Source organism: Alligator mississippiensis, chromosome 2 (genome assembly GCF_030867095.1).
Source record: "Alligator mississippiensis isolate rAllMis1 chromosome 2, rAllMis1, whole genome shotgun sequence".
Taxonomy (NCBI): Eukaryota; Metazoa; Chordata; order Crocodylia; family Alligatoridae; genus Alligator; species Alligator mississippiensis.
Window position 1 is genome coordinate 94,095,099 of NC_081825.1, and position 72,089 is coordinate 94,167,187.

At 44.1% G+C, this 72,089-nt stretch overlaps 1 protein-coding gene across 1 annotated transcript; it reads right to left on the reverse strand.

Annotated features, from left to right (window-relative positions):
• Positions 1-25,988: 25,988 nt before the first annotated feature.
• Positions 25,989-35,093, reverse strand: NPY2R (neuropeptide Y receptor Y2). Its single transcript, XM_006262117.4, has 2 exons — positions 34,999-35,093; positions 25,989-28,891 (listed from the first exon to the last, which is right to left on the reverse strand). Exon 2 carries the CDS (start codon positions 28,853-28,855, stop codon positions 27,698-27,700), a length of 1,158 nt encoding a protein of 385 aa, XP_006262179.1. The 5' UTR covers positions 28,856-28,891; positions 34,999-35,093; the 3' UTR covers positions 25,989-27,697.
• Positions 35,094-72,089: the final 36,996 nt, after the last annotated feature.

Consider the following 72,089-nt stretch of genomic DNA (forward strand, 5'->3'; position numbering starts at 1 on the left):
CAAGAAAATGAGTCATGGTGAACGCATCTATATGTTCACTAATGCACAGTATTTACTGTGCATTTAGTTTAGTACTTGCTTAATGAGCACTGGTGCATGGCTTTTTTGTGACGGTTACTGTGCAGTAGCCTAATAACACTGCGCAGTAGCTTATTAGCACTGTTTTTGACCGGCACACTACTGCACAGTGTTATTAGGCTACTGCGCAGTAAGCATCTCATATAGATGCACTCAGTAACAGACAGTCCTCTTCACCACAGCATATTGTCATTTACCTATAAGTGGTAAGTGATAATTGGTGACATTTACTTCAGCAGTAAATTTTTTTCATCATAAGCTGTTTACATTTCTCTTTCTCTTTTGACAGCAGGTTTGTCATATTTCTGTCCCTTGTCAAGCTCTGCAGAGAACTAATTTTGGTTCTTACTGCATAGTACAATGCTTCATTATGCGTACAGTAAACTGTTCATGCTGCCATTGAATTACACTGGGCGCATCTACATGTGCTATTAATGTGATATATGCTCACTGCATAGTAAAATACAGAGCAGTAAGCCGGATTCCCCAGGAGCATGTCTACACATGCACTGTTTTAGGAGCAAATCTGCTCCCAACAGGAGCAGTCTGGTACAGGGCTGCTCCTGCCCTGCTCTGCCCCACTGCAGCAGCCAGAGGGAGCTCCAGGCTCCCCAGGGCTTTAGTTCCGGGTATGGCAGAGGGCATGGGGCCAGTCCTAATACACATGGGGCCAGGATGCTCTGCAGTTGCAGTAGTAGCTGTCTCCTGGCCCAGTGCACATGGGGAGGGGTCCTGATGTGCATGGGGCAATAAGACAGCTGCCATTGCAGCTGGCTGAGTCCCCCCAGCAGCCCAATGCACAGCAGGGCTTCCCTGTCACAAGCAGGACATTTCCTAGCAAGCCCCGAGCTGCGCAGGGAAGCCTAGCGCTCCAAAGTCCCAGTGCTGCTTGGCTCCCAGGTCCTGTGGGGAATGAGGAGCTAGGCAATGCCGGGTGTGGGGGCAGAGAGCAACCCCATCCCAGCACTGATCAGTTCCCGGGGGGGAGCTAAGCAGCACCAGGACTAGGGACAAAGAACTCCCCCAATCCCTTGTAGCCCTCTGCTGGTGTGGCTAACTGGGAGCAGATTTGCTCCTGGTCAGTGTCTACACAACCACTACTGCAGAGTACCTAATGTGCAGTTAATCTACTACCTGTATTTACAAATAATAGAAGACAGCACACTAACTTAATTTACTGCACAATAGCTGCTGCACATGGTTACATGGGAACTAACACCTCACTGCTCAGTAGATTAGTCTACTGTGCAGTAAAGCATCTCATGTAGGCGCACGCACTGAGTACTCAATGTATAGTGTTAGCTAAGGAAACCTGGATTATTTAAACAGTGTGAACAAAATTTGCTTTTCAAATGAAAATGTCATATGGGGCTCACTCCTTCTCTGATTCTTTATCCTTACCTATCTACTTCTAGTACCTGAACTGTCATTCTGGTTTTCATTGTCTGCATTTGGGTATTTTATTGTTTACTTCAGAAAAGCTCCCACTTCATTTTGAGCATGAATTCATACAGATGAATTGAAGAACTACAGGAGACCCTTGCTATTCACAGGGGACACATTTTAGAGATCCCCGTGAATGGCAAAATCCACGAATACTAATGGGGCTCCCCACCAGACCTCATGGCCACCCCCTGTTCTCCCCCATTGTTCACAGGGCCATGGCTGCTCCAAGCGCCGCCGCTGCCACCACCCTCACCATCCCGGGGCTCCCCTGCAGCACCTGAGGACTGATCCCTTCCCCCCGAGTGCTGTCGCAGCTGCCGCCGGGGGAGAAGATGCCACCGCTGACTCGCTCCACTTCCCTGGTGCTTGCTCTCCACCTGCCTCCTGACTCTACACTCCCCTTTGAATATTTGAATTCACAAATCCAGAGTTCACAAATAGCAAGGATTTCCTGTAATGTGATGAGATTATCTGAGAGTGGAGCATGAGCAGAGAGGGTGCTACAATGTTTTCCTAATGACTAGTTTTAAAGAGCATTTTCTTCCTCATCTGTAGCAGAGGCAGTTGTCTGGTAACTTCAAGGGTTATAAAAGGCACACTAAGACTGGAAGGCTCCTAAGCAGCGCATTTGTTTGCCAGCCTCATTCCCATGGATTTTTCCCTTTTATTGATGTCTTTGGATTTTGACTACTTTATATTTTACATGGACTCTTTTTACCAATGCATTATAATAAAGAAAATAAAATTAGTATAAACCATAGTCACTCACTCACACTTTTTAGGTGCGGGACCATATAAACACTTAGGGAAGAATGTTTTCATTGTATGCACCCAAGTGGCAGTTACCCAACCATGCAAGTGCCATTTAGTGATCCTATTCTACATGCAGAATGGATGTATAATCATCCACATGGCTACTGAATATGCATAGTAGCCTATCTACTGACCGGGCAGGTACAGGGTTCCATACAAGCACATGCTGGGGGAGTACAAGTCATGAAGTATACCCCACAAAAAAACTATGACTAGAGGGTGCTAGATGTTGAAGGAGGAGGGCCCATGCATGTTTTAGCCCAATAGCCTAGTGATTAAGGCACTCAACCAGGAAGCAGATAACTCAGGTTCCTGGATCTCTCACTTAGCAGCGGTTGGAATGGAATCTCTTCATCTTCCATGCACAGTAGTCTAGCCACCTGCCTACAGGTTAAGCATCATCCAATCACTTGTGCTCCAAACATGGGAGAGATCTCCTCCTGCTTTTTGTTGGACCAGAATGTCAGGATTTATGTTCAAATATGCATGTATGCAGCTGTGTTCCTGCCCAACCATAGTACAGCCTATATTTGTATATGCTCAGTAGCTGTGTGGATGTTTGTGTGTCCACACTGCATGTGGAGCATGACCAAAAACTGTGCAGAAGTGCCAAAAATGGCACACGCATACCTGCGTAACTACCATTTGAGCAGGTAAAAGGTAATAGGATTCTGCCCTGAGAGTTTGTGGCAGCTCTGGCTGGGATGGCTAGTCACTGATGATTCTGCCTTGAGTAGAGGACAGGACTAGATGATTTCATGGGCTATGGACAGAAATTACACATAAACCAGTATAAGTGATCAGAAAATGGTTTAAATCCATAACACAACAGAAGTTCAGTGCACATAAACTGTTTTCAAAATGGCTGAAACTGGTTTAAGATATATGCGAAAGGAAGTAGTATCAGACTTAACTGGTTTAGGTTAAATCTTGAATTAACCTTGGATCAGTTTATTGAATTTCTCTCCCAGATCCTATCCAGATTCAAGTTAACTCACTGTCTCCCAGCATCCCAGGATGCTTTTCACCACCCCTGCAACCCCTCCCCCCCCCAGCATAGGTGGGCTAGCTTTGGCTGAACCTGTCTGTTCCAAACAAGTAGGGAGGCATGCTCTAGTGGCCCCTGGCTTCTAGCCTGGGCTACTTCAGGCATGTGGCTGCAATTCCAGAATCAAACGTGAATGTCTGTTCACTTGCTTACAAATTCAATCTACACAGCTCAGACTAATCTGTGAAGATTGAATTGTTTCAGACTTAGACTTTTAGACTGTCTGTACTTAGCCATGAGGTCCCTTCCAGCTGTGCTTTCCTGTGATCCTATAATCCTTTAAACTAACTAACACAGCTAGGATTTTTATCTCAAGTACTGGAGGCCTGTGAGTTTAGGTCTAGCAGCTCCAAGTTCATTACAGGGAGCATCATATTACTCTAACATTGATCGTATAGGACTAAGTTCTCATAGCATTTACACAGCTGTTTAGGAGAATAAGGTATCTCATTGTCACAATTTTTCCTTCTCATCCTTACTTAGATTTGATTCTGGATGGGTAGGGAGAGTACTGGTTATTCCTCAATTCTCTTCAATTCAATCTAATTGGTCATGAGTGAGTGAAGAGAGGCAGGGAGTGAGAAGCGTATGCTCTACCCCACCACTTCTTCAGACCAGCCAGACTTCAAAGGATTGTCTCATGTGCTGAAAGTTGACCCTATGCATAAACATTTACAATGTTAGGGCCTAATTTAGGATACTGGAATGTTGTTATGTTCAATGATAAGGTATGGGAACGAAAAAGCACAAATTAACACTTTCAACTTACTTTACTGAGACTAAGACAGCGCTCTTGCATCCTATAATATGCTCCCAGAAGGGGAACAATTTTTTTTCCTGTATTGATTTAGCATAAATTACAGAGTATTTTCCTTTGCAATGGGCACGTATGCATGTTGCCCTATGGCAATGTAGCGATGTGCTACGTCGCCATATGGTGTGCTACGGTGGCATAGCTATCACATGGGTCTACATATGATCGGCAGCTATGTTGTTGTAGCAGCCTGCCCCCCTGGTATAGCATACCACTACGGTGACATAGTTGTGAAATCTAACTGTGTGGGGCACATACGGAACAGTACAGGCAGTTACTGCCCAAAAGGAAGTACTAAAGCATGGTGCCATCGCAATAGTGTCATATGGTGATGTGTAGACACACCCAGTATGTATTCTGGCCAATGCTATAGAATATACCCTTAACAAAGAGTGAGACGTTATTGTAATGGAGCATTATAAAAGATAATATAAAACTAACCAAGCAGATCATTAACATTTCACACCATTCTGAAAACTTCTAGCTAATCTGTGGAACAAAAAAAATGGTGCACATTTTCCATAGCTGATGTGTGTCTCTTCACACCTAAATCCAAAGCTTGCTGAAGTCAAAGGGTGCAAGTCACTGAGGTGACTTGCAGTTATAATAGTAGTCCTTTTTCCGTTCCTAAAAAATGCTTGGTTATACACTGCCCTTTACTCAGGATGGACTGTAAAGTCAGTTCAGCCCTTTACAGTGTTAAGGAATGGGTTTGGATAACACAACACCCTGGAATATCTAACTTCCTGATTGAACTATTAGGTTGGAGGTCAGTCATCCTTCTTTGTTTGTTCCTTTGTTGATTTTAAAAATAGCTGTCAGAAAAAAGAGCAATCAGCTTGAGTAAAACTGATGACAGAAGCACTGAATGTATTATTTTTCTCATTAAATGCCAGTTACTGTTAAAACCTGACTGCTCTATCTATGCCTTAAACAAGAAATTGCTGAATTTCTAAACTGTTAAGGGAAATTAACCAAAGAGAATTTTTCTCTAGACTTCAGAAATAATTTTCATCATTTTCTGCCTCAGCATTTAGGAAGAATGCTGGAGCTGAGCCCAGGCAGTGGGCCTACTCACGTAAAAATAAGAGCTGTGGGGTCTGGCTCTTAGATGGTTAGCAAAATTTCTAATGAATCACAGAATATTTCATTACTTGTCTCAGTCTGGATCAGGCTGATTGTATTTATAGTTCTGCAGTAAAGTGATTTGGTTTCCAGGCTAAGTCTTGGTGGGCAGGTGTCTATGTAAAGTAAATGACTACTGGAGAGTGTACTAGTTAGCAGTCTCAATGATGGCTTAAGACAAAAGTCAAGATAATGAATCATTATAGAGCATCTCTGGCAAGACTAATCAACAGGTCTAATCTCAGTGGTCATTTGCTTCCAGTCTCTTTTCAATGTCAGGAATGAAGTCTTCATTCTTTGGATGCACAAAATGCCTGTTTGAAGCCAACACATATTTAAGGTGTACAAACAACATAATATTGGGCTGATTGCCAGGGAACTGTCAGGAGACCTGTACTGCATTGCTTGTGCTATATAGGTTTTGAGGATATTATTCTGTCACCATTGTTTTCCAATCCAATAACTTTCATGAGCAACAAATTGATAACAACAAAAGGAGGAAAGATTTGCAAATGAAAACATTCTTCTGTTAAATAATCATGTCTCAAGGAATAAAATGCTTGATGCCTGCTTTCCATTGATAAATGGTTTTCTGTTCATATTTAAGAGAAAAATGATTTGCCAATGAAAAATAAAAACAGACAGCAAATGCCAAATATATTACTGTATAATTTCAATGATGAGAGATAAAAACCTCCTGCATCCTTGGATAATAACTAAATATTGATTTACTAGTAAGTATTTATCTTCTACCAAATAATAATTTTTTGATGGAGGCAATCAGGTCCCTGGCAAAAATATGCTTTATTATAATTTTTGCAAATTCTATGTAGAGGGTGTACATATATTAAACACTAAGTAAGTCATAGTTGTATTATTTCAGGGTATAGTCTAATATGTTTTAAAGCAAATACAAGTGACCTGGAGGTGTAAGCTAAATATGAGAGGAAAACAAATACAGAAATGAGTGGTAGAAATTAACTGTACCCACAAAAACTAATGATATACTGGGATATGTTGGATGCATTAAGATGTTGAACTGCTTCGCTCACACTTCAGCTAAAAAAAAAAATATTTATATCGTGTATATACGTTAGAGATGCTAGCACAGAGACATGTGATATTGGTAAAGCTAAAAGTGGCTGTTTAATGCAGTGTTAATGAAGTAAATATGTACACAGATAATCAAGTACTATGGAAGCTGGGGTTCCAACTATTCAACCACATAGCACAGAGTCAGAGCTGATTCTGAATCAGCCTGTGTACTATGGAAACAGAAGTGCTACCACCATTGGCACCACAGTAGCTGGCACTCCCCCATAGGCAGACAGTGTCCAGTGTCAGAAACTGTCCTGAGCCAGGGCCCAAGACAAAGTGCAACTGAAATCACTAGGAACTGCTCCATAGGGAGGTTGCGACTGATTCTTTTTCTGCCGCAGCTTATTTTTCCCTTGTACCCACTCCTTGCCCACCTGTGTGAAAGAAGTAATGATTCCAGAAAGGCTCCTCACCCAGTGCAACTGTTACAGGTAAGGTGTCCATACAGGCCTAGGTGACCCATCCAGCCTCTAGCCAACTGCATAAAACGGAGTGACATGGCTAGCAACATGTCCAGCTACCTTTGACACTCCTGAAATAATCAGGTCTCCCTTACATCTGGGTCAGCTGGGGAAAGCTTACAGCACTAGGCCAGATCAATGCTAGAATTCATACCTCTGGACCCCATAGCAAGACAGTTTACTCACTATAACATGGTTCTCCTGTCTGTCTCGATATCGTGTGTGTGATGATAAGTTAATACAGAGGACAGCAAAGATCTGGCACGCAAAGAGATTTTATCCAGCTTGCCAAGCCTGCCAAAAAGTGATATTGTCAAGGAGGCAACCCCTGTTGATATTCCTCCACTACGTGCCATCTAGTGGAAGAACACCTAACAACTGCCACCTCTCTTCCACCATAGGACTGAGATTTGTTATCTCAACCTACTGTTAGTGAAAGCTTGCTGACCCCCTCAGTTAACAGATTAATCGATAAGACACCAGTAGCTGGAGCAAAAGAATGTGGCATAGTTCCTGGCTTAGTAAAACTAGACACCCATTATCCCTACAAGAGGGAAATTACCGCATATACCTAGAAATACTTAAAGCTTCTTCCTTTTCTCTTTATTTATATTTTGCCATGTAGTAAACCCCTACAAAAGTCTTGCTCTTGCTGGTTCTTACAGTTTGCACATTTTAATAAAGAAATCACAGCCAGCACTCTTGAACCTATAGGCTGTGCTATTTATACAAGATCTTAAAAATTCTGCTGGTGGTCACTTATGCTATTCCAGGTCCAAAGAATATGGTCATCTTGTCACTGAAAATAGGTTAAGACACTAGTTTTGCAGGGGGCAGGGGGGTGGTTAACCACCTTACCAATGTTTGGCTAGCTGATATCTGTTCTGTGGGGACCACAGTGGAGGAAAGTGGCAACTGCCAGCCACCATGTGACTTGTTAGAGCTTTGGTAAATTCCTTTTAGCCCAAAGTCTCTACAGATATGGAGACTCACTGGTTTCTAAATTTTAAAATGGTTTCACCTCAGGGGAAAAAAAAAACTGTTTCACATTTAAAATTAATTTAAAGTATTTTTGAGAGGAACTATTCAGAGGTCTTCTGTATTGAAACAATTTAAGAAATAGTATCACAGGGCCAGAAGGGACCTCCAAGGTCATCTAGACCAACTCTTGCAGAAATGTAGGACAAGCTACTCTTAAACCACACCAGACCAATGCCTATTGTCTTCAAAATCTCCAGTTACAAATTTCTACAACTTCCCTAAGCAGCTTGTTCCACTGCTTTTCTGCTTTTACAGTTAGGAATTTTTCACTGAGATTTAATTTAAATTTGCTTTGCAGTAGTTTAGCCCCATTGCTTTGTGTCCTGCCCTCTGTGCAAAGGAAAAGAGTTGTTCTCCCTCTTCTTTATCCAGTCTTTCAAATATTTGAAAATTGCTATCATATCTTTCTTTAATTGCCTTTTCTCTAAACTAAGTACACATAGTTTTTTCAGACTTTGCTTGTATGACTTGTATTCCAACCCCCTTTAATCATTTTTGTCACGTGCCTCTGGATCTTCAGTAGTTACTCTACATAGGGGAAGACAACTTTTTCCCAGGCCTGAATGACCCACCCTGGGCCAGAGGAGGGCAGAAAGGCAGGCAGAAGGACCTTGCCACAACTGCTGCTTGTCTCCATAGTGGCACAGGAAGAGTGCCCATAGCTGAAGCCCCTCACCGCTAAATGTCAGAGAAGCCCTATGTGTGGGAGCTAGATGTAATGATTCCACAAGCTGGATCTGGCCCACGGCCCCTGGGTTGTTGACCCCTGCTCTAGATCCTTCTGAAAAGCAAATCCCAGAACTACACACAAGACTCCAGGGTCTAACCAGAAGTGAAGTCTAACCAGAAGTGATTAGAGTGGCACTGTCATTAAGGCTGTGTGAAGCTTTGGTCACTGATTTAATTCAGTGGAGATTTGGCCTGATTTGGTAGCTGAATCTCCAAATCCGAATCGAATCGGAGGACCCTTTAATCTTTCTGAATCAAATCGGAACCTTCCAAATCTATTCAGAGAGATTTGGAAAGATTCTGCGATTCGGACATAGAGACATCTTTAAACGTTTTTTCTACATACCTGTAGGTAGCAGGGGCTCATGATTGCTATGATGCTGGGGCATATGGAGCATCTCACAGAAGCACAGGGGGCTCCCCAGCATGCTCAGCAGCAGACCCAGAAGTGGACCAGAAGAACTTCCATTCCACTTCCAGGTCCACCGGGGAGCACGCAGGGGGCCTGCCTCGCACCCTCCCCATCTCAGTGACTGGTGCCTCCTGGGTCTGGCGCGGCACCCAAAAATCCCCCTGTGGTGGATCACCAACCTGAAGGGCATGGCGGGCGGGGCCCATGTCCTCCCTGGCAGCCCCGAAAGTGGACCAGAAGTACTTCCAGTCCACTTCCGGGTTCACTGCCAAGCACATGGAGGGCCCCCCCCACACTCCTGTGGGACATACTTCATAGCATCTGATGAAGTAGGCTGTTGCCTACAAAATTTTATGCCTCTCTGAACCAGTTAGTCCTAAGGTACCTCCCTGCCCTGCCTTCTGCCTGACTTCAGACTACATTGCTACGTACCTCTCTGTGTCGGACTTACATTAATGCAGCCCAAAACATTATTTGCTTTTTTCTGTAACAACATCGGTTTGCTGACTCAGGATCCTTCTCAGCAGTGCTACTGCCTAGCCATTATCTCTTGTTCTCAATTTGTGAATTTGGTTTTCCTTTCCTACATGTAACACCTTATGTTTCCCAACGGTGAATTTAATTCTGCTGCCCAGTATCCAATTCATCAAAATCCTTTTAAATCAGGAAGCTTTCTATTCCAGCAACCAAATCATCAAAAAATCATATTAAAGAATATCAGACCCAGAACAAACCCCTGAGGAACTTCACTTGAAACCTCATTCTGTTTAGCCCATGTTTCTCCACTTATTTATAAGGTCACGTGAGACTGTATCAAAGCTCCATAAAAGTCCAAGTATCAGTTTATTACGTCCACCTCATTTCCTTTATCTACTGAATTAGTTACATCAAGACAGGGAATCAGTTGGTTTGACATTTGTTACAAAATTATGATTATGGTGATCACATCTACCTTCAGGTGATTATAAACTGACTGTTTTATAATTTGCTTTAGTAACTTCCAAGGTATTCAAGTCTCATTGGCCCATCATTCTCCAGGTTGTGTTTCTCCTTTTTGAAAATGAGCACTGCGTTAGCCATCTCCAGTCACCTAGGAGTGCTCCTGGAACTGCTCCTGTCAACCATGTTTTGGCAAATACTGTTGCCAGTGGCTCCAAGATTACTTCAGCCAGTTCCTTTTTATTTATTTTTTATTTGTATTTAATACATGCAGGAGAACATGGGGAATACAGCTGTTTTAAGTACAGTCTCACTTCTCAGGTGACTGAAAGTTCTTAACCTTCATTTTTATGCTCTATAAGTTTGCTTAGGTGCACAAGGATCTATATTACAGTAGTTTATATAACACTGGTCAAAGGACAGGTCTCTAAGGGGAAGGCTTGCCTATGCTGGGGTTTTATCTTGGTTTCGGCCATGAATGGGTAGTCATTAATATACAGTGCTGTAGTAAGCGGGGAAGAGCAGGGCAACCACCCTGGGTGCCAAAGTGAAGGGGTGTGAACAGGCGCTGCCCAGCTGGGGCAGGGCGCAGGACGGAGCTGAGAGCTGCTTGTTTGGGGGGGGGGGGTGCAGGGATGCGGGGAGGGCAGCTTCTGCCACTGTGTGCACACCTGGGCAAGCATGCAGGGGGTCAGGGGTGCCCTCCAGATCTATTTGTGGGGCGAGGTCAGGCTGCCATCGTGGGCTTTTCCCCAGGTGCCAAACTTCCTTGGCATGGCACTGTCAATATGGATCAGGGGAGTCAAACTCACCCTGGGCCCTGGGCCCTGGGCTGGACCAAAGGGGCTCCTACCAGGCTGAATCCATGGGGCCAGCAGCAACTGCAATAGAGATCATAGAATCATAGCATCAGAGAAAATTGGGGGTGGAAGGGATCTCAGGATGTCATCTAGTACAACCCCTTGCTCAAAGCAGGACCATCCCCAATTAGATCATCCCAGCCAAGGCTTTGTCTAGTCAGATCTTAAAAACCTCCAAGGATGGAGCTTCCACCACCTCTCTGGGTAACCTGTTCCAGTGTTTTACTACCCTCCTAATGAGAGAGTTTTTCCTAATATCCAACCTAAGCTTCCCTTGCTGCAACTTGAGACCATTGCTCCTTGTTCTGTCATCTGTCACCCCTGAGAACTGTCCAGTTCCATCCTCTTTTGAACCCCCCCTTCAGGTAGTTGAAAGCTGCTATTAAATCCCCTCTCAGTCTTCTCTTCTCCAGACTAAATAAGCCCAGTTACCTCAGCACCCTCTGTAAGTCATGTGCCCCAGCCCCCTAACCATTTTCAATGCCCTCTGCTGGACTCCCTCCAACTTGACCACATTCTTTCTGTAGTGCAGGGCCCAAAACTGGGGACAGTACTCCAGATGTGGCTTCACCAGTGCCAAATAAGGGGAAGAATCATGTTCCTCAATCTGCTGGCCACACTTCTAATAATGCAGCCCAGTATGCCGTTAGTGTTCTTGGCAACAAGGGCATACTGTTGGCTCATATTCAGCTCATTGTCCACTGTAACCCTCAGGTCCTTTTCTGCAGAGCTGCTGCTTAGTAGGGGTGCACTGATAGAGATTTTTAAGGAGCCATATTGAATGATACCAATCTGATTCCAACATGCAGCCCCACAGCATGGAGACCAGCTGGGTCTGGTAAATCTGGTAAGGGGGAAGAGGTGGGGGGGAGGGAAGTGGTGTAGGGAGGGGCAGATAGAGGCCCTCATGGTAAGGAAGGGAGTTCGGAAAGGGGCAGGTTCTGCTCAGCCAGGGCGGGGCAGGGTGTGGAACAGAGTCACGAGTGGCTCATCTGGGGTACAGGGGGAGGCAGCTCCCACCGCTGTACGCACCCTGGAAGGGCATGGGAGGCACGTGCCCCTGGATCTGCACGTGAGGCGGGGTAGACTGCCACTGCAGGCTGGGGCCAGGGATGCACCAGGCTCTTCCCGATGAGGAGGCTGGGCTGGGCTGCGCTCAGAGTGGGCAGCGGTGGCACTGGGAGAGGGCCGGGGGCGGGGGGGGGGAGGGGAATGGGGGCGGACTACAGCACTTATCAGCCACATTATTGGCCACATCAGGCAAAAAAAACCTGATCTCCGATATTGTCAATTTTCTCTATATCAGTGCCGATTCAATATGGGACCAATGTATCGGTGTACCTCTACTGCTTCGCCAGCTGGTCCCCATCCTATGTTGGTTCATGGGATTCTTTCATCCTATGTGAAGAATTTTGCACTTGTTGCAACAGCTTGGGGTTGCATTTGGGTGGTCGCAAAGTTCTGGAGCCTGCTGCTCATGGCTATTCAGCCTGCCATACCCCCACAACTACTGGTAGCCAGCTAGACCACTGGCAGGCTCAACAGAACAGTTCTACACTCCAGTTCCAGCCCATGAGTTGTATTTCTGATACTCCAAGTATAGATGATGGATCAATACAAACTCCTAATTGAGACAAGGCTTGAAAATGATCACTTTGTCTATAAAGGGATTGCTGTTACAGCTATACTAACTGCTCGTCAGGGCCAATCACCAGGATGAAACATGCCTTAGAGGTGCTTGAATATTTTATAAACTATAGTGATGTAGCTCCCTGTGCAACTCACAAGTGGCCTGGGCTTGGGCTAAATTCACTTGCAATTTTTAAAATTTAAAGTCATTATGCAAATAATCTTTATTTTTGTATATGTAACTGAATATTTACACACATAAGTATTTATCTTACCTAACTTTGGTGACTGGTGCCATATAACAAGCTTACATGAAGGAGTAATGGTTTCTGAAATCTGTCTGTTGACAGAGACTACTAGAATGCTATTAAAAACATTGAGACACACTGATCTGATTTACAGTAGCTGAGACTCTAGAAATCGATGTGAGAGAGATCATTTTCTCCATTCTGAAAAAAGTAAATCTATGCTTTTACGTGTTTTATGAAGTGATGTACCTACAACCTGACCTCATTATATAAATTGATAAATAAATTAGAAGCATTCTACCTCTACTCTCATTTAGGATTTTCCTCAGATACATTTAGATGTGTATGATTTTTCCTCTCTGTTTTCATCTCCTTTATTATTTTGTGGCTTCCAAAAAGAAATAGGCATCTCCTAACCTAAGCTGATAGCCAAGTGTGTTAAGGACAACTTCCAATCTTTAATATGATGAGCAAAGGTAACAAACAATAATAAGAAGATATAAAGCTGAGTTTATATATTGTTCTTTCAGGAATATTTTGTGTGGTGCCATTTCACAGGCATGCAGCTTTTGTAACACTCGTGAAAGAGCTTCTGTCAAGAGTTACAATCCGGTGCTCACCTGAAGAATTCTGCATTGCATATTGCTCATCTGAACAAAATACTTGCCAAAGTACATTAGAATTGAAGTGCTTCTGAGTTGCTGGGTGCTACAATGCACAGAGCTGACTGAATTGCCCATGTACTGAGTGCTTCCAAGATCATAAAGTATCTGAACACATCTGTGCCTTTATAGACCAGCTGACCTTTTACCATTCCAGCAATCATGTGGTAACAATATATTATGGGATGCTGTCACTCTTAAGCTCATCTATGGCAAAAATGAATGTAATGACACCCTAAACAATTACAAATCAAATGAAATTTCCAAGATCTAAATAACCCATTCACCCTGTTTAGTTTTTTGTTCTCCTTTTAGGTTTGACAATTAAACTGTCATTTTTTATTTCTAGATCTCCTGCCTCTGGCCCCAGTTCTGTGATGTTCGAAACATCCTCAGCTCTCACTAGAGGCAATAAGAGTGCTGCTCTGTCTGAGTTTATCCCATCATCAATGGGTGTTCATATATACCCATGTTCAATATTTTTTTAATCATTGAAAGTGCTTGCCTGCATGGCATTTGGATGAATTTTGAATTGATATAGAATCACAGAATAAGTACAATTTGATCAAAGAATTCCTTGGAGCTACACAGGATCTCAAGATCTAATTCTTCTGCACTGGCTGAGACCACTGGAAAGGGTCCCATCTGATCCTTCACTGAAGCAATGGGATGGTAGACTGAGAGAGAAGAAAATGTATGTAAAGGACTACAGATCCTTACAAATAAATATTCAAAAGCAGGTAAGAGATTTAAGAGGAGACATCCTGTTAAAAGTCAGTGTTGAGTTTCCTAAATCCCTTGGATAATTTTGAAAATCTGCCTCTAGTTGTTCACAGAAGCCATGATTCATCCATCTAAGGATTTGTTTTATATAGCACTAATCACCAGTGTTTGGTCCAGCCAATGTTTTTGTATGCATATATTCATATGTATCTACAAAAATAAGGATTATTTTAACAATAAACATGGATACAATGTTTCCAAGTGCACCTTTAGTCAACCTTTTTTGAAGAATTTGTCCTAATGGCTTCCCCCTTAGCATCCTTTTGTCTCTAGCTAACTATAGATCAGCCAGATTTCAGTAGACAAGACCAAGTGAGGTATCTAAACTGACCGTATCAATATAAATACATTACAGATTGAAAGATGACTCTGCTATGACCTCTTCATTTTAATAGCCTTCTTTTTATGAGTCTGTTTTAAATGTACTTTAAATAGGAAACACTGCTGTGATAGAGCTGTAGGTCTGTTTACACTGGTTGCTGTTTCCTGCTGTTTAAATGTCATCTGTTTCAGATTTGCAAAAATATAGTGCTCCAAAACAATTCATTGACGACTGTCACTAGGAGACTAGGATTTTCATGGCAAATTGGGATGAGGGATAGAGATGTAGGGAAACAGAATCCACATTTTTCTCAATCCCGCTATGATACAATCAGCATTATCAACATCACAAGAAGGCAAGGGTATTTGAATGGCTAATAGTCTGTGCTGGGGACAACAGATCCTACAGTGTGATGAACAGCTTTAAACCCCAAAAGGCACTAATAAGAATCCATGAAGCAGGCTTTAATGAATAAATAAAAATAAATAAAAATGGCTTTTCTTAGCCAAAATTCAGTATCTTTCCAGGGACATAATTGGAGGCAAGACTGAGTTCTTTCCTCCTCCCTTTACAATGCTAGCACATATGCTCCTGTGTGTTCTTTGTTATGTGGCTGAGTCATTATTCTCTTGCACAGATTGCTATTTTAAACAATTATTGGAGGGACTGGAGATAGGAATTCTCTTTATATTTAAATCACAATAAGTAGTCTTTAGCCATGCTGCTAAGGGCTGGGACCTCTTACATAACACCAGGGCAGCAGAAAAGAGATCCTGTATATCAAATTCCATAGAAATATAGAGAATAACTAGGAGCAGCCATTTCTATTTCAGAGAAGTAATAAACTAAGCAATAAAAATAAAGGATGGGCTGGGTTTTATAGCCTGTGAGTGCTATGTCCTACTATACAAGAATAAATAGAAAGAGGGGCCTGGACGGAGCTTTGGTTGTCATATGTACTCCTCCCAGAGACTATGAACAGGTGTTGCAGGCAGTCAAGAATAAGAGTGGTGATAAATAAGAAGTTGTGCAGAGGACATTACTTTCCCTGATCTTAGTTCTCTGCCTACCCAGAAGGGGAAACACTAGTTTATGTCGCACAGCTAGTGACACTGTTAACTAGCTAATTTGAAAGTTAAAATGTCTACCTGTTATGAAAGATTATATCACCACCCCTAAAAAAATCTGCTTCAGAATTGTAAGGGGACCAGTTATGAATATAAATTATGGACCTGTGAAAATCCTTTTAGGATGTTCTTCCAGCCTGCTTTTAAAAGAGGTCTGGCATTCTTTTTTAAAGTCAATTATACACAAAGTTTGGGTAACAGCGTTCCCACCTTTCATTAGAACTAAACAAGCAAATAAAAATGAAATACTTGAATATAATAAGTTCTTTTCCTCTCTTCTCACACCTTTTGATTTTAGGTGCGCTAGCCATGAAATTACAACCACAAAGAAATCAAACTCACTGGATGTACTGAACCTTGCTATAATACAAACTAACCCTTTTCTTCATCTGTAGTACTTGTTATTGTAATTATTTCTTTTAAGATGACTCAGTTGGGATCTCAGTAAGGGGAGCCAAAAGCTATACTCCCCTGCTGGCTGATGCTCTACCAGTCAGCTAAGGAGAGGAGTTTTAATCAGTTAGGCATCTCTACCCCTGCTTATCATGATAACCAGCATGGTCTTATGTATGTCCATATGCTCCTTGTGTCTACCTGTTGTATGAACCAGGTGGCTTGTACACTGACATTTTAAGTTCTTTGGGAGCAAAAATCACTTTTCTTATGCATGTGTATAGTTCCTAACCCAATGGGCCTCTAGCTGCTCCTTCAATGTAAGTTAATAATATTAATGAATCAGCCTGGCAGCGTAGGGAAGTAGGGCATAAGTATTCAGAGTCCTTAAAATGCCTGTTTTGTTATTCCTTTTGGTCTCCTGTTAGATCAGCAAGCTGTCTCAGAACATATATCTCTAGCTCTACGTCTGCTACTGGATTTCTGTGAGATCTTGGGCAGGTCACTGTACTTATTTGTTTTTTCGTGTTCCCACTTGTAAAATGAGGAGTATAGTGCTCATCCACCTTCATAAAGAGCTTTGAGCTCTCTGAATGAAAATAATTATATAAGTTCAGAGCATTACTTGGTAGTAGTAGTCAGGAAGCACTAGACAGATGGCTTAGTGATATTTTCAAATTCTGTAATAAGCAATCCTTCACTGGACCTGCAGCCTGAAGAAACAAGAGAATCATAAAGTTTAAACATGCTGGTGTGAAATGTGGCAAACACACCTAATTGCCAGTAATATATCATGAATATATATAGATACTTTGTATAGTTTTAGGATCCCAATTATTTTCTACAATATTATTCCTCAACTTAAAATGACATTTCTGCAAACACTGTTTGTCTCTATAAAATCTCTATTACTAAACGTCTCATGGCTATCACGTAGGAGAAGACTGCTGGTTTTAATAATTAATCCTGTAAAGCTATGCTTTTGTGCTGTGCATTACTGGAACAAAAAATCCTAACCAAATTGAAATCAGATAAAAGTAATTTGTGTTTTAATTCAAAAACAAAACTTCAAAGTGTTATTGAAAACTAAATCTGCTTTCATTATACAGCATCCCTTTAATCTTAGGTATGAAAACTTTTTTTTATCACCTCTTATATCTGATAAAATAATTATCTCTAACGGCATCCATGTTGATGCTTTATTTTTATAACCCAGTTTTATGTTCTAATTTCCAAATACTCAACCTGTGGCTGTGCTGTTCTAAATCTCAGCAAAATGCTGTACAAGCAATGGCAGGTCCCCACATTGCTGAAATGACCCTCAATTTGTTCTTGGTCTTTTCAATTTCAAATGAACTCCCATTGAGTACCAGGAAATAATTAGCTCCTCTAATTAAGATAACAATGATGAGATTGCCAAAATCTGCCTTCTTTTTTGTGGACAAGAGAAACTATCAAAAGATACTGCCTGGATTTATAAAGCAGGCAAACAGAGTGGAAACAAGAAGAGGTGAACAAAGGGGATAGGAGAACCTAACTGGATGCTCCAGTAACTGCATCTCATGGAAGCTCTGGGGTCCAGATTTTTCATATAAATGCCTTCTCAATGGGAAAAAAGTGAAGTGAAGCCAACTGAACCAACAGCTGGAAAAAGCATGCCCTTTAGTGCCTCGACAAGAGTACTAATAAATGGCAGAGGCAAGGGAGTTTAGGTTTCTTGCTCTCAGTCTCTGTCATGAATAACTCAGCCACTCCATATCAGTAAAGCTGATCTCCCCTGTAAACAGAAAATGTACCTGACCTTGTGGCAGGAAGTTCTAGCAGGAGCCAGCAGCTGCAATTGTCAAGCCAACCAGTGTGCATGTACACCCATGCAGTTCTGGCACCTCTGCTCAGCAGCTGTCCTCAGCCAGAGTGTGAAATGAATTCTGGTTAAGACACCAGCAGGTGAAGGTGCATTAGTGTCTACATGAGGTTTCTGTCAACTGCCCGGTGGCAGCAGAAGTCTTACTCAACTCAGCTGAAGTAGAATAGCTCTTTCAGGAAAGCAGATGCTTTTGTTGCCACAGAGTGTGAGGGAAGGATTGCAGAATAGACTATTCATGACAATCCATAGAGAAGGACAGTGAATTGGATGAGAAAGGACATAACTTCTATGTCAATGATACTAAAAATGTTGATAGCATAAACATTTTGCTTGCCAAATGAATGAAACATGTTGAGGGGAAAGCACAGAGGTATGAAAAGCAAAGCCAAGACCCACAAAAAGAATGTCTTGAGAAGAATGTCTTCTTAAGCCCTGAGCACAGAGAGGTAGTTAGCTGTGTTACTCTGAAATCAGTCAGAAGGTAGGGTAGATATGCACCTTTATAGACAAATGAATAAGATAGATATAGATATATCTTATTTCATTCATATAAGATATATCTTATTTCATTATATATATATATATATATATATATATATATATATATATATAAAGGGCTTAGTCTGTCTGTCTCTGTGTCTGTCTGTAATGCTCTTGGGGGGCATAGCTCCTGGCGGGGCATGGATCCAGCCAGTGCTGCGTCAAAAATGCCTGTCAAGAACGATGTGCAGGGCATGGCTCCAGCAGAATGGGCCAGGTGGATGCAGAGTGAGGCAGGAACAGGGGTGGGTGGCATGGGGCCAGACATGGAGCGGGGGATGGGGGGAGGTGGAGTGTAGTCGGATGCGGAGTGGTGGCAGTGCAGGGCAGGGGGTTCAGGGGCACGAAGCTGGACATGGAGTGGGGGGCCAAGGGGGACAAGGCCAGACACAGAGCTGGGAGAGGGGTGGCATGGGCCTTGAGTAATCCAAAGACTACCAGCCTTGAGTAGTCCAAGATAGATATAGAAGTAGGTGGTTAGGATAGTTTTGCAGAACTGGATATCTGGAACTCCCCATTTTAATCTGGCTTTGCTCCTGACTCACCATGTAGCTTTCTATAGCTTGTTTTACTCCCTGCCTCATTCCCTGACTTTAAAAAAAATAATACTTCTATTTACTTATTATTGTGCAAATGGAGTGGGAAAGATGAAAGTGTGAAGTCTACTGATGAGAATGTGGCTCACAATAGACTGGGGGCTCCCCTCAGCCTCCACATTTGGAGACAGAACAAACATTTTAAAAGCTGACAGGCTGAAGTGTGATACTAGCTTTGAATGACAGAACATCTTTACTCCTTCCAAGTGAGAAACAAAGACAAGAGAGGAATGAAGATAAAACAGACTTCCTTCAAGAAGGAACAGATGCAACTGTCCTGCAATTAACCACATTTCAGTAGTGCATAATCACAAAATGTTCTTTAACAGGGCCTCTGAAGTTGGATGCCTCAATTTCAAATGCCCAACTGTAAACAACCCAGTTGCCCCTGAGAAGGTGCCCAAAAACTGAGGATGTCTCTACCCTGCAGATCACTGTATAGTGTAGACACATCTGCATTAGCCTTGCAGTAGCCAAGTACCAGAACCAACCAAGTTGTAGCAGCACAGAACTCTGCACAGGTTTGATTCACCCTGCCACTTCTCAGGGGCATATCTACACATGTGCTTTACTGCAGTTGACTAATTAGCTCTGCAGTAAAGTGTTACCATCTACACATGCACCAGAATTAGGGTACAGTACATTAATTTACTCCATTATAGGATAGTACTGTCGGGGCCATATACTGTCCTACAGTCATGTAACCACGTGTGATTAAATGCACATGTAGACAGTGACTGTTGGGTGCAATTTGCACCTGGTCAGCAAGGTCAGCCCTGCCAGCTGGGAGGAGGGAGCCTGTAGGGCATGGACCCAGAACCTCATGCCTCAGCCAGCCCCTCTGCTGCTCTCCACTGCCATGCAGGGCCGACCCCTATGTCCCCTGCCAACCTGGAACTAACTACTCAAACTGCTGCAGTCCCAGGCTGGCAGCAGGCTTTCAGGAGTCAGCCCTGGGCTCTGGGTGGTAGTAGAGGGCCTCAGAGGGGCTGGCTGGGACATGAGAGTGCCAAAACTGCAGAGCCATACGGCTGACCCCCCGAGCTCCTTGCCAGCCCATAACTGCTCTGCTTCAATTCTAACCGCTGCAGCCCTGGGCTGGCAGCAGGCTAGGAGGTCAGGCACGCAGCTCCATAGTTTCAGAACTCTTGTGCCCCACCCAGCCCCTCCATCACCCTCCACCACCACCCAGAGCCTGGGGTCGACTTCCCACGCCAGCTGCCATCCTGGAACTGCTCTGCCCCAGCTCTAACTGCTGCAGGCCTGGGTGCACATGTAAACGCTGCACCCAGGAGCTGTGTTCTCCAGCCTGAACTGCATGAGATCTTGGAGTGCGTGTTTAAAGCTAAATTAACTGTCTCTACACTGCACTGCACTCTGTTGTTTACATATATCTGGAGGCATCCAAAATCAGTGACCACTCATGACTATTTGACATGTAATGCCTTCAAGCATTGCCATGGTAGTAGTGCCTTCTCTCTTCATGCGTTCTACTGTATAGCTAATTGTAACAGCCAGAAATGACCCCACGGCGTGGATCCACAGGGAAAAGACCTTATACAAGCATAGGAAGTGATAACGGTCCTGTGCTGTATGTCTTACAAGCAGGATTGACAAAAATATAAGTATTCTAAAATATTATGTTGCATATAGTGATTCCCCCTTTGAGACAGGCAGTTGTTGCCATGGATTATTTAGTTAACTTGTTCTCATTTTTGTCATGTAAATGTCTTAGGGTAAACAAGAGCTGTGACACAGAACATGATATTTGGTACAGTACATCAAGCATCACAAAAGAGAATATATAGAAGGACCTGATTCTGGGTCATTAACAGGACTCTACTACCTTACACTTTGCAGAGTCATTTTTACCTATCAGAATGGGTGTGACACATCATGAAATATGAAACTCTCGAAGTTGATGTTGCTCTTGCTCAGGTGTAAATGCTTGTACAAGCTTCAAGGCACTGAGAACTTGAAGCAATTTGTTCAAGCCTGCTCTTCAGGACCTTTTCAACAATGGTCAGTACTAACTCTTGAAAGGGTGTATCTTTTTCCATCTTCAGACCAGGGGCAGATCTAGAGGGGGCATCGTGGCATGGTTATGCCGCCCTCTCAGACCATACTGCAGGAGCAACAGTGGGGACTTTAATTAAATTGCCAGCTAGGGTAAGCTTTCCCTCTTCCCTTCCCCTCCATGTTCATTTGCACATCCCCTCCTGTCCACTCCTATTTCACCACCGTTGCTGATGGAAGGGAGTCAGGCTCAGCTGGTGACAGCAGCAGCAGCAGGCAGTGAAGGGGCAAATGGTAAGGGACGGGAGAAGACATGCAACTGAGCATGGAGGGAAATGGAGGAGGCTCTGAGATCAAGGACAGGATTCTTACCTGACTTGAAGACTTAAAGTCCATGGCTGTTGCTCCTGTAGCATGGCCAGCCTGTCCTGGTTGCTGGGATGGAGAAGGAGGGAACTGAGACCTTCCACTCCCTAGGGGTACCAGTCGCTGCTCCTGCACCTGCCCTTTACAAAATCCTAAATCTGCCCATGGCACTAACCTTCAGACAAAAGTTAGTGAGCAGCGGACATGGAATCATATATGCCAACTCTGGTACAACGAGACATACTAGTCATGCTAGCTAATTCATCATCACACCCTCCGTTAAATTTAAGAGACTGGATCCAAAGCCCACTGCAGCCATTCATTTTGACCCAGGCCCCCAGAGTAAATTTACTTGTATTATGAGGAGGGGAGTACTAAATAGAAGTCTCCCAGAACTCTCTTCCTTCATACAGGTTTGCTGAGGTGACTATGTTTTGAACAATCATTACATACCCTTTCATGTGTAAAGAGTAGAGTCTTCTGTTGAAAGGGACAGTGCCTAGAAGAGACAGTGTACCATTCTTTGTTTATTGTGTACCTGAGATTTGCTCAGTTTACAAATAAGAAACAGCTTATTGTAACCTCCAGTCTTGTAAATGCAACTTGAGCCCTGACAGCTAAGTCAGGTCCATGCTTCTTAGGTCACAGCATCAGCAATAATAATCCTTCAAATCAAATTGTGCCCTCATTTACAGTAATGCAATCTCACAGTCTCCAAATTATACCCTCAAGTATACTGTAAAGGTACTTAAAGATCTTGAAAAGGCAGTGTAGTCTGAGAAGGGGAAGGTTTTTGCTTACACACCATTTTTTCTGAAAATAGTGTATCAGCTGCATGTGTGCAGTATTCATTCCAAGTACTTACTGAAATTAATAACACATAAGCTGCTTCAGATGCATTGCCAATAACAAGTTGTCTGTGTATGCTGAATTCTGGATGGAATGGAGGGTTGGACATTTGCGAAGATGAACTGTACTTTATTTCAATATGACTGAATCAGTCACTGGATTTTTTTTCCAAGCACTTAGGGCAGGATTTTCCTTTCTGCATGGAGTTTGTCTGTACCTTAATTTTTACCTTAATTCTTCTTGATCCATTTTGAATTGGGTTTATTTGACTCACCAGCTATACTTAATGAAGAGGAAAATTCCCTGAGTCAAGCTAAAATAGCTATGTCATCCCTTTCTTACTTATCCCTATGTGTAGTGCCCTGTTTTTCCCCTTTCTGGAGCAACTATTCCTATCTCCACCTGCTCTTTCATTTCCCAGAGATGTGCCAGTGGTTTTCCAGACAGTAGCTCCATTAACTACTTGCCCTTTATGCCACCCATTTCATTTTTCCTTTGTATAAAACTCTGTTTAAAATCATTTTAAAAAGAGGGTGGAATGTCACAGAATCATAGAAAATTAGGGTTGGAAGGGACCACAGGAGGTCATCTAGTCCAAAGCCCTGCTTAAAGTAGGACCATCCCCAACTAGATCATCCCAGCCAAGGCTTTGTCTAGCTGGGTCTTAAAAACCTCCAAGGGTAGAGATTCTACTACCTCTCTGGGTAACCTGTTTCAGTGTTTTACTACCCTCCTAGTGAGAAAGTTTTTCCTAATATCTAACCTAAACATCCCATGCTGCAACTTGAGACCATTAGTCCTTGTTCTGTTGTCTGCCATCACTGAGAACAGTCTAGCTCCATCCTCTTTGGAACCACCCTTCAGGTAGTTGAAGGCTGCATCACTATTTACTATACATATACATGCCAATACTTAAAGCATGACTCCTGTCTTCAACAGTTCTGTGCTTGCATGAGTTTTAATGCATCTTTCTCCTAGCTTCCTGAGGAAAGGAATCTGTCATTTGTTTGGCACAAAACAGTCCTCTTATTGTTCAGTGTCATTTACATCTACAACACCATGTAAATATCTCAGGGATCCATCCCTTGGTGACATTACCTGGATTTATATGGCAAAAGTAATGAAATTTTGGACTGTAATGCAATGAATGGATTATACAAACCCCTAAATTCAGTAGTTCTTTTTCAGGTCTGACAGTTAGAATGTAGATACTATATTTTTTTATTTACTAATCTAATTATAATCTAATACGTGCATTGCTTCATTGTATTTTTGTGCAAGAGATATCATAGGATCATAGGAAAATAATGGCAGAAGGGACCTCATGAGGTCATTTCATCCAGCCCCCTGCTCAAGGCAAAATCATCCCTGACTAAACCATCCCAGCCTAATGTCTGTCTAACCTGGTCTTGAAAATTTACAAGGCTGGAAACTGACTGCCTCTGGTCTTGACCATCTTCTCCTTCTCTAGTTCTTCCTTAAACAAGGAGTGAGATGGTCACCTATATACAGTAAAAGCTTTGTTATGCAGTATGAGAGGGGTAAGGGGGGTAACGGTTATCTAAACATTCCAGTTATCTGAGTTGGGGGTTTTGGTCAGACATAGGTGGGGAGAAAGGATAACTTAGATGAGGATTTCAGGATGCTGAAAGTCTTGATCTAACAAAGGTGCCTAACTCAGGAGGAAAGGAGTTGCAGAAATCTGGGAAAAAGATGGGATTTCAGATTAATTTCTCTTTTCAGCATTTCCTCTTGGCTAGATTTGGCATTTCTCTATACTGACGAACCAAGGCACAGGGCAATGGTGAATCAGTGCCAATATACTAGTACTTATACAGCCCTATAATTTTTGTAAAACTTTATAGTGTAACAATGACCTGTCTGAAAAAGGAAAATCTGAAAAAGGAAAATCCTCTTTCTGCATTTAGCAAGAATGAAGCATACATATAAACACAACATGAACTTCATAAGCTTAGATAGGCATACAGGATAAACAATTATCATATTTGGCAGATGCAGCTGGATCTATACGTACAGAACTACCAGAACCAACAAAAACAGGTAACTTTGATCTTGCCGTCCTCATAGACTTAAAACGACATAGGTGGGAGTTTCAGGCTCACAAGGTGTAACAGACTGGACTTATGATGTAAACTGTTCTTGCCCATGGCAAACAGATCATTGTTCTTTGGATTCTTATTTACACAAAGGCCACTTTAAACTTCTTTGGCAATGGCAAAGATAAAATTGACTAATACATTATTTATAGTTAATTTAAAGCATCTTTGTATTGCCAGGTTGATGTAAAGCAGCCTTAGTGAGAAGAAAAAACAGGTTTACAATTTTAGCTTTAACACAACACAGTTACAGGTACTTTAGAATTGATCTGTCTAAATACCACACTACAGCCAAGTGGACCAGGCACTGTGTCTTCAAACATGCTGAGCTATTCTGCATTGGCTGCCTCCTAAAGCAGAAACTGTCAGTAGTAGCAAGGAGCTCAACCAGAGGGCTGGGCACATGTGGCTACATTGGTTCCAGTTCAGCAGGCAGCTGATCACAGCATAGCAGGCAGGGCTGTCCAACTTCTAAGTGGCCAGGGGCTGCACGTCCCACGGACAACATCAACAGGCCTGTACACCCAACAGGCAGCACTAAGGTAAGCCATAGGCATGCAGGCTGCACATTGCATAGACACCCTCCTCCACTGCTGCACTGTCCAGGTGCCCCTTCCTGCAGCATCGTGTGCCTGTGTGAGCACACCCACACCCTGCCCTGTACTGCAGGCCTACATATCCCCAGCCTCATTCTCAGCTCTACACACTGCCCTGAAGTGCTCTGCCCCCTGGCAGAGGTACAGAAAGCAGAAGCCAGCAGAGGGATACTGGAGTAATGTGGGGAGTGGTGGCCAGGAGGGAACCAGGGGGGCTGCAACTTATCCCCTTGTGGATCACATACTTGCAGAAAGAGCAAACCTTTCCAGCATTTAAGAACTGAAGCAGAGACCTTAACAACTTGAGCAAATTAAAGACAAGGCTCAGGACAGGATTGGTTAACAACAAAAGATCCCCACCTATGCACTTGATGGTACAAGTGGATTGCATTGGGTAGAAAGAAGGCTATTTAAAAAAAAAAAAATAAGGATAAACATTTCAATGTACTTTTGATGAAGAGTTCACATACCAAATGAATCAAACTGATACCACATATAGCATAACCTTGAAACTTCAGTAAGCTCTCCCAGCAAATCGTCCTGAATTATTTTATCTTTTACATTGCTTCCTATTGTAATTGAGACAAAATTTCATTTATGGACATGAAGTCACATGGTAATGAATTAATCTACCTTAATTTTCAAAGATACTTGTCTTTGAGTAAACAGCAATTAATGTTCTTTTTCTTCCCTCCTGCTTCTCTCAGTGAAGCTAGAAGTCTTTACAATTTAATGGCACGAGAAGGGATGACAACAGCATACCTTCTTTCTTTCTAATATTGTATGATATTATACATACAGACACTGCTCTCCATTTGGTAAGGGTCAGTTTTGTAATGGCAATCTAACACTAGAACACTGTTTTGTTTTTTTTCTGTAAGAAATAACACCAACAACTTAAGAGAAACTGAAAGATAGGGTAATTAACATTTATCTACAGAAAATATGCATGAGAAGTGAAAACTATTACAGACTTTTTACAGCAAGTTAAAAAGGCAGCTTGGAAAAAAATAGTGGTTAAAATTATCTTGATTTCTTTAATTTTAATGAGTTCAAAGAAGCTAAACAAAGACACAGAAGAGTTGCACTTTGCTGTGTACAATACAGTTTAAAGTTTTATACCTGAGCAAAAGAAATGTAACTATTAACTACAACATGCAGAGTTAATTGGCTAATGTATGCAAACTGAGGATACTGGTACTAGATTACACTTCGTTTCTAATCTTAGAGTGTGAAAATGGAAAAAGCTTCACAACAAAACGTGCAAGACAAAACCACAAACACTAAAAAGCATATTATCATAGCAGCCTTCCTAAACAAATTATCTCCCACTTTATTATTGTGGAATAAAGCAGGAACAATTCAAAGCCTGTAGAGGTAATAATACTTTAGAAGCTTCAGCAGTACCTGAAAGACCAAACATGAACAGCTCCCTCAATTTAAAAAGTGTTCATGGACGACCCAAGCCTGCATTCACTACGTGCCCAAAATTGCCACCCGAAAGCATTGGTCTATTTAGCTATTTCTAACGCAGAATGAAATGTCTGTGTGCACTATGAAAGCAGGATCAGGCAGGGCCGGCCTTATGGGTGGGCTATGTGGGTAGTACATGTACAAACACACACACACCACACATGCACACACACGCACGAGCAGCCAATGCTTATAGCAGCACTCTTCCCCCACCCTGGCCAATCCCCACCCCAGGCAGGAGGAATGGTGCCCAGCCCAGCCTGCTCCCCACCTCCAGCCACTGCGCAGAAGGAGCCAAGCCAGGCACATGCGAGCAGGGTGCCCCCTGCTCCAGTCCGCTTGCCTTGCTCCTGCACAGCAGCAGCAGTGCCTGCCCACCCATCTGCCTGGTAAACCATGCTGCTCCACCTCCCCGCTGGACTACACCCTGCATCCCTGCCCACCTGCCTCTGCGTGCAGCAGTGTCACTGACTCGGGGGTGGGGGGAGCCAAAATACAAGTTTGCCCAGGAGGCCATTTTCCCTAGGGCCAGCCCTGGGACCAGGTCCCAGATTTAAAATTTTCTTTTCATCTTACCCTCAGTTAGTTATAAGGAAGTATTTATTATGCCATGTGATTTAGAAGAAACCAGATTATAATTTAGGTAGAAACTTCACCTTTCTCAGCTTAAACTCCATTTTTAAGCTCCCTCTAGAAATTCCTTATTTAAATTACTTAAATACAAGTAAAAAATAGCGGTATGTTCTCTCTTTAAGATAACCCTCTTTTTTGCAGAGCAGTTGAAATGGAGAAGAGACAGAAAGCATGAGCTTCAACAGCAATTCCCAGCCTTCCTCTTAAAGTGTGCCATGGTCTTCTAAAGGACTCCCTTTTCTCTCTTTGCCAGGCTTATAATTTCTACTCAGCCAACTTCCAGTTTTGACACTCCCTAGGAAGAAACTGCTTCCTTAAGGCAAGAATAACACACACCTCTGCCTTTCTCATGACTGACTTAGAACAAAAGGAAAAATTCCTTTAATCGCAACACAGACAGTCATGGACAACATCTCTCTTCTTTCTTTGGAGTTGTGTTATTTTATATGGTTGATGGCAAACCAACTCCATAGGAATCATACAACAGATGCTTTATGTTAGTTGCAATTTTCTTCCACCTTATATGATTACAAACTACACATTAACAATTCATCTGGCAGAATGGATTTATCTCTATGTCCATAGTGTATTCATTTCCTCTTTTAAACCTGACTTCTTAGACATTGGTAGGTTGTGTGAAAGGGCCTCCAGTGCAATGACTCTTTTTTACTTCTAGGTTCTTCTTGACTTTGATTGCTGGTGATACTTCAGGATGAATGGAGTCCAGCCGCTGCTCACACTGGAATGCTGTGAGAAAGGCCGTCCTGTAGTTGTTATTCATCCAGCCATAGAGAAGGGGGTTAGCAAAAGTCGAGCACATGGCAATGACATGAAACACTGTATAGATCAGTTTGTATTCTTTTAGATTTAACACCTTGCTATCAATATCACTGACCAGCTGGAAAGTGTGAAAGGGAAGCCAGCTTACAGCAAATACCACCACCACACACACCAGCATCTTGGTGGTTTTTCGCCGCCGTTGGTGATACTGGTCATTCCCAGCCGCAGGGCTTACATGATTCTTTAGTTTGGTCCAAATGCGTATGTAGGCATAAGAAATGATTGCCAAAGGCAAAACATATTGTATAAGGAGCATGGAGACACTGTAGATGGTGCCATAGTTCAGCTGTCCTTCATCAGGCCACTTTTCAGAGCAGACCACAATTTCAAAACCAGGAATGAGCTCAATCAGAAAATACTCACGGAAGATGGCCAGGGGACTGGCTAAGAGGGCACTGACAGCCCAAGTGACCCCAATGATCAGGAAGCTGATCCGCTTAGAGATTTTGCTCTCTAAATGATAGACTATACAGCGATGCCGATCCAAGGCAATCACAGTCAAAGTGACAGTAGACACATGTACTGCAAGACCTTGGGCATAAGGCACCAGGTGGCATAGTTGTGGTCCCAGTTTCCATTCTCCTAATAGTGTGTAAACTAAGGTAAAGGGCAGGCACAGTGTATTCACCAGCAGATCAGCTACTGCCAGGTTGGCAATGAAGAAGTTAGTCACAGTCCGCATGCTTTTGAACTTGATAACCACATGGATCACCAGGGAGTTGCCAATCACCCCCAGTAGGATGATAGAGCAATAAGCAAAGATGAGTATGATTTGCACTTCAACCAACATGGTGCTGTCTTTCAGTTCTGGTTTGGGGTCAGGTGCCAGCTCACTTAGGGGTGTGGTGAGTCTTGGCACGTATAGCCTAGTGAAGAGCTCCATTTTCACTTCATCTGTCTGGTTTTCTTCACCCAGCGTCCCCATTGGTCCCATCCTTGCAGCAAGCTGCACTAAACAGTACAGCTGTTTCTGAAAAAAATCAAGAATGTATAGGAAAGAAGAGTAAACTGAAGGTTGCACATACAGAATTTATTGGAACTGTACAGATGAAAATACTTAGAATTAGCTATCAGATTTTGTGGTTGCTAACATAGTCTAGTCTAAAATAATACAATAGCTAGTTTAGGAGGAAAAAAGGCCGTTACTTCTCATGCTTTATAGTACAAATATCATTAGAGAGAAGAATTAAGGAAGGCGTTTTCCCAAGATTATAGCACTGCTCAATTAGATGAACTGTTGAGAGGTTATGCCCTTCTCTGAACCTGCATATATTGGCCACTATTAGAGACAAGATATGAGACCACAATAGATGGGTCAGTGATCTATTCCAAGACAGCAAATGCTATTTCCTTATACCTAAAGTTATAATTATGCCCTCCTTTATCCTACATCCTAGAATGTTTCAGAATTAAAATAAGATCTTTTGCCATATGTTCAAACTTTCTCACTCCTATGAATATGAAATCTTTATCTGAAAAAATGGGACAGGTTTCAAATACATTTCAAGGACAGTGGCGCCTTAAAAACTGCAAAAAGATTAAGATCCAACTAGGCAATGCATTCTTTGTTAAAAATAAGTGCCTAAAATTTCTAGTGACTTCTGCACAAAACTTTCATGAATACCCACAAGAATTCTACATGTGGATAAATGATACTCTACAGCTGAATAGCAGCACAGCGAGTTTCTACACTCTCACTAACAGAAAGAATGACAAGTGTTTCCGAAAAGTATTTCTGAAATTCAGCTTTTAGTTGTATATTATTATATTTCATCATATATTATCATACCTCTATGCTAATCTATCCTAGCTGGACTAACTCCAAAAGCTTTTGTTCAAGAAAGCTAGTGTCACAACTGCACACTATAATAAAAAAGCCAAGAGAGTGGAAAGAACAGTAATTATCTGGATTAGTTACACCAACAGAGCTCAGCCTCTTAGAGCAGCAGGCCAGGGGATTAAGAACAGGTCTCACTGTGGGCCACCACTCCCCTCTGGTGGTTGTAGGAGAGGAAGAGACAGGGAATGTAGGTGGCTGCCAGTGTCAGAGGAAGAGAAGAGGGGAGGGAGAGGAAAAGACCTTAACCTCTGGTAACGCTGTCTGCCTGCCAAAGGGAGGGGAGGGAGAGAGTAAACAGCACCTGCTGCAGGGGAGGGGAAAGGAAGAGAGAAGGGAGGGTTGTGAAGTGGAATCAGCAGAAGGATGAAGGGTAGAGAAGGACATGCACTGATGCTCCATGCCAGGTGGCAGATCCAGTCACTTCGGGGGCCAGAGCAGTGGTGAGCACCACTAAACTATATAATCCATTAACATTGAAATGAAATCAAGAAACAATTAAAACTGAAATATAAGTAATATGTATTGTAGAATGTCTGCAAAATCTCAGTGTTTCTCTCCGTGGAAGTTACCACCCAGGGGCTCTTTTCTGATCACAATGAAAGAGAATAGTCAGTCAGACCCTGCTCCTATTGAGCACTAATATTCCACTGATATCAAAATCATACTTCGGTTCCTTCCCTGTACATACTAACCAAAATTATGTTCAATCACAGCTATGCAGTTGTATGGCCTCAGTGGACTTATAACTAAGCATAAGTTGGAGCACTATATTTCAAGAATGTAACTGGTAACTTGTAACTTGGAGTAACTGAAGCATAGATAACAAGCAATTTCAGTACCCAGAGGAGAGGTAAGTGGGGAGGAAATTATGCTGACCGCTGGAGAACAGGTAGGGAAGGGGAGGGGAGGAGAGGGGAGGGAAGGAGAGTTTTACTTGCCCTGGCTCTCCTCAACTTGGGCAGCAGCTACTACTGCTGCTGCTGTATCAGTGTGGATTCAAGCTGCTCCTACTGTGAGACAGGAAGCAATGCAGACTAGCCCATGGTTACTCCTGATACCCCATTTGCTCCCCCTCCCCAGGATGCAGAACTATGCCCCCCAAGGCAAATCCTCTGTGGGGGGCATCATTCAACACATGGTCAACTGGTGCCTCCTGGGTCGGGGAGTATACCCGCAGAAACTGCCGGCAGTGTCATTGGCAGGGGAAGAGCTGGTGAGCATCTGCCAGCAGCAGGGATGGCCCTGTTAGGGGGGCACATTGAGCACCCTCAGATTTCACCACCGGTGGTGGGGACGGCCCTGTCGGGGGGGGGGGGGGCACATGTCCCCCCCCCCCCGAAACCCCCCTACCAGTCGCCTATGTTTCAACACACATTCCCCCCCAGATACACATGGGGTTGTGTCTGCCTGGCTCCTATAGTCAAGCTGCACAGGACTGTGCTTACCATGGAAGACTCCTTGTGGGAGAGGACTATACTGGTACCCCTTCTAAGCCAGCACCCAGATGAGATGACTAGACCTTAGTTGGAAGAGTAAGCAGGAACTGTGCACCTGCTTTCAGAGTCTGCCAGGAACAATGAGTAAGAAATGGCCAGTTTTGGTTCTAACCTGCAACACACTGAGCAGCACAACTGAAGTATCATTCAGTGTCATCACTTGTTACTGGTAGAAGTGCGGGTATCACTTTGTTTCAATGACAGACAAGCCCTGTAGAAGCCAACTCTTCCCACCTCCAAATACAAACGTTCCAAAGCAATGGGGAAGCAGGGAGAGAACTGTGCTTCCTTGCTTCCAAATGGTTACACCAGCGGCCTTGAGCATAGGTCTGCCTAATGACACAATCTATCCCTTAATGCCTGTGATTTTATACTGATTTTCTTTAGTGGATTCACTACAGCATAGACCTTTCCCCCTCCTTTGCATATAAAAGTACATCTTAGATGTGATTTACTATATTAGCTAGATTGTCTTTATATGTGTTGCTGCATCTTGTGGCTGGTCAAGTAGATGTTCAACTAGTGTTCCTAGTTGAACGTCCATCCTTCCCCCAACAGATGACTTAGCCCTGCACTAAGCATGCATGCCACGCAGTATCACAGATAGAATTTAAATGGAGACCCTTGTGGTTCAAAAGCAGTTCTTGACTACATGAGCTGAAAAGTAACTTCCTTCTAGCTAAGCCAGTAGGAACTGTGCTATGCTTTTTATTTAGCCTAAATTTACTGTACAACAAAAGTAGGTTTAAGCCTGATATATGTGACACTGTTCAGACAGCTGTTCATAGGGGTTCATCCTCAAATCCTTTTTAATGGGATCAGTTCCACAACTTCAGAGGAACTACTTGTCTGAACAACCATGGCAGGATTCGGATTCTAATTAGCATAATATAAGTCAAATGTAAATGATATATTGTATAATTTACAAAGATAAGGCTGTGTAAAACTTCAGAACTCTGCTGTATCTGCCTTTTTCTTCCAAGAATATCCCTATAGCTGAGAACTATTTGTGGATGCTATTAGACTGGAGATTTGATAGAAATCCAATACTCTGTCTCCAAAAAATCTCAGGGTTTTACACTGGGGAACAGGGGTAGATACAGTATATATCACAGAAGGACATTCCTATGGGGGAGGGGGGAGAGGGGTGGGAGTTGCAGGATTTCTGGTCTTTGCTTAATAAGAAATTGGCCAGACTTTGGGGGGAGGCTGGTGGCACTCATCAGTCTCAAATCACTGCATCATAGAGTCACAGAGAAGTAGGGCTGGAAGGTACCTCCAGAGGTCATCTAGTCCAACCCCCTACCTAAAGCAGGGTCATCCCTATCCAAACCATCTCATATAAACCATCATCTAAACAAGAGGTGGGCAATTATTTAGGATGGAAGGCCACTTAGGGAGTTTTGGTGAGCTGTCACAGGCCAGATAAGCACCCACCCCCATGCCCTGTGTGCCAGGCCAAGTCAGCACCCCCTCCACCCCAGGCCCCCAACAGCTCTCCAAAACTCCTTCACTGGCTCTGCCCCGCACTAAGCTGGGCAGATGGGATGGGACCATGGGCAGGCAGGGAACAACATCCAGGAGCAGAACAGGCGGGAAGGGCCAGGGCTAGGGCCAAGGCTGGGACTGGGATCACCGGGGCCATGACAGCACAGGGCCGGAGCTTGAGACAGAGGCATGATCTGCTGCCTGAACGCCCCTGCAGGCACTGGTTCCAGTGGCATGCAGGGAACAGATCACAGCTCTGCCCCAGGCCCCAGCACCAAACTGACACCACTCAGTGATCCCAGGGTCTCCATAGAGATTGGCCTGGGACCTGCGCAGGCAGGGCATGCTTTGTCAGGCAGACGGGTTGGGGCTGCAGGTGGGTGGGGAGCAGCCTCTGGGAGTGGCATAGATGGGCAGGCCTGTGGCTGGAATCAGGATTGCGAAGCTGTGACAATGCAGGGCCAGGGCCTGGGGCAGTGTCACGATCCACTCCTCTCATGCCCCGGCCCCTGGAACTAGCGCCTGTCACGGGGACATGTAGGGAGTGGATCGAGGTTCTGTCTTGGACCCCGGCCCCATGTTGGCACCACCCTGCAATCCCAATCCCAGCCCCTGCCCTGCTTACCTGACACACTCCTGGATGCTGTTTCCCAGCCACCTGCAGCCCCATCCTATCTGCCTGGCCAAGCGTGCTCTGACCGTGCAGGTCCCAAGCTGGTATCCATTGAGACCCTGCTTGCCTGCTCCACCCAGAGCCCCCAGTGGTGGGTGCAGGACAGACAGGTTGGGGTTCCTGGGCAGCAATGCCAGCAGCAGACACAGGCAGCAGCAGGCTGCGTCCAGCTGCTGTGCTTCCCCAGCCCTGCTGTGTGCCCAGGGGCAGCAGGACCTGCCATAGCCTGAACTGCCCCTTGCACTGGGCAGGGCCATGGAACCCACCACAGGCCTCTGCAGGCCATATTTTGCCCACCACTGATCTAAGCTTTACATAAGACTACCGTCAACCCTAACACAACAGAGACTGACACCCTAACCTGCCACAGCTAAAGCAGAGGAACCATGGCTGCCAATGTCTTGCTTCTATAAAACGCTGTTAATATACACTCAAAAGGTCCTGGGTAGAGCATACCCCCGCTACAAAAGGCAGCAAAACCCCCGACAGTCTGTACCAATCTGACCACAGGTAAAATTCCTTCCTGACCCTTGAGTCTCAAATAATTTGTCTTCCTTTCTTGCCCTGCTCTTCTTTCTTTCTTTCTTTCTTTTCCCCACCATTCCCCCCACACACACTACTTTAAGTAGCCTGAAATGTGCCATGCCTGCCTTCATCCACTTCTTTCCCCCTTCACCACTGTTTTGAGTTTGCTTCTTTCAAGCAAACGCAGGCAGGTTTTAAAGCCCTGCAACTCAAGCAGGGAAGACAGTCTGCTAGGATAATGAAGGAGATCAACCGGAGAGGTTCTAGGTGTGTGTCTGCACATGCACTTTAACAGTGGCAACACGTAGGGGGTGCACGTGCACCCCGAGAGCACCGGTGCACCCCCTGACAGCCAGCGTTTCCTGCTTAGGTGATGGGCAGGGGGACAGGTGGGAGCGCTGGTGCCCCCCTGAGAGCACCGGCCAGGGAGTGGGGGCTCCAGCACAAGCACTGCTGGCACTTACAGACTGGCGCAATTGGCTGCATCCCTGGTTGCTGACTGGCCGCCACGGGGACAAGTGCCCCCCTGACTCAAGAGGCACCAGTCGCCCATGAACTTGAATGTGGGTTAGCCTACTTTAACACACATTAAAGCCTCACAAAAAACCTGCTGTTTATCTAAGGTGCTTTAAAGCAGGCAGATGCGCCTTCTCCTAATACCTCACAACAGTGGTACTAAATGTAATGCCCGTTAATGAACGTGTAGACGCGGCTAGGCTGCTAAGGGGGGGAGCTGGCGATGAAGCAGGCTCTCCCCAGGTGCTACAGAAAGCGCCTCACTCTTGGTCTGACCCGAGGCGGGTACCACGGAGCATCCCGTCTGAGCCCGTGGGGTGGTCTCCCTGCCCTGCCCGCTTCCTGCCCCTGGGCTGCCCGGAAGGGAGGCGGCAGCTCTCCCCAGCGGGCCGGTGCTGAGGGCGGAGCGGGGAGACTCCCGCAGCCCCGGCTCCCGCTCGACAGCGGCTGGGGGAGAGGAGCCGGGCGCGCCAGCCGCCTCCCCGCGCTGCAAAGGCACTGAGGGACCGTCCCGCGCCCACCCGCGGCCCCGGACTTACCCCGCGGCTCCTGCTCCCGCGCGGAGGCTGCCGCGCTCTGGCCGAGCCCTCGGCAGCTCGCAAACTTTGCTGCCCCGCCCGCGCCGGGGGGCAGAGCCGGGCGGGGCCGCCCCTTCCCCGCGTGCTGTGGGCGGGGAGAGCGCGGGGCGCCCCAGGCAGCCGCCAGCCCCTGCGCTCCGCTCTGCTGCGCGGGGGTCGGCCTGGGGGAGCGGCTGCCCTGCCGCCACCGCCCCGCACCCGCGCTGCCTTGTCAGGGGCGCCCACCTGCCGCCCGCCCGGCTACAAGGGGGCACAGCTCTGCCCTGCCCTGCCGGGCCCGGGCGAAGCGGAGTAGAGGGCAGGGTGGGCACAGCGAGATGAGATAGATAGATAGATAGATAGATAGATAGATAGATAGATAGATAGATAGATAGATAGATAGATAGATAGATAGATAGATAGATGTGTGTGTATATATGAGCTTAGAGAGAGAGAGAGAGATCTCTAAGCCCATACACACACACATCTATCTATCTATCTATCTATCTATCTATCTATCTATCTATCTATCTATCTATCTATCTATCTATCTATCTATCTATCTATCTATCTATCTATCTATCTATCTATCTCAGGGGTTGTCAACAGCAGGTACACACACCCCCTGGGGTACTTGAGAAGGGCCTAGGAGGTACACGTGGGCAGGGACAGAGCGCCACCACGCACCATCCCTGGCGCTGCCCATCCTGCTGGACACAGGGAAGCTCACACACACCATTTGCGACTCATGAACGACTCGTGCCCCTGGCGGTGGTGAGCAGGCAACGGCAGTGACAGCAGCGGCCATCAGGGATTGCGGACTGCTCGCGGTGGGGTGGCAAGAGGCGACCACCCACAGGCACCACTGACACTGTCGGTGGCGTCTATTGTAGGGGTGCACTGCCATGCTCAGGGGTTCACGTGCACCTGTGTGCACCCCCTACGTGTCGCCCCTGTTGCCACCGCTCCACAGTCAGCCGCACACTGCACCCCCCTGCTCTGCGTCTGGCTACCGGGAGTACACTGATCCGAAAAGGTTGAAAACCCCTGATCAATCTCGGGCGGGGTGTATACATACATACACACACGGACACGCACACCCTATATATATATATATATATATATATATATATATATATATATATATATATATATATAAAACCCTATACACACAGACATACCACCTTCTATCTTATGCATATGGGCTTATATATATGGGGGGTATATACCTAGATAGACAGACAGTGTGTGTATATATATACGTACACAATTATATCTAATCCGATATATATCTATGCCTATACATGTACAGTGTGTGTTTTTACACACATACACACACACACCCTATCTATTTACCTGTCTGTCTGCCTATAGATACACACACACATATATATCCAACTATATCTAGATAGATAGCTATAGGCATATCTATATATGGTGTGTAGGTATATATGTGTATAGATATATATGGGGGCGTCACACACACACACACCATTACATATATCTAAGCCCATATATATCTACTCCCTTATATCTATCTAAGCCCACACCTACCACACACCAAAGTAGACACATACATGTATAGGTGTGTGTTTGAGCACACACACATAAATATCTATCTAAGCCCACAGGAGACATGTTCACACTCAAGCCTGCCCCTAGTTTGGTGGTTAGTGAACTCTTCCAGGGTATCAGGCATAAAATTTCAAACACTGTTAGAGTCAGGGCTAGAACCTTCATCTTTACGTTATATACGGGCATAAGTAGATGCATAGATAGATAGATAGATAGATAGATAGATATACATGTGTTTGTGTATATATACATATTCCTTGGCTTTTAGATAGATATACACATATAGGTAGGTGTGTGCAGAGACGACCAGAGCAGGGCCCGGGCCCTAAGACAAATCAGCCTGTGCGGGGCCCCACCCCTGGACACAAGGAAGCCAGTGGCAGATTCAGTGGTGGACGGGGGTGCCAAGTGGCCAGATGTGAAGCTGGCAGCAGCGCAGAGTCACTGCGGCCACTCCACCCAGCTCTGCGGGGCCCCTCACAGCACAGGGCTTGGGGCAGTTGGCTGGATTCACGCCCCACCCCCCAGGGACAGCCCTGGGTGTGTGTATATAGATAGATATACACATATTGCATAGATATATACATATAGACATGTGGGTAAGTGTGTGTGTCTATGCACATGCTTATACACACACCCCTATATATTTTTAAGGGGCAAATCTACCATCTCTCCCTCCCTCTCTGTATCTACTTTGGTTAGTCCATCTACCCTGCCTTCTACTTGACTTCAGACTAACACAGCTAACCACATCTCTCTGCTCATTATTAGTGTTAGCCAGTGCTTTTCTATCCCTTCTACAACTCTGGGTTTGACCTAACCAGCTATATATTATAGATATGTAACAAGTTTGGCTGGGTTGAAACTCATTTCATCAGACTCTAGGAAAGGACATTCACAAAACTTCAGTCCATGAAAGCTTGTGCTACATTAAGGTGCAAAGCTTCCTTGCCTTCTACTTAAAAATGACAACACAGCCTCAGCCCAAGTCAAGGCGAATCCCTAATTAGAGTGGCCTCAAACTGCTGAGCTGGGATCTTCCTCTTCAGTTGCTCAGGGCTTTATAGGGCTCTCCTGCCCACAGGTACAGCCAAAAGAGTGCAATTCTTTAACTTGCTGAGGGGGTTGTGACAGCCCTGCCCTGCCAGAGGTCACAAAGAAACCTGAAGTGCCTGGGAGCTCTAGAGGAAAAAAGTATGCACTGATGTTAACAAAGAATTGTGTACATGACAAAAACATGGGAGAAGGAGCAAGTCTATTTCCTGTCTGTGAAATTATAGAAAATGGAAGAACAAGAGAGAGTTTAAAGGGAGGGATGCGTGGATTTAGAACCTTTCCCCCTATACTAACTATTCTCCCACCAATGCAGAGATGAAGGTGCTGTTCAATGGATACTGTAAACTTATAAATATAGAATATCCTCAAATATGTTTTTTAGTCAAGGAACATCCAGTATCATGGTCAGAAGAAACAGACGCTGGATAAAACAACTTAGTAGTTGACCTGTTTCATGCTACTCAGAGATGAGAAATAATTGAGAAATACAGACCACCGAACAGAGTCCATGGTGTTCTTCACTGTCAATGATTGTTTTAGAATAAGACATTCCCTTGTGTGTACAATAGATACATGTTCATGTATGCAATAGGCCTATTGCCATTCCCACATTGCTTTAGTGACTTTCTCAATCAACTCAAGCTGATTGTTCCTTTCATTGTATTCCTCTGATAAAGAGAAGTAGCAGTTTTCAGGAGCAACTCATGCACATAGAAAGGTTTTCCTTCAAACAACAGAAATTATTGTTGCCTACTAGGTTGCTGCAGTGGTAGGCTCCACAAAGCCCACCACTTGGCCATAAACACATCATAACCTTAGCACTGATGGCAGAGAGCATTAATATTGCATAAGACTACTGTTATTGAGCATGAAATATGCTGACAAAACTCTGGCTACCAAATGATACTGAACACTTTTCTTCCTGAGTCCCTGGGTTTACGTCCTATAAATATTGCAGGTCTTGATCTAGATCACAATAGAACATGAGTCATCACCATACATTCAATAAATGAGCTGTCTGAACCTTACAAATGAGGCTCTTGCACTGAAGACAAACTAAAACAATGAACTGTAGCTATGAACACATTGGGTAAGGCAGCAACCATGAAGAGTTCTAGGATGAAAGCTTGGTAGATGTGGCTCACTTAAGTATCTCTCCCAAATCAAGCAGTAGTATTTTATAAAATCTATTGAAGAGTTCTGCCTACCTGGAGACTATGGCAAGTTGCTACTTTGCCACTAAAGGCACCTAAGTGTCAGTTCACAGTTTTTAGGCATCTAAGAAATTCTGCTCCACTGCATGTAATGATTTGAAGCTCACTGTTTTCTGTGTGTCTATACTTTCACCCTACGTGACTGTGCTCCGTTCATGCTAGGAAGAAATTCATTGTGGCTCTAAGATGTCCAACTCCATGTATGCCCCATAACAATTCAATTTGGCTGTGGAAGTGCTGTGTAAACCCACAGAAATTACAGTCAACAGAAAACCACTGGTACCAAGTGTTTGATGTGGTGGGTGATGCTGCAATAGCTTTGTTTGTTAGGCAGGTGCTTAGGACATGAAGGACTTTGGTTTACCGCTCCCAAGGAGATTTGAAATCAAATCTCTCACCTCACAGGACAGTATCCTAATCACTAGACCACAGGCAAGGAATAAATGACAGTACCTTCCTGTTGAAGCCAGGCTACTAGGCAGATAAGACAGATTAATTGGACCAGAAGGAGAACAAGCAAGAAGAAACCTGACTGTCAAGTAGACAGATAGTGCCTGGGAAGGAAACTAACTCTGCTTCCAAAGCTGTTTGAAAATTTTGCGTTACAGACTCTGATTGGGGAAAACTGCGTGAATAGCATTGGAAGAAAGAAAGCAGGCTAGTGCTTTGCATAGTGTTCCACCCATTTGAAACTTTCTCCTACTACAGCTGTGTCACGGCGGGGTCCTCACGGAGGGCCGTGATCTCCTTGAGGTCCCTCGCTCCGTGTCAGGCCGGCCCAAGACACCCTCTAATTCTCGCCCGCCACGTCTTTGATGGTAAATATAATGATGGGAGGCTGCCTTGTGTTTTCCCTGGGCACGGCTACTCGGGACCTCTGTCCCCGCGGTTCTCCCGGACCCCCTGGGGGTCTCCCAATATGGTGGGTGTTCCCCGGACACCCTAGCCTTATGGGCTATGCGTGGCTCCTACCTCCCCTGATACCACGCCCCAAGCCTCGCATATGTAATGGACGTTGTCCGGTCTGTACGCCCGCTTCCCGGGCCTCCTCTATAGTGTAGCTCACTCTGGGCTCTCTCTCTCGTACCCAGTCTCTCGCTGGGACTCTCCTGATGGTGCGGTCCCGCTCAGGGACTCCCTAGCGAGTCCCGGCCCTTCCGGCCAACCGCACGGGTACCCTCTCTGACCCCGGCTCACCGCGCTGCTACTCCCTGTCTTCTCAGGGGCAACCGCAGCGCCCTGCCTCGGTCTGAGGGGTATTGCCGCACTAGCCTGCAGCCAGGCTCGCTATGCCCGTCTCAGGCTCCTCGATATGGCCCCTCTAGGGCTCCTCAGTAATGGCCCCTCTCTAGGGCTCCTCAGTATGGCTCTCCCCCTCTTTGGGGCTCACCGGGCCCCCACGGGGCTTCTCAATCATATACAACTCTCTAGCGGGCCTCCGGTCCTATGGGCCAACCGCACAGGCACCCTCTCTGACCCTGGCTCACCGCGCTGCTACTCCCTGTCTTCTTGGGGCAACCGCAGCGCCCTGCCTCAGTCTGAGGGGTGTTGCCGCACTAGCCTGCGGCCGGACCCACTATGCCCATCTCGGGCTTCTCAGTATGGCCCCGCTCTCTAGGGCTGCTCAGTATGGCGCTCCCCCTTCTCTAGGGCTCACCGTGCCCACACTGGGCTACTCAATAACGTACAATGGTGCTCCCCCCCTCTTTGGGGCTCGCCGTGCCCACTGGGCTACTCAATAACGTACAATGGCGCTCCCCCCTCTCTGGGGCTCGCCGTGCCCACTCTGGGCTACTCAATAATACCGCCCCTTTCCTGGGGCCAGGGTCTATGTTCCCCCACACGCAATCCAGGGTCTAAGTCCCCGTCCGCAACCTACGGGTTGCGCCCGCGACCCACTGGCCGCGCTCCTCGCCGCCAGTTGCTCACGCACTGGCGTGCGAGCTGCGCCTTCCCTGGCGCTATGCAAATAATGCGCCCTCTTGGCGCTAGGGCACCCCACCCTCTCTGGGGTCCCTATAGCTGAGGCCTCCTCCAACCCCTACAGCCTCGCCCAAGCCTCCGGGTGTAATAATACAAATACAAAGCAAAACCACAAGCCCCTAGGCTGTAACACAAATGCAAGCTCCAGCCGTCTGGCTATAACTCAAACCCGAAGCCCTATGACCATAACTCATTATCATAGCTCAAGCCTCCAGGGCTATCATGAGCTGTACTTGCGACTCAGGCTCCTCCCCATATCTCGGCTGAGGGAGCTCCTGCCTCTCTGGCTGCTGGCAGAGAACTGCCAGCCTGGCTCCGGCCCTGGGCTTTATAAGGGCCAGGCCCTGCCCCCTACAGGCAGCTGGCTCCCCTTAGTTGCTCCGGCAACCCAGAGCTGTGCTCCATTAGCTCTGCCAGGGCTCTCTCCCTGGCAGTTTCTCCTCTCTAGGAGCAGGCACTAAGGTGCCCTGCGACAAGCTGGAATAGATGCCCAAGCTGCACTAGTGGGAAAATCTAGTGGCAGTCCTCATTACAGTATTTTTCATGTAGGGGAGGGTCGTGGAAAATATAACCCAGAATCCTTAACAGCTAGGAATGCCCGGCTATGTTTGGAGAGAAGAAAATAAAGCCTTAAGCAGATGTGGCTCCAGGGTGTCTGTACTGGTGCAGTTGCACCCCCTGTTTGGTTTCTAGTTTACCCAAAGTTTAAAACCAAGTGCCGAGCAGTAGCGGGAGCATTTCTACTCAGGCAGTGGTGAGGGAATCACTTGACTCCTGACTCATTATCATGTACATGATTCCTACTAAACTCTTCATTCCACGGGTGTAAATAACCTTCTCTCCTTTTTAATGGTCTTAATGTTTCCCTAAACAAACTATTCTTCTTCAGTTCTGCTGTCTGTTAGCTGCTTCTGGTAATGTAGCTCCTATTTTACAGCCCTACAGCCTGTTTTTAACTCTAGCTAAAAACATTAACTCCGGCGTGGAAATATTCACTCAGGTGTGGAAATACAATTCAGTGAAGCATTGGATGCACTGGCAAGATCCTCAACAAGGCTTGATTTTGTTTTAAGAATCTGAGACAGATATACATTTAATTCTAATGACTACAGGACTAGAGAAACAATACCTTTTTAGTATTTTTGCCTAGTCTTTTGTGGTTTTTAATACAGAATGTATGATATAGCAAATTAATGCACATTCCAGTAAAGTGATATTTGTTTTTTATTTGACTGTAAATTGAAAAATATATCCATAGCCCCCTATGTACAATATATCCATAACCCCCAGCTTATTAATGGAAAGGAAAGGACAGGAAAGGAAAGGAAAAAAGAAACTTCCTTTTTCTTTTTAGCGGAAGAAAAAATGTGTTGTGTTAAATGTGATGATGTACCACACCACCTGCATTCTTCTTTTCAAAATCCAAGACACCCATGGCCTGGTGGACTATTACTCATAATCCTCTCCTAAGTCTCTTTCTTTCCTTTTAGAAAAAGAAAGCCCATGGGTGTACAATGTTCAGAGTTCTCCAGTCCTCAGTCACTAGCCCTCCCAACCTTATGGGACACAAGCCTACTGACTCCTGTGTCAACTCTCTCCTATAATTACACTTCGCTTGTGACAGGTCACCACACATCCAATTTACAAGAAAGTTGGGGTAGGCATACTAATGACACATGATCCATTTGCTTTCAGATCATCCTGTCTCCTGTATACAAGTCCCCTCTCACTTTCATCAATCCAGCTCAACCAGCCCAAGCCCACACTCGGTTATTAATGTGTAATCTAGAATAGTACCACTATTTACAATGGTTTTACTCCAGATTTACATCAGTATGTATTTGGCTAAAGCCAATATAGTTATCAGGTAAAATGTGTAAACAGCCTTGAAAAGAAGTCAGAATCTGCAATAGCAATGCCTTCCTCCCTTTCCTTCTGGCCCCATGACTCCGTCAGGCTGCCCAGTGTGACTGGGACATATTCACACCCAGGCCTGCCCCTAGTTTAGGGCTTAGGACACTCTGCTGTAAAAATAGATTTGTTTTTACAAGTTTTACATAAAATCTTTCCAATTATATTATGCATGTATTGATTTTTTTGTTTTGAGAGATTTCACTGACTTTTATACTAATTAAAAAGGAATGAGTAATTTTTTTTTAAATAGTTAAGGTTTGAGTGTTAATGGGAAGCAAAAAAGATGGAACAAAGCAATTTAAAAGCATGTTTTAAATACAAATGATTCATAAGGTTTATAGGAACAAAGAGAGAGGTAATTTAATGAGGAATTCAGAGCACAACAAAGTGTATATTTCCAACTGATTATTTGAAATATTACTTCAAAAATCAAAGCATGTTCAGTTGTTAATTTAAATATTCATCAGTTACAAAAAGCACATACTATCAGTATATAATTATGCAACTAACTTATGGCTAACTCACATACTAAAACTCACAACTAATAGACATGTGAATATCAGGTTCAAAATACTAATAGCAAGTAACAGCTATTGCCCATTCTTAGTACCCATTCTTATTGCATGGCTAAATGGAGAAACTCATGTTTCAAGGCTTGTGGTTTATGAAAATCAATGGGCCTCCCTTTTGCATTAGATTCAGTTCCACAAGATTATTACCAAATGAATTTGGTAGCTTACCATTACTGGTTTCTTTGTATACACAACAGATCATATTCAATACTGGTGCAGTTTCACAAAAATGAATAGAGTTACTGCAGAGATGAATTTGTTTGAATTACTAAACCATCATACAGCTGGCAGTCTTTGTTCATAAGATGTCCATAATCAGATTTTCAAGACTGTAGGATCAGACTTAAGATTCATGTCTAATCACTTAAATTTATGAAACGTAGACATTTCAGAGTACATTTATAACTATCATTCTTTCTTGTCTTGCTCCCTCTTGCATTAGATTCAGTACAACAGATCCAGTTCACTCTCTCTCTCAATATATACATATATATATATATATATATATATATATATATATGTAAATGTCAAAATAGGAAATAACTTTTGTTGTATATGCATGCAAGTGCAATATATCTGCCTTGGAAGGCTATAGAGATACTGCAATGAGGTAGCAAAGGGCGTAACTGTTAGACATGTATAAGTATCATTTCAAAATTGCTAATAGCAACTCTAACAGACTTTCAAGACCAGGGGTGGTAAAAATGTGGCCTGGACGAGGCCCGCCAGGCCATTCTATCTGGCCCGCAGGGCCCCTAAAAATTTAGAAAATTAATATTTATCTGCCCCTGGCTACCTACCATGCAGCCCTCCATGGCTTGCCAAAACTCAGTAAGTGGCCCTCCGCCCAAAATAATTGCTCACCCCTGTTCTAGATAATACCTGTCACCAACCCACCTGCTGAGAAAACATGCAGCTAACTAAAGGGTTGATTCCAGAGCTGGCCTTAGGGAAAATGGTGCTCTGGGCAAGCTTGTATATTGGCACCCTCACCTCCACATCCCAAGCCAGTGGTACTGCTGCAGGCATAGGCAGAGGTAGGCAGGCAGGGGCATGGTGCATAGTCCAGTGAGGAGGCAGAGTGGTATGGTGCACCAGGCAGGCATGGAGTTACCACTGCTCCTATGAGGGAGTAAGGTGGGCAGACTAGAGCAGGCACCACCCTGCCCGGCTACCCCTGAGCAGTGGCTGGAGATGGGGGGAAAGCTGGGCTGGGGTGTGGATCAGCCAAGGCAGGGCAAGGCAGGGTGGGAGGAGAGAGCTGCTGTGAGCATGGGCTGCTTACCCATGTGTGTGCATGAGTGTTTTGGTGCCCCCCTGACAATGCATCCTGGGTGGTCACCCACATCACCCACCCCTAAGACCTGATCTGGTTGAATCTATTACCTGTTTGTCCACTGAGTGAGTGCATCTATACATACACTTTACTGTGAAACTGAGTAATTAGCTCCACAGAAAAGTGTCATTATCCACACATGCCACTGTATTAGGGTGCAGTATATTAATTAACTGTGCTGTAGGATAGTACTGTCCAGGACAAAAACTATCCTGCACTGGAGTAGTTACATTCACCAAAATGCATGTGTAGACAGTGACTGGAGCTGGCTGGGAAACAAGGGTGCTACAGCGTAGGGGCTGCCTGCCAGCTAACCCTGCACTGTAGCACCCTCATGACCCCACCAGTCCCTCCACAGCATGTTGAGCCAGTGTGGAGTAGGCCCGGACTGACAGGCTGCTCCACCCTGGTCCAACATGCTGTGGTCCTGGGTCCACATGTAAATACTGTGCCTGGGAACAATAAACTTGAGTGTGAACTGCACCACAGCTTATTAGTATATGCTAATTGCACTTGTAGGTGCACCCAGCATGATTAAATTCAACTGAAGTTCCTGAGCAGCCACATTTCCCACACTGAGCAGCTGCAGAAGTAAATGCTTTGTTTTCAGATCTGCTTCTCTCACAGTAGAATCTTTAACATATAAAAATACTATACTCAAAGAACATTAAGGCTGTAAGGTTAGACACTCAAAGGTTAGGAAATGTCAGAATTAAGGTTTCCTGCGTAATTTAATTCAAACCCCTTTGTATGGGAGCATGGTGATACAGGCTTCATTAACAGTCGCATACTATTTTTCCACAAGAAGCCAGTGGATCCGGCTAGGGACAGAAATTACACATAAACTGGTATAAGTGATCAGAAACCGGTTCAAATCTGTAACACAACAGAAGTTCAGTGCACATAAACTGCTTTCAAAATGGCTGAAACTGGTTTAAGATAAACCTGGATGGATGTAGTATCAGACTTAGTTGATTTAGATTAATTTGGTTTATTAAACTTCTCTCCCAGATCCCCTCCATATTCACGTTAACTGACAGTCCCCTGGCATCCCAGGATGCTTTGCACCTCCCCCACAAATCCCCCTGTAACAGGGAGACACTGCCTCTGTTATGGGAATGTTTGGGAAGAGCGCCCATTTTGTTGAGAACTTTCTGTCCGACTTGTGGAACTGGGTGACATATTGACTGTTTGCCCATCCAAGATGCTAAATACCCACTATGGACTTGGGTGAAGTGTCCATTACTTGCTGACAGTGATGAGGTGCTCAATCAGATTGAGATAACAAAAGGCTTAATTGCTAATTACGTCTTCCTGGCTGGCAGCAGACAACCAGAGTTTGACAACAGCTGGGTGGAAACATTGTATAAAGGTCTGTCAGTGTGATCAGCATTTCCCTGGAAGGGGAAGAGGAGCTGAGGCTTTAGACGCCAGAGACAGCAAATAGCCTGAGTGGAGGCACAGGCGATGAGAGAGAGATTCACCAAGGATTTCTACTTGAAGTAGTGAGTGTCAGGCATCCGGCCTGCTGGAAGATGAATTGCTGATTCAGCCAGATGATTGCAGCTCCCTCCAGATCCATGAAAAGGACTTTGTTGCTGTGAATTGATAAGCATGGTGGTCTTGCAAACGCCCACCTGTTGAGTGTTCATTGCAGGACTGATAAGGAATTGGGAACTTGTAGGGAGAGCCGGCTGAGGGACTTACAGCTGGTGGCTAGCCGAGTTATGCTTCTTGTGAGTGGGCATTGCTGATGCTCATTATTAAAACTAAGTGAGCACTCCTCTTGTGTGGTGTCCCCCTTTTATTTACTCCCATCAAAGTCGTGGCAGACGAGATTGACACCGAAACGAGGGAAAACAAAGCTATAACATCTTGTTGGTTGCCCTAGAAGAAGAACACACTCACACACCCCTTACAGGGTGGGCAGGCTAGCCTTGACCCAACGTGTCTGTTCCAGCAGAGCAGGGAGCCATGCTCTAGTACCCGTCCAGCTTCTGGCCTGAGCCACTGCAGAAATGTGGCTGCATTTCTGGACTCAAAAGTCAATGTCTGTTCACTTGTGTGTCGGTTTAATCTATGCAGTTTAGAATAACCTGAGAAGATTAAATCAATTCAGCCTTGGGCTTTTTGACTCTCTGTACTTAGCCTCAGTGTTCAGGGTGGATGTACTCAGTGAATGGTTAACTTTTCAGTACTTCAGTACTGAATTCCTTCTTCAGTACCAAATTAATACTGGCCAAAGTGTGGACAGAATATAGAATTATACATATCTTTATGAACTTTTTATGGTGTTTTTATCCCAGTATCTTCTAGTATCCTTAAAGATATTTTTGTTCCTAGGTCCCATTAATTTCAGTTGCCTAAATAGCTTTGAGGAGCTGAGCCTTTGTGTCTAACAAACATTAACAAATTTAAACACACCTGTGAGGTGAGGTAATATCCCTTGATAGTTGGGAAAATTAACTGAAATAGCTATGGCAGAAAAGCTTCCTGTATGGACATGCTATTTCTGAGTATATGCCACCTTTTTCTAAAATACGTTGTCTGTCTTCAGACTAATTATTTCAAAATAAAAGTGACTTTTATTCTGGAACAGTGTCCAGATGGAGGGGAGTTATTCTGCTCCGTTTCCTCAGGCAGACAAACTCTGAGGGGCAGATATTAAAGGCAAAACTGGCAAATGTGCCCAATAATTTTGGGTGGCTATTTTGAAAAGTAAGGGGCCTGACTTTTCAAAGTACTTAGCATTATGTAGTATTGTATGTCTTGAGAGTGAAGCTTCCATTGACCTCCGTTACAGACCTTTGTACTCAGCACTTCTGCAAATTAAATTCAATAAGCCTCTTGCAGGAGACTCAGGAGTAAGAGACATGTAGAATCCAACTGTGAAAATTGGTTTCTATGACTTGTTCACCAATGCACGAGTTCCCCCTCGCAGTAGATTTATGTGGCATTCCCCAGAAAACCCTTCTTCCTCTTTCTGCAGTTCTAAAGTACTGTCCATCTTGTGTATTACACAGGCAAATTCTGGTATTTTCTATCATTTGAATGCCTGACTACAATTTTACTGTTCTCATATTATTGTTTAATATAATCACAGGATCATAGAAAGGAGGGCTAGAAGGGTCATCTAGTCCAGCCCCCTGCTCAAGGCAGGATCATCCCTGACTAAGCCAAGTGCCTGTCTAACCTGCCTTGCACAGTTTCCAAAGATGGAGAGTCCCCAACTTCTCTAGGTAGCCTGTTCCAACGCCTGACCATCCTCATAGTCAGAAAGTTCCTAGTCCTGTCCCCTACAGCCACAGAAAAAGCCTATTTCCATCTTCCCTATAATCACCCTTCCAGTATTTGAACACTGTTATCACATACCCCTCAGTCTTCTCCTCTCCAGGCTACATAACCTTCATTCTTTCAGCCTTTCCTCATATATCTTGTCTTCCAGGCCCCTGATCATTTTTGTTGCTCTGTGCTAGACTCTTTCCAAACTGTCCAGGTCCTTGAAGTATGGAGCCCAAAACTGGAGTCAGTATGCCACGTGAGGCCTCACCAGTGCTGAATGGAGTGGAAGAATCACTTCCCTTGATTTGCAAGTGATACTCCTGTTAATACAACCCTGGATGCTCTTGGCGTTTTTTGCACCAAGAGCACACTCTTGGCTTATATTCAGTTTGTGATACACCATAACTTCCATGTCCTTCTGTTCAGTGCTGCAGCCTAGCCAGTCATTCTCCATATGTCATAAGGGTCTTAAAATAAAGCCTGAACAACCTAAACATTGAAAGAACTATCAATTCAATGCATGGACCTTTTTTGGAGCCCCAAACTGATGATTAATATGGCTGGGATCTTAATTTTCACAACACAGGCCACTATCACTTGAACTAATGGACTTAATGGTAGCAGTAGAACCCTGTTAGTCATTTTGTTAACTTTCCTGTACAGAGAGGATAGGAGGACACACAAAGTTTACCAAAAATGGATTCAACTAGGACCTGTGCAAGGATTTTTGCCACCCCAGGTAGGCAAAACATTGCTGCCCTCCCTTGTAACATACTTGGCATCTGGCAAGAGCGGACACCAGACAGGGCCCCAGAGCAGCAGCTAAGCACTGCTGTGGCTGCCCTGTTCACTTCATGTGCAAGGTGTGTGCACACTGTTTTTCACACTCCCTCCAATTCTCTATCCCAGGTGGCCACCTGTGGTCCATGGCCAGTTGCATCGGCCCTGATTCCAACTTCAATAGGAAAGCATGTCTACTGCTTTTGATTCTCTTCCCTGAGTCATGACCCTGGCCTGTCCTGCAGCTATTCCTCTGAATTGCCTACCTCTCAAGTTCTGTCAGTGCACCCATATCACTCCTGCCTCTTCTCTCTTGTTCCTATTAAACCCCATATCTTTTGCCACCCCCTGATCCAGCCATTGCCTTCCCTTCTGGGCATCTGCCTGGGACCTTTCTTCTGAAAAGATTCCTATCAAACCTCTCTCAGACCTCAAAATATGTCATGCTCAGTGATAGAACAGAAGTGATGAAGGTGAGTGGGTGTGAGTTTTTGCCTATGTCCTATCACTGTATTCCAGGGAAGACTTTGCCTCACTGTTCCCTTATAACCTCATTTTGTCAAACTAACCACCAGGACTCTGTTTTATCGGTCATATTCTACACAGTGCACATATCTTAGTTTCTTTTTAGTGGAAGAGCAATTAATATTAGTAACAGAAATTTGGACTGTTTCTTTTATAATTTTGCTGGCTTGCTACCACCTCAAAACTTTATAATGAGATTGTATGTCATGTGAAAAATCAATTCACTAATTGAATTTACTTGTCAAAGGAAATAAAACAGTGATATCAAATGGAAGCACTATGTAATGATTATTTCTTCTTCTACAACTTCCAAGCATATTTTATTGTATATTGTACTGTTAAATATTGTCTTTTATGCCTACTTTATGGAGAATGATTGCTATATCCAAACCTACAAGATGGGGTTTTGTAAAATGCATGAAGAAATATGTGGCCCACCATTTACTGAAATCTAACAAAAGATGGGTATCTGGATTTTTTAGCTTTCTTTAAAAAATCCCTATCACAAAGTTTTAAATCCATTAAAGTATTTTCAAAGTGCACACATGACAGTTTCTCAAATAAATATTATTTCTGACTATTCAGCAAGTAACATCCATGTCAAGGAGTGGGTCAGAAATACCAGTGAATACTACATATCAAAGGGTTTGATTCATTACCAAAATACTTGCTTCAGTAAGTTACATCATTTCCTTAGATCTTATAAATACATATCAAGGTGTAAAGTATGTAGGGCATCTGATACATATACAGAAATAATCCATCTAAGAAATTCTTGTTAGCTTAAAAATCATAAACACGATTGTGCCTGAGCTCTGTATTTTGCAGGAGTGGGTGAGGGGTCTGAACAAAGATGAGTATGCCACTTCTCAGGAGCGATGCATAGGGGCGTTCTGCTCGCCACCCCGGCGTCAACGCTACCGTCGGCATCTGTGGGTAGTCCATGATTGCTGCTGGCCACAGACCCCTGGTCGGCATTTGCCACCCCATCCCCCACAGCCAACAGTGCTGGCAGCATCTGTGGGAACTCTTGCTTACTGCCACCGTGCTTCTGCCACCACGCTCCTGTCACTGCCATGCCCCCCCCCAGCCACCGTGGGCACATGTTGTTCATGCCACTTCTGTGCTGTATTTTCAGGCCAAGGCATCACTGCACATTGTAAAACTTCAGAGAAAACATAAACTAAGGCACATTTATTACAAAACATATATTTGTGGGTTTTTTGAGTCAACTGATATTGTGAATGCCATAGTTCTGAAGTCATGATAGCTCCTTGAAGTGCCAAGTGTTAGTCAACAACATCAGCTCCCAATGAAAGATATGGGAGTAAAAGGCTACATCCTGCTCCCACTGAAATCAAAGGGCAAAGCTGCCACTGATTTCAATAGAGGAGGATTAGATCATTAAAGTGTAAGATCTGTTGGTCCTAGAATTGTGCTCAAGAAATATTTTGGGTTTTATATACTTCTCTACATAAAGTGCTTACTATAGTGGTGCCTATCAAACAATCTATGTGTTGATACACTGTAGGTACACCTATTGTTACCCTCTGGATATATTATTATACCTTTGCTAAAATAGAGCAAATGCTGGCACATAGTAGGAAATTTGCTAGTTTCTTTTGGAGTTAAAATTGATGATACAAGGCATGTCTACATGTGAATTTATGTGTGCTTAAATTTAATGCACCTTAGCCTAAGGTGCATTAAGGCAATTTAGGTGTGCATCAAGATGTGGACACCTTAAAGGGCCTCAATGCAGCTTGCCGGGCAGCCTGCCCTGGTCAGCACCCTGGACAGCCTCTGGAAACCCATGGCAGCATAGCTGGGTGGTGCAGCCCAGTGCTGGCTGAGGGGTAGGAGCCTCCAGCCCCCACAGATGCAGTCAGCCTGGCCCCGGCTCCAGCTCCAACTCTGGCTCTAACCCCCTTCCTGTGTTTCTGCCTCCCCAGTGTTGGATGACAGTGGGCCAGAGCCAAGTCCACAGGGCCCCATGCTGCTGCTGGGTGCCACCAAGAAGAAAACACATTGGGTGATGTTCTGCAAGTCAAACTGGAGTTGTAGCAGCAGTTCCAGCAGCAGTGGTCCCTGTCAGAATGCAGTAAATTGGCAGAGGGGGCAGAAGGTGCGGGCTCCTGTCAAAGCACAAGGAAAAGGCCCCCCACTCAATTCCCTGCAGAAAGGTGGCAGCTCAGCATGGGCAGGGCCTTTGCTAGCAGCTCCCCTGCACCTCTCCCTCAGGGCAGGTTTGCTGGCCAGGCAATGCAGTCCTGCAGGGGCAGGGTACCTTGCTGCCAGCCTGGGATTCAGACATCCTTAGAAGCCCATGCTGAGGCTGTCCAAAATGAGCTCCTCTCCCAACCGCAGTGTCTGGCACTGAGGCCGGGTTCTTGCCCAGAACAGAGGTGGGTGGAGCAGGGAAAGTTGTGCTGGGCACTGGGGGCTATACTTTCACCCTACATGACTGTGACCACCTATTGTCCCAGGTGGGAGCCCCAGCATGGGCTTCTAAGGGCCCCTGAATCCCAGGAGGGCAGGAAGGCATCCAGCCCCTGCAGGGCTGCATTACCCGGCCAGAGCAAACCCACCCCAAGGGAGAGGCACAGACAAGCCGGTAGCAAAGGCCCTGCCTGCTCTGTGTTGCCTACTTCCCCTGCACGGGATTGTGAAGGGGCCTTTCCCTTGTGCTTTGACAGGAGCTCCTGCCCCCTCTGCCAACTTACTGCACACTGACAGGGACCAGTGCTGCCAGAACCGCTGCTAGAGCTCTAGTGTCTGCACCTTGTAAAGCAGTATCCACCACGTCTTCTTCTTGGTGCCTAGTGGCCACGCAGGCCCCACAAGCTCAGCTCTGGCCCATTCAGTCACATAGCATTCAGGTGCTTTAAGGCGCCCACATGTGGGTTAAGCTGCCTTAACTAATTGTGCCTAAATTTGATACCTGCCTTATGCAGATATTAAATTTGGGTGCAATTAACCTAAAATCACCATTTTTAAGGTGCATTAAGGGTACTCACATATAGACACCATGCCCTTAATGCACCTTTAAAATGGCTAATGTGCCTTAACACACCATGTGTAGATGTGCCCACAGAGTCTGGAGTGTTTTATTTGCATAATCTATTTGGGTGTGGACAGACAATCAAAATATATTAAACTAAAAGCAGGATTTACTGTGCATCAGCTGCTCCATGTCTACTATTTCAAATGTCTGTTTCTGTTCTGTGGTAAGCAACAGCTTAAACAGGAGTAGTTTACTTCTTAATGTGGAGATTATATACACACACACACACACACACACACACACACACACACAAACTAATGAACAGATACCTAATATATAATATAGCAAATTAATGCTCATTCCAATAAAGTTATATTTGATTTTGCTTTGACTGTAAACTGAATAATATAACCATAGCCTGCTATATATATATATATATATATATATATATATATATTTATATACATTATCTACAATTTGGCTTCCATTTCCTGTGAGATGGAGCAGACACATAAAACAGTTATCATGATCATGGAGCAGCTGGTGCCTGGTAAATTCCTCTCCACTCACTGATTTAACTCAATGTACCTGAATTAACATACACAAGTCCCAATTCCCCAAACAGAGATGGTTACAAACCGTACATAGCAATTCCCTGTCAAACTCCCAGGTAAGGCACCACTATCCTCTCTAAGCAGCATCTGTTTCAGGCTGCTGCTCTCAGAAGTTTCTGAAATCTCCCAGCTTAAATTTACTCTTCCATGCTCTTCCAACCCCTACACCTTTGTAGTTAATTAGGTTCAACTATATTTTTAGTATTTGGGTCCAGGATGATATTGCTCTTGCTGACTATGCTACTTTTCAGCTTGTACAAAACATATCAGAAAGCAAAACTCACCAGTTACATACAAAGAGAAAGTCATCTGTTTAATACAGGTGACACATTTAGAAGTGTTTCATTCCATGCTCTTTTCATATGGAACTCAGCAGAACTGGTGCATTAATGCCACATTACACATACAAAACCCTCTCCAGCCCTCCTCTTGAAGCTGAGCTAGCCATTGGGTAAAATGGGCTGCTATTGCTTTTTATAGCCATTGGATAAAATGGGCAGAAAGCAGTGGGGAAGTTTCTTCCCCACTGGAAACAAAGGTCCAGCCTAAAATTGGTCTCTTCCAGAACATCAGCCATCTCATTGACTCACAGACACGTTAGTTCACTAGCTTCCTCCTAGCTCCTTATAGCTCCATGTCTTGGCTGACCAGGTAGGCCAACTTCACCGGGAGGGCTAGATAAGGCAGTGGCTAATGCCTAACCTGTGCTGTGCTGGTTAAAGCACTGTGTTAGGAAGTCAGAGAAACACAACCTCAAACTATCTAGATGCAGGAGTCCTAGAACCCAGCTGTTCTTCTGCTTCCTGGGCTACTCACTCACTCACTACTTTAATCACTCAGATACTGGGACTAAAGCATGGGAGGAAGCTCTTCCCCATCCCATCAGGGACTTCTACAATGTTGTGACTTACGTACATACACTTGCTCTGTTTACATAGCTTACCGTCTGGCCAGTGCATAGCCTACTGAGCATGCTCAGCATACATATATTTGCTTATGCGTCTGCACTGCACAGACAGTAAAATCACAAACTGTGCATATGTTCCAAAAGACCTCTTATGCACCTGAAAAACTGCCTTGTTACATGGTTCTTCTGAGATATGCAAGAAGCCAGGGACATCCATTCAAAATTTTTCTGATGCTCTGTACCTCTAACACCTGATTTCTGGAGAATATTTGAGCTGTCAAGACTTCCTGAACTGGCAGCTGACTCTGGAGACCAGGATGAAGATTTCTGCAACAAGGTTGTCAGGCCATATAACACAAGCTTGGGATCTTTGCCCATTTAACCCTCCTGGGGATTCCCCCCAGTGTTTGTGATGTTTGTTTTATGTCATCCCACCACCCTGACTGCTCCTGCCCTATGTCCCTTGCCCCAGCCACTAATAAATGATTGTACAGGACTTATAACATAGCAGGTGAAGGTGATGCTATAGAGGTGGCTAAACACCACTTCTACATGAAACAGGGCTGATTTTACAAAACAGGTGGTATTCCCTATGCTAATACCAATCTAAAATGGCTTCAGAGATCCTATGCTTGGAATAACACAGAGCCAGCTGAGCAGATTTTCTATGCATTTTTAGGTAGTGGTTTCAGGTAAGTAGTGGCTTTCAGGACACTAGTAGTTAATTGTGCTTTTCCAAAAAAGAAATGTTTAACTATGACACACCCTGTTCAAAAGCTTTGCCCTCTGCCTGTGATGATGGTAGGATACAGCTTATGAATTTGCATAGCCTTTTATAGCCTGGAAAATAAGTTTTCACTCTCCTTTCTTAAAGCTTAAAGTAGTCACTTCAGAGTAATTTAATTCTGATTGCATCTCAGCAGGCAGTAAACAATGAAGGATATTTTTAACTATATGAACTCAGCTGTAATTATCAATGACAGGTTTTGTTTTTGTTTGTTTTGATAGTGTCATTTTTTTCCAATGGAGTTAGGAAAAATATGAGTCTCAGCAAACTAAAAAAAAGATTTGAGTATACCACCTTAAATAGCTTTCAATGTTTTCTTTAACTACACACAACTATAGTGTGAAGTGAAGAAAAACAAATGAGAGACATGCTGATTGGAAGGGATGGGATCAACCAGGTAACACCATAGACAAGTTTTATTTATAGCTGACTGACTTTTATGGGCCACGTGCTGATATTTTCACTCAGAGAGGGCCAGATCATGACCTGGCTCCTACAGCTGCATAAGAAAAAATTAGGATATAAGGTGCCTCCTTTCCTCCCCTTTACAGAGCAGCCACCATTGGAGAGATTACATGGTCACCCTCCACAGTCCTCTTCACCTATGGATCAGCATGGAGAGTAAGGGGCAGGTAGTGGGCAGTGCTTTAGCTACACCAGCCCCAAGAAGTTTCACACAAGTGTGCTTGGAGACATCTGCTGCACTAGGCCAAGGTTTAGCATAATGTCAAGCCTCTTTCCCACAACAACATATTATCCATGACAAAGCTTAATTATGGTAAATACCAATTATTAAGTTCAATATTACACCATAAGGGACTCTTCAGATACTCTTCAATGTAAGGGGCTCAGAATTTGGCCCTATGTGAACCCCAAGACACCAAAGGGCACATTCTGATGGCCTTACACACCTTGAGTTATGCTTTAGTTGCTGGGTATATCATTAATTTCAAAGAGCAGGTTTGTACTCACGGTAAAGTTTTATGCAAGATTTTAAACATTTGAAAATAATAGGAAAAAAATGACTGTTTGAGTGTAGCATGCTGTTGCTGTTGTAGCTGTTATGGTCCAAGGGTATCTGAGATTCAGAATTGGTAGGGTGACGTCATATTTTTATTGGATCAAAAGTTGGTCTACACAACTCTTCTCTTACAGTCTGAATGGGCGTTGAGACTGCATTACCCCTAAACTAGAGATAGTCTTTGGTTTACCCCTACACCAAGGGGATTTGAAATCTGGTCTCTCACCTCATATGGCAGTATCCTAATACAGGCAAGGAATAAGTGACAGCACCTTCCCATTGAAGCCAGACTACTAGGCAGCTAAGATGGAAAGATTCATTGGACCAGAAGGAGAACAAGCAAGAAGAAACCTGACTCTGTCAAGTAGACAAATAATGCCTGGGAAGGAAACTAACTCTGCTTCCAAAGCTGTTTGAAAATTTTGCATTACAGAGTCTGATCGGGGAAAACTGCATGAATAGCATTGGAAGAAAGAAAGCAGGCTAGTGCTTCGCATAGTGTTCCACCCATTTGAAATTTTCTCCTACTGCAGCTGGAATAGATGCCCAAGATGCACTACTGGAAAATCTACTGGCAGTCCTCATTACAGTATTTTTCATGAAAGGGAGGGTCTTGAAAGACATTACCCAGAATCCTTAACAGGAAGAAATGTCTGGCTATGTTTGGAGAAAGGAAAATAAAGCCTTAAGGCTCCAAGAGGGGCTGTATTGGTGTGGTTGCACCCCGTTTGATTTCTGGTCTACCCAAAGTTTAAAACCAACTGCCGAGCAGTAGTAGCAGCATTTCTACTCAGGCAGTGGTGAGGGAAACACTTGACTTATGGCTCATTATCATGTTTTTGTACATGATTCCTGCTAAACTCTTCATTCTACAGGTGTAAAGGGCCTCTGCTTTTTTAATGGTCTTAATGTTTCACTAAACAAACTATTCTTCTTCAATTCTGCTGTCTGTTCATTGCTTCCATTAATGTAGCTCCTATTTCACAGCCCTAGAGACTGTTTTTAACTCTAGCTACAACATTAACTCTGATGTAGAAACATTTGCTCAGGTGTGGAAATAAATTTCAGTGAAGCATTGGATGCACAACAAGGCCTGATTTTCTTTTAAGAATCTGAGAGAGATATACATTTAATTCTAATGACTACAGGACTAGAGAAATGATATATTTTGAGTATTTTTCCCTAATGGTTTTTAATACCTATTATATGAGCTAGCAAATTAATGCACATTCTGATAAAGTTCTAATTGTTTTTGCTTTCACTGTAAACTGAATAATATATTGAGAGCCCCTTAGCTTATTAATGGAAAGGAATAGAAAGGAAAGGTGAGGTAATATTTTTATTGAATCAAAAGTTGGTCCACACAACTGTTCTCTTAGTCTGAATGGGCACCAAGACTGCAGAGGTAGTCCTTCCAAAAAAGGTACAGGTTTTAGTGTTTACCTCAGCACACATCTTTGCCTAGGGCCAGAGAAGATAGATCACTCTCTTACTAGCACTTTGTGGATGTGTCTACATGTGAAATTAAGGTGATGCAATAAACTCTGATGCATATCATGGCAGAGATTCTTGCTCCTGGGTGCCGTGTTTACACATGTGCCCAGGACCACAGCCTGGGGTTGCTCTGACGCAGCTCACCATGTTGCAGAGGGGCTGGCTAGGGCATGAGGGTACTCCAGTACAGTGCTAGCCAGCAGGCATCTCCTACATTGAAGCAGTCTCATGCCCCAGCCAACCCCATCAGCATCTATACATTTGTTGCTGTGCACTAAAGAGTGCTGCCATAGGACAGCACTTGTGTTTACAAGTACTAGCCTATGGCAGAGTTAGTTTACTGTGGCCTAATAGGGCTTCATGTGTAGATGCCAAGACTTTAATGCAGAGCTAATGAGGTTACTCCACTGTAAATGTCTCATGTAGATACACCCTGTGTTTTTTACCTTCATTATACAACTTTTTTCAAACACGACCCATCAGATAGATGCCGCTGAGCATGACTATAGCTAATGCGGTTCAAGCTGTAGAGAGACCTTAAGTTTCTTGGGGCAGCCATCACCAGCAAGAACTCAGTATCAATATAAAGTTTCTGCAGTGCTTTACTTTGGTTAGGATTACTTTCCTTTTGGAGGATTGTACTCTTTTATATGTATTCTTAGTTTGTTTTCTTTCCAAGTGCTTTGAAAGGTGTTTACAGCCATTTATATTCATCAGGTATCAGACCGTAACCAGACAATTATCAGGCTTCAATTTTAATATCCATTTGTTGTGTCACAGTACAAGGGAGAAGCGTGTCAAATCATGTTGTTTGGAAATGTGTTACATTGCAGTAAAAGGTTGATGCACAGAAGCAATTTTTTTTTTCATGCTGGAGATTAGGAAAAGCAAATATTTAATAAAAAAAAAAGCCTTCTGACAGACTGGTTCTCTGTGAGGAGCTGGGATCTGAATTAATGCATGGCAATTTTCTTTGCAGATAATTTAACATTTGTATGTCCCTATATATAATAGCAATATTAAAAATCCAAGTCAGTAATTTCCTTTCTGCTGTTAGATATAGTTTTCTTTTGCTTGAATCAAGCCTGACTTACCTGAGTCTATAGAATCAAATCATAGAACTGTAGAGAAGTCGGGCTGGGAGGGACCTCCAGAGGACATCTACTCCAAAGCCCTGCATGAGGCAGGACCATCCTATCCAAACCACCCTATATAAACCCATACTCTAACCTCTTAGTAAAACTACCACCAACCCTGACACAACACAAGACATAATAACTTAATCTGCCACAGGGTTGTGTGAAAGATTAATATAGAGTCAAGAGAGCTCAGGTAGAGGGCCATGCCCCTACTATAGAGAAAGGCAAAAGCTCCCACCATCCATACCAATCTGATCAAGAGGTAAAATTCCTTCCCAACACCAAATATGGCAATTGGACCCTGAGTGAAGAGGCAAGACCTTCTAGCCAGGAAGATCTAGGTTTTAATCACAGCAGGGGCATTAGCACACCCCAGTCAAAATCCTCAGCCTTGGCTCAGCCAACATCCAATGCCTCTGAAGAAGACTTAAAAAAAACCTGACACATACAGAATGAAGGTGGAATTCCCTCCCAGCCCCAACAAAGCCTGGAAACCTGGAAAACACCCATAGTATTCCCCACCTATGCCTAGGTTATTTCTGAGCAGTGGCTGTCCAACCTCCTTTTGAATAGCTCCGGTGATTAAAAGTCCACAACTTCTCTAGGTAGTCTATTCCACCGCCTTACTGTTCTGTCAGAGAAGATGGGTTTTTTTCCTGATATCCAGTCTAAACCTCTTTGGCTGCAACTTCAAACCATTGGGACATGTCCTACCTTCTGCAGCAAGAGAGAACAGGTGTTTTCCCACTCCTTTATAGCAGCCCTTCAAGTATTTGAAGACTACATTCATGTCCCCTCTTAGGTGCCTTCTCTAAAAGCTGAACATGCCTAACTCCTTCAACCTCTCTTTCTATGACATATCTTCCAACCCCTTTATCATTTTTTTCACCTGACTCTGGAGCCTCTCTAACTTCTCCATGTCTTTTTTAAAACGTAGAGTCTAAAATTGCACAAATGCTCTAGACAAGGCTTAACCAGTATCTTGCACCTAATGCCTCCATTAATGCATCCCAAAATCATATTTGCCTTTTGGGCAGTTGCATCATACTGCAGATTCATATTGAGTCTGTGAAGTACCAGGACTCCCAGATTCTTCTCCATGATGCCAGGTGTCACCCATCTTCTATCTGTGTTTTTATTATACTTCTGGAGGCGTACAACCTTGCATTTGTCAGCAATCAGCTTCATCCTGGCAGCTCCAGCCCAGCTTTTCAATCTGTCAGGATCCTTCTGAATTGTGCTCCCATCCTCCAATGTGTTCACAATCCTTCCCAGTTTCATATCACCTGCATATTTGCTCAAGAAGCTTTCTATGTCAGCATCCAAATCATTAATAGACATGTTGTACAGCACTGGAGCCGAAACAGACCCCTGTGGGACTCCATGCAAAACCTCCTACCATTCTGACATGTATCCATTTATAGTTACCTTTTGCTTGAAGCTGTTGAGCCTGTTGTCTATCCACCTTACAGATGGATAGTTAGGCTTTGTCTAACTCAAATGTCTCCAATTTGCTTATAGGAAGGTCATGAGGGACTTTGTCAGAAGCCTGTGTGAAGTCCAGATACAACATATACACTGCATTTCTCTCATCAACCCAAGTATTTAGTTTGGCAAAGATGGAAATTAAGTTTCTTTGTCACAACTTGCTCTTGCTTTTAGTACATCCATGCTTACTGCTTGTGATGAGCCTTTCCTCCTCCAAATGCTTGCAAATGGATCTCCTTAGGACATGCTCTAGTAATTGTCCAGTTTTTGAAGTGAAGCTAACCATTCTGTGGTTCCCCAGATCCTCCTTTTGCTTTTTTTTTTTTTAAACAGGGTACTATGTCGGCCCTTTTCCAGTCTGCTGGTACATGGCCCGTCTCTCACAACTTCATGAATATCATTGCCAAGGGCTCTGAGATCTCTGTCAGTTCCTTCAGTAATCTGAGATGAAGTTTATCAGGCCCTTCTGACGTGAGTTCATTCAAACCCAACACAAGTTCTCTGACTGTCTCTTTTGTTATCTCATCCCTCAGCTTGTCCCCTTCCTTATCCAAATAACCCTTATTAGATGCCTGCAAGCAGCTTATTTTTTGTGAAGACTGAGGCAAAGTACTGCTGAGTAGCTCTGCTTTCTTTGCATGTTCTGTTAAAAGTTCCCCCTGGTTTGTTAACAGTGGACCCACAGCTTCCTTGTTCCTTTTTTTCTGACCAACATACTTATAAAACCACTTCTTGTTGTCCTTAACCTCCTTGCCAGGTGCAGCTCATTCTTTATCTTTCCCTTCTTGATTTTGCCCCTGCAGATTCTTGCTATTTCCTGGTACACTTGCTTGGTGACCTGTCCATTCTTCCATTGCCTGTATACTTTCTTTTTACATTTGAGGCATTTTAGAAGATCCTTGTGCAGCCCCATTGGTCTTTTTCCTTATGCTTCCATATTGCCAGAAGAGTTTATTGTTGGGCTTCCAATACTGTGCCCTTCAGAGGCTGCCAGCCCTCCTGGGCACCTTTATTCTTCAGTCTGTCTTCCCATAGCACCATGCAAATTCATTCCTTGAATCAGTTGAAATCCACCTTTTTGGAATCCAGCGTCTAGTGTTGCTGTTCATGCTTTCCCCATCTGTTGATCTAGACTATCATGATTGCTTCCTCCCAAGTTCTTCATCACTTCGCATCCTCTGCCATTTCTTCCCTATTAGTCAGGTGAAAATCTAACAAAAATGATCCCTTAACTGTATCCGTAATCTTCTGGAACAGCAAGTCATCCTCCATACAAGTTAGGACCTCATTTGATTTGTATGTTTGTCTGAACTGTTCTTTTAGCAGATGTCTGGAAAACTGAAGTCTCTCATCAGTACCATTCCACAACTTTTGGATAAATATGTCACCTCCCTGTTATAGCAGCAGTTCTGCTATAGTTCAGGTTGAGAACCATGACTGTTCAAAGGTGCTATAAAAATCATTTGGATTGCCATGACATAGTGGGCACCCAAGGGTGAAAAATAGGGCTATTTTCCCAAATCTGGGGTCATTTGAGTCAAGGATTCCCAAAAGACAACCCTGAGGAAAAACACTTTTACTAATGTAGATGAATTCCAGTGACATTTACTTAGCATGGACTTGGAATTTAAACCACAGTTTTGCTCAGGCCCCAAATCATCTCAGCAGCTTGACATTTACTGAAGCCGGTACATAATGCACACTACCAACTGGGTAAGACATATTAAAAGCAGGTGGCACTACATGGCTGTGAGCCTAAATCACTAACAAAATAGACTAACATAGTACATATGCAGACAGAATAGATAAAAGTCTTTCTTGCCTGGTTGTTTCTATAAAGCTGAAGGTTTATGGGTCCATGTAGTTGACCTCAACAGGGAGAGTGTTAGTTTAAATCTGTTTCTTAATGGCACTTTGTAACAAATTGCGTATTTTGAACAGGTATTTTATTTTGGTGAAATGTAATACAAATACAAAAGATGTCAAATTTTTTAAAAATAGTTATGCATAGGAATGCTGGATAGAACAGTTAAATAATGGATAGAGGAATGTGTAGGCTGGGTAAGATGCGTTTGGGGCAATTGTGAGGGAAAGGGATTATGGGAATAGTGTTAGCAGAATGGAGATACACCTCCGGGTATATCTTAAATGCTTCTCCCTGTTCCCAGCATAAGTCAGGTTATGGAGGGGTTTGAAGGCAACCTAATTTAATCTTCTGAAAACCATGGTATAAAAATAAGGTATACCCCACCTCTGAGTGTGCTGGGGAAACTAGCTGGAGAGGTTCAGCTGGGATGGGACCCAACTAGGTGAGTCATGGATCTGACTTGGCTAGTCCTCGTTGAAGTAGATTGGTAAACCCAGCTGTGTGGGTGGCACAGTGGAGGTGTGATTCTTGATTTGGTGTACAGCTGGGACTACTTAACCAAATAACAATTATGCAATCCCCTAAGCTCCTGACTGATATACATACTCAACAGTAGGAGACCAAATACTCAGATCCAAGCTTTTATACACTAATGGATTCTAATATGTTAATGGCTTAATGAGGTCGGATGGGAATGATAGCAGGTGAGTTCTGTTGCAGCAAATGGTAGAGGATGGAGAACGAGAGAAAAACAAAAATCTTTCATGTGCTGAGAGTTACTGTGGCCACCAAATAAAAACACTGGTATGATTTTAGGAAACAGATTGAATCTGTGATTCCTCTCACAGGGTGCTCTCACCAACCACACACTCCAAACATTTCAAAGCACAAGCACAATTCCTTAAAAAATTTACAAAAGGTGGAGCAGCACTTGGACAACCCTTTACTTGGCTACAGAGCCTTCTAAACTGAAGACTTCCCTGGAGACAGGGAATCACAGAATCATACAATCATAGAAAATGAGGGTTGGAAGGGACCTCAGGATGTCACCTAATTTTACCCCCGGCTTAAAGCAGAACCATCCCCCAGTAGATCATCCCAGCCAAGACTTTGTCTAGTCAGGTCTTAAAAACCTCCAAGGATGGAGCTTCCACCACTTCTCTGGGTAACCTGGTCCAGTGTTTTACTACCCTCCTAGTGAGAACATTCTTCCTTATATCTAACCTAAACTTTCCTTGCTGCAACTTGAGACAATTGCTCCTTGTTCTGTCATCTGCCACCACTGAGAACAGTCTAACTCCATCCTCTTTCAAACCCCTTTTCAGGTAGTGGAAGGCTGCTATTAAATCCCCTCTTAGTCTTCCCTTCTGTAGACTACATAAGCCCAGTTCCCTCAGCCTCTTTTCTTAAGTCATGTGCCCCAGCCCCCTCACCATTTGTGTTGCCCTCTGCCGGACTGTCTCCAATTTGTCCACACCTTTCTGTTGTGGGGGGCCCAAAACTGAACACACTACTCCAGATGTGGCCTCACCAGTGCAGAATAGAGGGGAATAATCACTTCCCTTGACCTACTAGCAACACACATACCAGTGCAGACCAGTATGCTATTAGCCTTCTTGGCAACAAGAACACACTGCTGGCTCATATTCAGCTTCTTGTCCACTGTAAGCCCAGGTCCTTTTCTGCAGAGCTGCTACCAAGCCAAGCAGCCCCAAGCCTGAACTGGTGCATGGGATTGTTTTGTCCTAAGTGCAGGACTTTGCACTTGTCCTTGTTGAACCTCAGGAGATTTCTTTTTGCCCGATCTTCCAATTTGTCTAGGTCACTCTGAATCCTAGCCCTACCCTCCAGTGTATCTACTACTCCCCTCAGCTTGGTGTCATCTGCAAACTTGCTGAGGGTGCACTCTATGCCATCTTCCAGGTCTTTGATGAAGACATTGAACAAAACCAGGCCTAGGACTGACCCCTGGGGCACTCCACTTGATACTGGCTGCCAACTAGAAAGTGAGCCATTCATTACTGCTCTCTGAGCCCGATGCTCCAGCTGGCTTGCTATCCACCTTAGAGTCCATTCATCTAGCCCATACTTCCTTAGCTTGCCTGCGAGAGTGTTCTGGGAAACTATATCAAAAGCCTTGCTAAAATCGAAGTATACCACATCCATTAGTCCCCCCATGTCCACAGAGCCAGTCATCTCATCATAGAAGGCAATCAGGTTGATCAGGCATGACTTGCCCTGGGTGAATCCATGCTGACTGCTCCTAGTCACCTTCTTCTCCTCTAAGTGCTTAGAAATGGATCCCTTGAGGATCTGTTCCATGATTTTTCTGGGGACTGAGGCAAGATTGATTGGTCTGTAGTTCCCTGGATCCTCCTTTTTCCCCTTCCTAAATATGGAGACTATGTTTTTCCTTTTCCAGTCATCTGGGACCTCTCCTGATCACCATGAGTTTTCAAAGATGATGGCCAGTGGCTCTGCAATCACATCAGCCAACTCCCTCAGCATCCTTGAGTGCATCTGATCTGGCCCCATGGACTTTTATATATCCAACTTTTCTAAATAGTCTTTAACCTGTTTTTTCACAGTTGGATGCTCACATCCCCCCCAAACTGTGCTGCCCAGTGCAGTAGTTTGGGAGCTGAACTTGCCTGTAAAGAGTGAGGAGAAGAAGGCATTGAGCACTTCAGCCTTTTCTGCATCCTCTGTCACAAGGTTGCCTCCCCCATTCAGAAAGGGATTCACACTTTCCCTGATCCTCCTCTTGCTACTGACATACTTGTAGAAACCCTTCTTGTTACTCTTGATATCCCTTGCTAGCTGCAACTCCAATTGTACTTTGGCCTTCCCCACTTCATCCCTGCATGCCAAAGCAATGCTCTTATGCCCCTCCCCAGTTTTTGTGCAAGTTTCACTTCTTATAAGCTTCCTTTGTAACACATCCATGTAACACTTCATGTGGACTAACTAGCAGGAGGCAGTTTACTTGGCATTGTCACTCAGTAGTACTAGCTGGCCTACTTAAATGCTTCAGGGATGCAGCTACTCCATTTCCAGTCTAGAAGGCAGTCCTAAGGAACAGTGCAGTGTGTGTGAGGAGGCTGCTGCCAGATAGTAAGTTTACCATATAGGCATGACCCACCATGTACCTCTGTACTCTCCTGCCCAGGCACCCAAGGCCATAACTTACCTCAATGTGACAACTAACACTTGTATTCTGAAAAGTAATAAATACAAATGTATTATAACAATACACTGCAAAGCTGCAACATGAGAAATAATGACCTACCAACGTTGTTTTCTTCTGTGCACATTCATATCAAAGGGTTGTCATACTCCCAGTTTTTACCATTTAAAAAAGTTGAAATATATCAATACTTTTGAAGAATACATATTCAGTGCTGCCAGTCTTCATAACTTAATCAGAAATCTCTCAATCTGTAATGTTTCTTTGTGCTAAAGCATTTAATTGTTAGTATTGTGAGGTTGCAGGTGAAATCTAACTTTAATATTTCAAATAGGTCTCAAGCCTTCATGTTGTCAGAGAAAAGCTAAAAATGTGACTCAAGTGTGACTTGAAAGCTAAAAAACTAGGTAGCAAATTCAAAAATATTATTTATGGTATTACTAATCTTATGATCTTTGAAGACAATGATCTGGCTTATCTAGTTTGGTTGTGGTGGGGGCAGGCCCAGAATTTCAAACACTTGGGGCTGGTGATACTGTATACCTCAGGACCAAACATCTTCATTCAGGGTAGCTGTTTAAAATTTACTGGTGTTATTCCAAGTAGGAATGGGCATATGCATTGCATTTAAGCTCTTTTTTTGAATTGGGGCATTTATGTTGCCAGGACAGGCAGACTGGGGGGGGGGAAGTGGGAGGTGGGGGAGGGGATTGGATTTAAGATTGTGTAAGAAGTACAAAACCGGGCCCCAAAAGAAAGTTATTTACCTTTAAAAATTATACTCAGTTCCATAAACAACATTTCATTCTAATGCTAAGACTTTATCTGCCAAGTGTTATCCTAAAACAGATTTTTATAGATGAATTAGTGATGCCTGAAAATGCAATCTATAACAAAAATATGAAGCTAACGTGAATAATATCTGCAAATCCATAATACAGCTATTGATCTTTCTTTATTAATAATCTTTAATTGATCTTTATAATAACTTTATTGTGATATTACTGTATTCATCTCCAGAAGAAATAATTTATTATTATTTTACTCAACTAATATGGTACCATTATTAGACTGCAAAAAAACCCCCAAGAGGAATTCAATTTAAAGTATGCCAGTACAATTTTTTTTGCAAACCATCTGTAAACTTATCAGTGATTGAAAATGGCATCTGTAACCATCAGCCTAAATTATCACAAAGTACAGCTTTCATAGTGAATTGCACAGATTATACTTTGGACTATATAAATGTATTCTGCAATGCCTTACAAAAAGACTGAAAAAGAAGTTTGCTATGGGTTGTCAGACATGTCCACTGAATTTATGCTAGGCCAGAATAATAAGAGATCCCAGCTCTTTTGTAAAGAAGCATCTCTGTAGAAGTGTCCAGAGGAGCTGCCAATCAAATACCATTGCCATCAGCCTTCCCTTCCTATGTGTTCTGTGTTCACTGTGAGAGGTTATTAAAAATTCAGTTGGGCTGTTTCCCAGGTATGTTTTCCACCTCAAGATGCCTGTAGAGTTATCTATAAAATAAAGTTCTGTAGCTGCTACTAAACTATGTCTTCTTTTGAACACTGGTGGCTGGAAGCTTACTCCTTATGCTGCTTTCACTGTTATTTTTGCCTTTTTATTGTTCGGTTAATTTTGGAAGCTGGACACTTCAAAATGTGGTGTCAAAATAATACCTCCGGCTTGATCCTGCAAATTTTTCCTTACGCAAGCCATTCTTATTCTTGCAGCTAGTCCTATTGAAAATAAATGGGTGACATTCACACAATCAAGTGCTTGCAGTATAAGGCTTTGTTTGTAGTTTTTTTTCAATGATTATAATAGATAGTACAGCAAGTTCTCCCAATGGAGCTATTCCAAATGGAAATGTAATCCACTGTATAGATCAAAAAAGGTCTATGAACATATTACACATGCTTGGACTACAGGCTAAGTCCTATTTCACTTATGAACTTAAATGGCCGTATACTTGCAGTTTCTGGCACTTCACAGTTTCAGTTTCTTTCCCTGTCCAGCCCTCCTCCACTGCAAGTCATGGGCTTTTATCCAGCTACAATTTCTGGATTTAACCAGGAAAGTAGGAAGCACATGAAAACTATTGCACTTCATGATGGCCCAGCAGAAAAATGAGAAAAATCAAAAGCCAAATAAACCATGACAAACTCAAGATGGTTTTACCCATTTCTTCACAAGGAAAAAAAAAGATCCCAGTCATTGACACGGCATGCTAGAGCTTTGTCTAACAGTCTTTACTGAGGTAAAACACTGATTGACACAACATTACCCAGTATAAGATTCACGTCTTTGGCCCCAGTCAAACAATTCTTTAAAGTAACTTCTAAAGGACCTAGCAAAATCACATAGCAGGTCACTCACAGAAATATATTAGAAAAAACAGGGAAGGTTACTGAATTTCAAGCAAAAAAAGCAATACTTGTTGATATCACAAGAGTTTGTACCTACAAATATTCACTGTAAACAGTATATAAGTTTTCATAAACTTAAAATTCAAACTATATATTAAACATAACACCACATTGGAGTTTTGTTTTTTTATTTATTTTAATCCATGGAGATGAAAAGCCCTACATAAACAGAAAACACTATAATTGTCATTTGACTACCATAGTCCAGAATAGTTAGGCTTGGGGTTATTATTTGTTTTAAAGAGATTCTGTCTGAACATCTGACAAGCTGTTATTCAAATCAGCAAATCATTTGCTATAAGGCAAACTTCAGTGCACTGAAGCATTTGGTCCCTTTCCTGAATTGGTAGTTAGCTGCTATAAGATGTCTGCTATCTATATCTCACTGGTTTTAATAGGTTGATCATGTGGAAGATCATCCTGTTAGAGCATGATCTAGAAGCCTTTGAAGCTTATGGAAATCTTTCCGCAATGAGTTGAAGTCAACAGATCAGGTCCTTAAAACAGATTGAACTAACAGTAAAGTCACATAGGAATAATTTAAAGTGATTGCTTAAGACAGCACTTGCTGTAAGTATAATTACCATAGTACAGCAGTTCATTGCCACCTTACTGCTCCTTTGGCTTCTGCTATGTATCTACTATCTTGCTGTAAAAGGTGCAACAACAGAGATAATTGCTTAAAGGGGCACTGAGCCTTGCCTTCAGAGGACCTACAAGCACCATTACAGCAGTTTAAACTACCTCATATAACACCACAGGAGGCCTTTTCACAGCAGTTCTATAAAACTGCACATGGGAAAGTTTTACTAATTAATACTAAAAATAGTATGTGGGGAAGCTAAAATGCAATTACATCGCATGGAAAAAAAAAATCATTTTTGCCCTGGGAAAAAAAAAACAACAACTCCAAATTAAAATTCCAGATCCCAACTGAAATTAGGCTACTGCACCAGTGATATCTAACCAGTTACATCCTGAGGCCCATCCTGCTAAGATGAATAGGTATACTCAGAGAGCAGCACTGAACCACTAGCTTTCTCTCATGATACAAGCTTGGGAGAATGAGAACTGCTGGGTGGTGGGCAGGCAAAAACTCTGCCCAGCATATGCTATGTGGCACTGAGCAGCTGGCTATGAAGGGTACTATGTTCTGTAAATTTTCTGGCACACTAATGGCTGGTCCTGATGATTGCTCACTATCAGATTTTTCTAACTGCAGCTCTTAAATATACTTTAGTAAGCCAGAGTTCCAACGGCTTGATTCTCTCTTGGAAGTGATGACTGACTTGAGCAGACTACAAAAGAAAAAAAAACCCAAAACAAAAAACAAGCAAACAAAAAGCCTCACAGCCCTGCTATGTGTGTAGGAAGACATTCTTTATTCTAGGGCATCTAGGGTTAGAATTACAGGGGAGATTGGGGGGGAGGGTTGAGTGTCCCCCCCATAAGAGACAAAAGCCCCCCCTGTAAGATTTGAAAATCATAACCTGAGGGGTCTCCAATGTTATTAGGGCAGTGTGATGGGCAACCCATTTTTTTTTTTGCAGACCCTCAAAGAGCATCTGCATTTAAGTCTCCCTCCTGCAAGATGCTGAGTGCTGCTTAAGGACTGCAAAAAGCCCGAGTGCTAACACTGAGCACTTAAGGCAAAACCCAGAGAGGCAACTCAAGGCAGAGTGCCGCAGTATCAACCTATTAAGCACCCTCCCTCCTTGTGGAATCCACAGTCCTAACTTGGGCAGCCAGGCTTTCTGCACGGGGAAGAATAAGTAAGCAGAAATGAAGCAGGCAGATTGTGCAGAGAGCTGCCTAATGTAGTAAGGCACCCAGCTCCAAAGCCAAATTTGAACCTGGATTCTCTCATTCCCCAAAACAGCATGTTCAGCAGTGGCCTATTAGAAGCCAGAGGCCCATCTCCTCCATCTGAAACAGCAGGACTGGTTCTAAACTGATCACTGCATTCACCAGAGAAGCCTGAGATGATTTCAAGTCCTCATCTCAGATCAGAGGTTTGAATCTGAGTCTTGGCCATCCCAAGAGAACAGACTGACTACCAGGCCAGCTACACTTCTGAAGTACCTTTTCTGACAGTTACACATGCCCTGTGAATGCCTACCATAAGGCTGGGCATATATACAAGGTGATGCCCAGTTTTTGAAAGCTGCTGGAGCTGTTTCCAAATCCCACCAGTTCCCATCTGCATTGTTAATAAATGCAAAACTCTAGAACTCTTGGTTCAGAGATCATACCTTTTATTAGACCAACTAAGAAATCGCAATAAAAACATCTTTTTCTGCAAGCTTTTGAGTGCACACACCCTTCCTCAGGCTTAGGGAAAATTAAAGATGGTAAAAAGTCCCCATAGGTAGAAAGTATACTTCATTTTTACACATCCCTATCTGCATTGTTAGTCACTTTAATACTTTGGAAAGGCTGGTCTTAGAGTATCCTCTGAAGCCTATCAAACTGGGAGTTCTTTCATTCTAATATTATAAAAGCCTTAATCTGTCTGTCTGTCCATAATGCTTTCTTCATGCTCTGATTGGGTGTCTTGCCAGCCAATCAGAGTGCCCTACACAGACAGAGATAGACAGTGGAGCACTGCCATGACAGTGGGGACTGAGAGGCCAGAGGGGAGGGGGTGGACCTGGCCTCGCCCCCCTCCCCTGCTCCTTGGAGGCAGAGGGGGATGACAGGGACTGGAGCACCACCATAACGGAGGGGATGGAGTAGGTGGGCAAGGCTGGCCTTGCCCCCCCCCCCGGTCTGCTCCTTGGAGCCAGGGGCCAGTGCCCCCCACAACAACAGCTGGCAGAGAGGGGAGGCAGCGAGGAACAGAGGAGGGAGGGAAGGGAACAGCAAGGGGAGGGAGGGTTACCAGTGGCTGTGCCTCACTGCAGCTGTGACCTCCACCATCGCTGCCACTGCTGAAGTGGCGGGGGGGGGAGGGGGAGGCAGGGAGTGGCCCAGGCCCTGGCCCTGGCCCTGGCCTGAAGCAACAGGGGGAGGGGGGGAATGGTCCCAGCCCCAGCCCGAAGTGGTGGGGGGGAGGCGGGGAGCAGCCCTGGCCCCAGCCCTGACCTAAGGGGGGGGGAACGAGATGCAGATCTCTGTGACAGCCCCTGGCCCATTAGCTAGGACTCTGGTCCTTTTACTCTGCAGGGATGCTATCTCCATCCTCTAAACTGTTTGGTTTTAGCCCGACACACCCCACCAGGTCCTGGACCCTGGAAAGGCTCTATTTGGGCTTTAGCTTCTCTTACTGCAGGGTGCTTTCCAGGCAGTCTGCCCGTGGCTTCCATACCGCCCCTATCAGGCACAACTAGTCCTCTGGTCCTTTGCTGGCCACTACTGAACCTCTCTCCCTTGGTCTCAACAAACTTTTGTCCTGCAGCTGCTGGTTCTTGCAGCTGTCCCAGATATCTGTATTCTCCCTGTTGCAGCCCAGGCCAGTAGGAGTTCTACTCTCAGTGGGAGTCAAGGCCAAGCTGCTCTCTGCTTGAGGGGTCAGGCTTTTAGTTTGATGTGCTCCACCCTTTTTAGTCACATGGGCTTCTTCTTGGGTACTGCCTACTGCTGTTCAACACGCTTATTAACAATTAGGATGCTGAAATAGACAGCTGCTTGAGCAAATCTGCAGATGACACTAAACTGGCAAGGGCTGCAAACAGTGGAGCACAGGGGTATAAATAAGAAGGATACTGACAGTTTGAAAAGCTGGGCTGAAGCTAACAGGATGAAAATCAAGGCTGACAAATGCAAGGTGTTACACCTCAGGAAGTATAATCAAAAGCAAAAAAGCAAAATGGGTGACACCTGGCTGGATGGCAGCAGTATGAAGAAGGGTCTGGGAATCTTGGTGGATCACAGACTCAATATGAGTCGGCTATGTAATGTACCTGCACAAAAGGTGAATGCATTTTTGGGCTGCATCAGTAAAAGTGAAACATGGGAGGTGATAGTGCCTCATTACTCAGTACTGTTTAAACCTCATCTAGGGTAGTGTGTGTAATTTTAGGCCCCACATTTTTAAAAGGACATGGAGAAATTAGAAAGGGTCCAGAGGCAGGTGACAAAAGTGATAAAGGGCTTGGAAGGCAAGTCAGACAAGGAGAGCTTAAAGGAGTTATGTATATTCAACTTGCAGAAAAGGCGCCTAAGAGGAGACATGATAGCAGTATTCAAACACTTGACAGGCTGCCACATAAAAGAAGGAAAACACCTGTTGTCTCTTGCTGCAGAAAGTAGGACATGGCCCAATATCTTCAAGTTACAGCAAAGTAGGTTTAGACTGGATATCCGGAAAAAAACATCTTTCCTGTTAGAACAGTGTTAAACAATGGAATAGGTTCCCTAGGGAAGTTATAGACTCTCTATCATTGGTGGTGTTCATTAAGAAGTTGGACAAACATTGGTCAGGAATGATCTCAGAGTAGATATGTATGTGCCCTACTATAGATATTCCTCATGCTTCTGAGGTTTGCAGATTGCCACATGGGGCCAGGAAGAAATCCCATCCCCTCCCACCACTTCTGTTGCTACACATGTCTAGGGGGGTTGGTTCATCTTGCCTGGAAGTATTGTATGTTGGCTGCAGCCAAGGATGAGGCTTTTGACTGCTTCTGCTGAGATTTAAACCTGGAGGTTCCTGGCTAGATGGTCTTGGCCTCTCCACCCTTGAGCCAGACCAATTCTCGTATCTGGAATCAGGAAGGTATTTTACCCCATGGTCAGATTGATACAGACTATGCGGGGGGTGGAGAGGTTGTCTTCCTCTATAGAGGGAGTTGTGACCCTCTTCCTTGGATCTCTCAAGCATATTTTAATAACCCTCACAGCAGAAGGATGGACAGTGGCCACTGTTGTCCCCCTGCCTTATTTGTGGCAAGT

What these genes read in the sequence shown, in the direction of transcription:
- NPY2R (XM_006262117.4), bottom strand. Translation starts at nt 28,855, where the DNA reads ATGGGACCAATGGGGACGCTGGGTGAAGAAAACCAGACAGATGAAGTG.